The sequence below is a fragment of the Argiope bruennichi genome, chromosome 10 (assembly GCF_947563725.1).
Source record: "Argiope bruennichi chromosome 10, qqArgBrue1.1, whole genome shotgun sequence".
Classification (NCBI taxonomy): domain Eukaryota; kingdom Metazoa; phylum Arthropoda; class Arachnida; order Araneae; family Araneidae; genus Argiope; species Argiope bruennichi.
This window is the reverse complement of record NC_079160.1, coordinates 114,779,749-114,834,624: the sequence shown is the minus strand read 5'-3', so window position 1 is coordinate 114,834,624 and position 54,876 is coordinate 114,779,749. Positions and strand designations below refer to the sequence as shown.

Below are 54,876 nucleotides of genomic sequence, written 5' to 3'. Positions count from 1 at the left end.
GCATTTAGAGTGCCTATTGGAACACTCAATACCATCCTACTAAAACTCTCAGATAAGAAATACTTCCTCAAAAAATTAAATGCCTAGCAATGACATTATTTTTTATAAAAAAATCTTGCTAATTTCTCCTTTTTGCCCTTAATTAACAGCTCTGATGAACTGAATATTCAATTTACTGAAAAAGACGAAGAAATTTCCTAAGTTACATTTCAAAATTTTAATTGCTCTTCAGAGCATCTGTTAAAAACATCGATCCTCTCCCATTTTAATCCCGATCTTTGTGAATTCCTAAACGAATTTAATTTCCAAAAGAGAGAATTCTCAGCTTCTGTCATTGCAGCAAATTTCACTGAATGCATCCAAAGCACTTTTTCGAATAATTTCAGCATAGCCACTGATGGCTTGAAATCGCACTATCTTATCTTAATTTCTGGCATCTCCTGTATCCAGAAATTTACTTATTGCATCCGTGGCATAAACTCCATTTTTACGGCTAAAGCACCATTTTTAGCGATTTATTAAGCTTTGGATGAGCTGACAGTCCCATATTGGATATTCTGATCTTCGGGCAATCATTGGGTCCACATACTCAAAAATATCACTTTCCATTTGATTAAAAGTATTCAACGTCTCTCCACAAAAATTAAAACAATCTAAATAAAAAAAAAAAAATCTCTTCTTTATGTGTACCTGTTCACTCAAGTATTGAATGGAACGAAGAAGCAGATGCTCTTGCCAAAGCAGTCACGGAATTTTTGCCTTTCATGGACTTTCGGGATTTCTCCTGAGGATATGATCTCCAACCTGAGAAAGAATTCCATCCAACTAACCTCAGACAATTATCACTAGAACAAAATTTGAGTTTTAATTGAGAACTTCCTAGACATCATTATCATTTCTAAATGAATTAGAAGATAAATTCATTGCATGTGTAATTTGTAAAACTATAACTCCAGGTCTCTTATACAAATTCAATCCTTTTGACAACTCCTTGTATATAAAGTGCAACGGAGACAAGAACATTTCACATATCCTATTCAATACTCAAAGTATAAAACCTATGGAATTGTGCTTTAGAAAAAAACTTTAAATTGATAAATCAAACATTTCATTTGCTTTCCTTTTATATTAAGCTCTCACAAGCAAACATCATTTAAGCATTTTCATTCCAGCCCCCAAATATTTTAATATCCACTAATTGTAACCTTTTGACATCCTGAGGATAACAATCTTTGTCACTATTTCCCATACTACTTACATTCGAGTCCAAGAATATGGACTGGATTCAATGTTATAAAAAAAATCAATAAAATAAATATATGCAATTCATTTTTGGAAAGCAATAAAATTGCATTACTTTCTGATCAATTTAATATTTAACTATAATATCTAACTATTAAAGGCTTTCTATCATAAATTTAAAAAATATATGTATATAATAACAAATCAAAGTTTCAAACATTAAAATAAGTGAATATATATATATATTTTTAATCCGATGATTTATGAAAGAAGCCAAGATTTTTTAAAGGTTAAGTTACAAATCTTATTAAAAATGAAATTTCACAGAATGTTAGTGCAACATACAAAAAAGATTATAAAAAACAGTTTTGATTAAATAATTTATTGCAACTTTAAATCATTTGGCATGATAGCTAAACTGTACAAAAGGATAATTTTTAAAACTAATAAATATATATACACAGATCTGCAATGAATTACAAATATTTACAAATGAATAAAATGAAACTTATCTTTCTTATCAAAAGAATATACATATTAACTAATTAAAAAATATATACACTAAGTTAAGATTAATGGTTAAAATTAATATTTTTAATAGCATTACAGGGGCAAAATTGTAAAAAGATTTATAAAAATATCAACAAATGAAAACAATTAAAATTTAAATGGTGATTATTCAATGTTATTTGAAGTTCTATATGTTACAAAAATATATCTGACATATAAAAATACTGTATAAACATCTTTTTTGTGTTTTTCTCTTAACAATTGAGTTTTACTCATTTAACATATATACATTCTTAGAATGGGTACTTATGTAATTATTTATAGAATTTTGGTCCACAAGTCTTTGAAAATACTGCATGTCCAATTGACACTTTGTCAAAAGAAAATTGAAGTTATAACTTGATATCACAGCACTCTATCTGCAGCCATGGCTTCTTCAATTTGGTCAGGTGGACAAATATAAGCTCTTTTTAAATGTGCCTGGATAATATCTGTTTTTGGACGATGCAATTCAACAGCAAAAACAAAAGTTTTATCACAGACTTCAGATGCTGTCCTATTCACTTCCTTCACTTCATCCCACCTAAAAGAAAAAAAATTAAAAAGTTAGTTTTTTAATTATTATTAATTAATTTTAAAATTATTATTAAAATTAGTTTTCAATAATTATTTCCTTTAAAATTAATAAATGAAAAAAAAACCTTTTCAAAGCATTTATTAAAAATGCTACATATATTTTAAGTCTTAAGTTTAGTAAGAAAATTTAAAATTATACATGTTATGTGCAAAGTTAAGCCCATCATGTTAATTTTTATTTCATGATTTCATTTTTTTTTTTTTTTTTTTTTTTTTGAACTGAGAAATTAGATATAATTTTTTTTAATCTTCTATGAATCTCATCAACAAATGAGTCTTCTCACATTCACTTTGCACATATTCTGTATTTTGATTAAACTGTAATTGAATTTACTTAGATTGATGTCACATTTTGAATCCATAAACAAGTTACTTTGAAATTAGCCTTATAGTTTTAAACTGTGGTTAGGTGACCAGATCTCTATACCACAACAGCAGAGAACATTTGAACCTGATATGTTTGCCCCACAATATTAGCCACATGGAGGTTGATATAAACACAGTTATGGCCAGTCATAGATAAGATAGAGAAACGTGTTTGTTGGAAGGCTATAAAAGTCATTTCAAAAGACATATTCATTAAGCTTTAGTTACTGTAATGGGTAAATCAAGCAATTTAATGGACATTGAAAAGGGTATCATCAATGGGTACAGAGCAGGCAGTGGTGGCATTCCTGAAACTGCAACTTTTATGAATTGTATACTTAGTATATAATGGATGTATACAATAACTAAAAGAATCTAGGTTTGCAAAGTGTAGGGTATTACAGATCATCAATGATAGAGGCGAACATCACTTGCAATGCATGGTTAAGTGTGTTCAACATGCTACCTTAACGGGCCAAATGAATCAGCAATGCACCAGAAAACTATCCAAGGCAACTGTTTTATTCACTTTATTGCACATTGGCCTTCACATCAGATGTCTGATTTCAGTACTTATACTGACAAAGTGCAATGCCAGAAACATCATACGTTTGCATTACAATACAAACGTTGAACACTGGAACAACAGAAAAAGGTTGTTTTCTCAGATGAGTCTTGTTTTCAACTGCATTGGATTGATAAACATGAAGTATTTGCCAAGAGATATCAGAAAATAAACTTCCAAATACTATTATTGAGTCCCAACAAGGTGGAGGAGGCAGTGTGATGGTCTGGGACATGCTTTCTTGGCATATTTTAAGTCCATTAACTCCTGTGGAAGATACCATCAGCGGCTGTGCATATTTATCATTGCTAATCATACACATCGTTACATGACAACTGTGTATCCTATAAATGATGCAGTGTTTCACCTGGATAATGTTATATGCCGTATATCGAAAATTGTCTATGTATGGTTCAGGATGTATGAGGAAGAGCTTCAATTACTGCCCTGGCCTTGAAATTTTCCAGATCTTAAGCCTTGTGAAAATCTGTGGGAACATTTCTATTGACACATCAAACATAAACACTTTTCATCTTGGAATTTTTACAAGTTACATGATACCCTGCTATTCTTATGGTCACAGATGTCTGTCTTCACCTTCTAGGCATATATTGAGTTCATACCCTGCTACTTAACTCATGTTCTGGGTGAAAGAGAAAGCTGTTCTTGCTATTAGATAGGTAGTCATTATAATGTGAACTCGAAATTTAATATGCATCATCTATAATCGCTATGTGGTTAATATGCAACAGGTCCATACATTAGCATATCTTGAGTGGAAGCAAGGTGTGAACTCATTATCCCCAATTCTTATACCAAAATTTTGCCACCAGACACCTACAAACCATATATTGTATAAATTTGTTACGAGGATCAATTTTTTTATTCATGGCAGACCAATTCAATATTGTTTATAACACATAGCTATTTACTTACGTGTATCTTGGAGGCTCATATAGAAAAGGACCTGCATTTCTAAGTGGCAAAGCCTCAAAACTCCCATTAAGTGCTTCAATGAAGGTTGGATGTGGTTTAGAACTAGGTTCTGGAATATAGATACATTGCAGAATGGCTTGATAATGCAGACTAGCAATAGTTATAATATAGTAACCATCTGATAATATAGGGAAACCTAAAAGATAAGAAGAAGACAAGCTAATTTTTTCATTCTTACTATGAGAGATACATAATTGTAAAAATTGAATAATATAATAAATTTAAAATTATATGCATGGATTATAGAACTTTATTATTTTTTTCTACTTTTAGAGTGGAATTGATATGAAATATATGTATTTGATTTATATACAGAGTGATTCAGAAGTCTGAAATAAGTTAAAAAAATCATCAGCTTGCAAACAAATGGAAATAGAAAGTTCCTGATTGCAAAGAAAGAATGAAAATGAAAAAGGATTTCTTCCCCCAACATACCAAATCATAATTTATTGGTGGCAAATTTGTAATTTACAACCTAGATGAATTCTACTGTTTGGAGGAATGACAAATTATTTAGGGTAAAATATGGATAATGACTTTCAAATGTTAGGTATTATCTCCCATTCAGGCACGCAACTATTTAGATGAGGAACCACATTTTTACAATCGTACATATTATTTTTAATAGCATCACAGTAATAGAAAAACAGAACATTGCTTAGTGCTGAGAAAAGAAAAAAAAAATTGTTTCAACACTGACAGCTGAACTTCAAAATGAAAAGACTTGAACAATTGCACACTATTATTTTTAACAGTGTTTTACCATATGTAAAATATCATTGCATGATTCAGAATTATTTAATGGTCTAAACTATAAAATAACCTTCCAACAAATTTTCGTTTCATAATAAAAAATGGTTTCACTTCCTTTTCTTTATTCAAATATCATTATTCTATCTTTTTTTAAAAATGAATTATTGATTTTTTCCTCCAGATAATCTAGACTTTTGAATCAACCAGTATTTGAAAAAAAAAAAAAAAATACTATTTCATTAAAATCGCATCTATTTAACTTCAAATTTAAATGACTTAAAATTAAGTAGATGTTTAAATTTGCTGAACTAATACAAAAATACAATCAAATAATTTTTTTAATCTTACGCTCTATTTCATCGTCAGAAGGAGGATGCCAATCAGCTACATCTACAGAAGGAAATTTTCGATATGCCTTGAATCTTTCTTCATGTTCTGAAGCATACTGAGATGGGAACATTAACTTTTCATCTAATTTTGTATTCAGAGGAATAATGTTACCCAGTTTATATCTTGCTTTGATATTTACAAATAAAGTTCTTCTTGATATAATATTCGAACCATATGACCAACCATAAAATGGCTGAGGTGAATCAACTGTTTGAATATCAAAATATTCAACTTGAATTATAAAACCACCAAGAGTTACACACCGCCGTTCTCTGTAAATCAAGCTGTCAAGAGCCAGCCTCCAATAAGCTCCAGGGATCATCTGCAGAAGAAAAATAGTTATTTTTTTTATTTTAGAATGGTTCATTTAAATAAAAACAGATTTATATCTCAGAAATCCGGCTAAATTTCTGCTGTCTTGTGCCATGTATAGAGACGTTTTATAGCTTTAGGAATAATCTCAAAAATTAAAAAATTTAAGCTATTGTTTAAAAATGATAAAATACTCTGCCTCAAAAAGTATTTAAATTAAATCATAAATGTTAATGTGATATAATTTGCTTTCAGGTATTAGATAGAGAATTCGATGTAAAATTACTAATAAAGTGAAAAACTTTGCTAATGAACTACATGATAAACAATTTTACGTATCACATGTGTATAACTTCATTATACAGTAATACTTTATTATATAAATTTAATTATAATAAAATTACATATATAAATTTATAATGTAAATTCAGTGATTCAACTTTCTGAAACAGAATATTAATATTTTCGATCATAAAATTTTTTTATAAATTTTGTTTAGTGCATTTGAAGGAAATGATGCATTCTGAGGAATTAATATTTTATTTTCTTATGGTCTGCATTTAATTTTAGTTAAATTTGTTCCAAATTTCCAACAAATTAATTTTTAAAGATTGGAATATCTTTTTTGTTTAATTTTCCCCAAAACTGAAACCTTGAAACAATTTTCAAAAATTTAATAGTTAATTAAAAATTCTGACACATAGATGATGAAGTCTAAAATGAAATTCTAAAATGACAAAAATTTTGTAATCATATTGAATATTTAATAATTTTTGACTAAAATAAAGTCCAGTTGTATCATGTATTCACATGTAAAACAAAACTGTAATTTGTATGTAAAACAAATGAAAACTATTTGCAAATAATTTTATAATTACTTTATTTCTAGATTTAATATTGTAATTTCCCTTTTTATCTCCTTATAAAGCTATATTATATACTTTCTGTTACATTATATATTATAGCAATAGTTTCAAACTGAATATTGTTTTTTGTTTTACCTTTCCAGCAAAACTATGCCCAAAGCTTTCTTTATATGCCTCTAAAGATTTATATCCTCGGAAAAATGTCGGTATTCCACCAGCTCGAAGAATATTTGCTCGAATAAACTCAATTTCTTGTTGCTGATCGCGTATAAAACTTGCAACTGCTGTAACTGCTGGATATCTCACATACAAATTGCTTGGGCCATGTGAAGTAAATAACTGGAAAATATTTTTTTAAATTCAAAATCATAATTAAAATTTTTTTTTACAAATTACTAAACAATTTTTTTGAATAATGCATTATTTTTTGTGAATCTAATAATATTTTTGTTGCTATTATTGAAAATAAAGTATTTTAAAATAAAATATAGAGCTATAAGCTTCATTTCTTTATGATTTGCCAAATTGTGTTTTTTTTTTTTTTTAATTCAAGGTTTTATAAGATATTTCCAAAAATCTACTACTTATAAATTAGAAAATATTTCAACATTTTGAGATCTAAATGACAAGTAAATATATTTATTGTTTATTTTAATGCCATTTTAAAAGAGAATATGAATTTCACATTTGCAGTGTAATACATTTTATGGTTTTTAAATAATCCTTTTCTAGTTTCCCATTATTTTATTTTCAAAGTATCTCACAGCTGAGATTACTACTGCATTTATTTTTTTTATCTCAAACCTCAAATTTTTTTGCAACATTTTTGCCAGTTCTAGGATCAAAGTTTTAAAATCATTCTTCCCTATACAATATATTGTAAAAAGTATATAAATTCAGTTTGATTATTGATATTACAACTGTTTAATTGGAACTAAATTTGATTTTGATAACCAGAAATGATATCTAAGTATATTGATTTGAATAAGGTGTATATACTTACCCTTAGTGTGTGTAATCAGTTGCCAGTGTAACTCATATCTCTTAGTATGGATTCCTTAAGCTAGGGTAGAGCCAAATTAATTATGTAACCTGTTACTAAGCAATTGATTCACTGATTGTATGCCAGGAATCAGTTGTAATAAAGAATCATCATTATTCCAATGACACAGAGTACTACAGCAAATGCATATGTTTTTTTAAAAAAATGTTCATTTTCAAATAAAGGCTTTTTTTTTTTTTCTGTAATCACCTCTTCTCAGCGAAATCAATTTTTTTTTACTGTTGTATCTACTTCAATAACCTACAACAAAGTAGTAGGTTCAGCTTTTGCCAGTAATTTAACAATTTTATTTTATGCTAATGCTAATGAAAGCATACGTATTTCTAATAGTTTACAAATTAGCAACTGGACCTCATTCAGCCACTCTGTATAACATAATAACACTTTTCAAGTGCTTTTTATTTTATTTGCAAAATTCACATAATAATAGTCATTTAAAGGAACTAGACTGTTTATTTCTTCAATCATATTTTAAAAGATCAAAGGTTTTTTTTTAACTACAATCCATTTTATCTTTGCTTATTTCTTTTTAATAATTAGTCATTTCTTTCTCAATAGTGTAAAAAAATTACTGATATAAAAGTCAAAAGAATAAATAAATAAAATTTACCTCTGTGTAATGAGTAGATTTAAGGTATAATCGCATTTGATAATCAGATAACATATTATCTTGCAGATGGCATACTTTCATATGAGTTCCAACTAAAACTTGTCCTGGATGTAAATCTTCTACAGGAAATCGCTGTAAATTTATGAAATAAATCAATTATGCATATGTGTTATTTTCAATGAAGTAAATAATTAGAATTTTCCCAAAGTGTTGAAAGATATATTTTGTTTAAAAAATCATTCTTTTAAATAACCGAAAAAAAAGAAAAAGAAATTAAAATTTTTTAATTCAGTCAGTCAAAGATATTATGAATTTATAAAAACATACAAAAATAGGTATTAAAATTTTTTGCAAATTTATATTTGCAAATAAAAAAATATTAAAAAGCTGTATTTTTAAAATTTATATCTAAGCACATAAAAATTTGATAATATATATATATATAAAAAATATTTCCAGAATTTCATAACTTGTACATTAAATTGAGGCATCTAACTTTCAAATGGTCTGTTGTTTTTATTCAATGAAATTACCAGAAAGCAAAATGAAAAAACAAAAGCTTTACGAATGCACATTTCTTTTACGATAACATAAATAGTCTTAATAATAGTTGAAGGAATAATGAATAAGAATAGCTATTTCAGAATGATTTAGTGATAACAAAGTTCAACAAATTAATAACCTCTTAAATAAATCAATAGGATATTTTAAATACCATTATGTTGCAATAGAATTGAATAAAATAAAAAAAAATGATATGAGATTTTGAATTTACAATAAAGAAATAAGTACATCATAGTACAAATAGTATACACATAAATACATTAAAAAAAATTCAAGATGGTACAAGCAAATGTACAATTCAGACAACAAAAATATCCCAAACCTACAATGCTACCTACAAACAAAAACAATCTCCAATGAAATCATTGAGGAGATAATGCAAACACAGTAAATTTTTGAAAAGACTTTTCAAATGATCATCTTATCTGTTCATATAGAAAGAACAAGTAGGTTCAATGCATATGATTGGCCATTATATCCCATTAAAGTAAGTAATTTTTATTTATTAATTTTTAAAATACTTTTTACTTGCAATTTTTGTGTGGAAAAAAGTATCATTTCAGATCTTGGAGAAATTGGAATTTTTTGTGAAATTTAATTCAATTTTATATCTTTTTCTATAATATGTTCTGCTAATTTGCCAATATCTTTTGTTTCTTTCTATTTTTAGCCATACTTTTTATAATACATTTAAATAGATCTGAACCTATCAATAAACATTTAATTAGGGTGCAATCAATACTATCTGAACATCTTGTGCCAAGAAAAATAAGAGATTATCTAAATCCCAATTCATTTATAGGCATGATCTGTGATATTTATTTAAAAACGAGACATGTTGCATTCAATTATCTTTGTCTCAACAATATCATGTTTAAGTCCAAGGTCACATCAGTAAGTAAGATGTTCCGATATATTTCAGAGTAATGAGAAATAAGATTTTACTGCATGTAAGTTTTCTTTGAAAAAATATACTAAATAACTTCAACTTGAAAAAAAAGTATAGCTAGATTTATATATGGCATAAATTTTTTCCTCACAGTTTTTTTAAATTACACATTAAATATTTTTTAAAATTCAAAAATCAGCTTTTAAATTAATGATAAAATACTCACTAAAACGTTATTATAAATAATGACAACAAACGGCAAATGACTAGAACCATCAATCAGTTCAAGATAGCATCTTGCATGGAACTTGCCAACTACAAGAGATAATGTTCAAATAAAAATATATATATATATTATCGCTAATTAAGAATATAAATCAAATATGAAGAAGAATCCAATATAAAATAGATATAAAAAAATTTTTATTAAATATTTTGAAAGTTTCAACAATAACAAATTTTCAGTAATATGAAGATGAATCTTGGAAACATAATTCTTTTTCTGGTAATTCAATAAATGATTTTAATGAGTTAAGCTTTATTATTACATGCTTAGTCTCACTAACATATGAAATAATTCATCTTATAGATTTCTAAGAAATTGAGAATGATAAAAAAAAAAAGATAATAATAAGGGGAGGGAAACATTTTCAAAAATTGATTTGATGGAATAAAATGAACTATTTAGATTCCTGAAGTACTATTTGAAATCTTTGTGAGATCAAATTAAAAATTATACATCTCATTAATAATTGGAATTCAAAGTGTTAATGTTAATTTTAGTTTTGGAAAGCTGAAATCCAAATCATTATAAACATGATTAATAATTGAATTATAAAACATGGACAATAATTGTGAAAGATAAAGATACTTTTGTTATATATGAAAGAGGAATTATTGAGAAGAATATTTGGCAGAATTAAATATAATTACTGGAGAAGAAAAACCAATTCAGAAATTTCCAAACTTTATAAAGAACCCAATATTATTAAATTTACAGCAATTAAAAGGATTAAATAGACAAGACACTTTATAAGATTGGTTGACAATTAAGCAACTAAGCCTATCTTTTTGGTTAAACTATTTAGTACAGGAAAAGAGGGAGACCAAAACTTAGGTGGACTGAAAGCCTAGAAAAAGACTTGAAAACTATTAAGGTGACAAACTGGAAAACTTTAGCCAAGTACAGGGCAGCAGGGGATGGATTTCTAAATAAAGTCAGAACCCATATGGGGCTCTGCACCAATGAATTAAAATGATGTACAAACACATAATCATAGAGAACTTCACACACTCATTGGAATATGAAAATGCAAGTAATACTTAAAACAGAATTAATTCAATAACCAGTTTATATGATTTCCTATCTATTCTGTTATGTTCTTTTGGCAACTTCTGTTTTGGGGCCAAGTTTGTTTTATTTTTCCAAATATATGTCATTAATAAATACAAGCATAAATAATAGCTAATTTTTATTATGTAAACTTGTTTTTATCCAAAACAGAGCCAGGAAAAATTTATGAATGTGCATATGAATAGCACAAAGTTCTTTCTTTTCTTCTATTCAGAATTTCTTTCTTTTTTTTTTTTTTAATTTTGTATTTGGCAATTATTTTTTTTTTTTTTTTTTTTTTTTAATTAGATCAACATTTGTTTCACTCCGATTTTAAAGGTTAGTTTTAATTTCAGAATTTTTAAACATTACATAGTTATGGGATTGCAAACTTCACATTTTATTCATATATATTTTTAATACTGATTTCTAGTAAGGGTTAATGAGTTGAGGTGAGCTGATTTATACTATTCTCATTTTGGTTGGAAGTTATTGTTAATATTTACTTTAGGCATATCTTAATTTTTTAACATGTATTTTAATGTTTTCCGAATCATTCTAGGGATCCATTAATTTTTCTTTTATATAATAACTGTACAATATTCTTAGCAACAAGCATTTTTTGTATATATTTATTCATTTTACTGTTTGTTTAATCACACTCATTTTTCCTCTTGGTACTTATGTTTGATAAAAGTCTTTATTTTATAAAGTTCAGCTTTTTTATATTATTATTATTATTTGTTTTGTTCCAAATCTGTGTTATGTCTGATTTCTAACTGATAGTGAATCATTATTTGCTTCAAGCCGACTTTAATTTTATTTCATCAAAACGTTTTTTTTCCCCCCACTAGCATTTAATTCTAAATACTAACTATAACTGTTTATTGTTACACCATTCAATTAAAAAAATTATTCAATTAACTTAAAAAAAGAATATAAAGAAAATATTCAGAAGAGTTTGATATCTTAGTTTTGCACCAAAAAATAAAAATGGCTTTCATATACAATAAGTATTTCAATTTCAATTAAGAATAATTCTATAGCAATAAAAACTATCCAATTAGAAGAAACAGAAGAAAATTAAAAGAAACGGATTTAAATTTTTATAACGATTTAAAATAAAAAAATAATATAAATTCTAAATACACCTACATTTATACATAAAGCGGTGAAACAGACTGACATGTGTAATCAAACCAATAACATCTACTGTTGATTCATCTGCAGCAAGGCTAGAAACAAACATTTATAAAATAGCTGTCGATTAAACATGCATGAATGAAAATAATTAAATTATTAAACAATCAATAATAATTATTTACAAACTTGGAAACTATTAGAAATAAATATAGGATAATCAAGACCTGTAAAAATTTCCAAAATTCATGGGGGGAAAAAAGAAAATAATAAAAATAATAATATTGAAGTGCAGTTTGCATTTGCTACCAAAAAAAAAAAAATTGAACCAATTTTGTAAAATCTAACAACAGCTGATTTCTGGTTGTAAGGCAATTTTAAATCAAAAGTGCATCAATTACGCCTTTCTTTGCTGATAAAATTGAGAAAACTATTTAACAGAAATTGCATACAACCCTCAGGACATGTTGTTTGCCACAATCTTACACACTATGACTTATTTAAGCATAAGTAAACATGATACTAATCATTTTCAACATATGGTCAGTTATAATAAGCATTTTTGCTAATTATCTTGATCTGCAAATTTACTTAAACTTCTAAGATGACACATTCTGTCTGGAATATTTATTGCTACTTCAATCCTGATAATAACACAAGATATTCTTAAGATATTGAAGCATTATCCTAGTAATCTTTGTATTTTATATTATTTAATACTTTCTCTTAAATGCTGCTTTAAATGCTGAAAATTCAATAATTTGATGCAAGTATCAGACATGCCATTTTAAGTGGAGGGGACTAATAATGATGGATTAGCTAACAAAGTTAGATCTGTCATAGGCAACATTCAATTAGTAATTATTTATACAAATTCAAGGTTCAATTAAATAAATGATCAAATGATTAGTCATATTGTTTGTGCTGAGTATGCAATGCTTATGAGTAGTCAATATTTGTAGTATGAACTGTATTCCAACATTATTATTCGTTCTTTTTTTAAGAACTTTCTAAGTCTTTCTGGATTTTCTGATTGCCATATAACATTAATTAACTAATGCATATGAAAATTAAATAAAATTATGTATGTCAAATCATTTGAAATCAATTATAAGAAAAAGAGTAAAATACAGTTTTTGAAATTTATTGGTATTAAGTTTGTTTGCCCAATGGAAATTCTTTTGCTTTTCTTCTGCATGATCCTTTAACAAAACTGCATCATTCATTTGTGCATGCCTTAGTTAAATTAGAGAATATTTTTTTTGAACATAGTAGGAAAAAAGGATTTATACTATGAGATTATTATAATTTAAGGTTGCAATAAATTTAAATGACAGAATCTTGAGTTTTGAAACTAAGATCAAAAACGCATTTAGATGCCGAAATTTAAAAGAAATTAGCCTCAAATACAATCTTATTGTTATCTAAGCTTTTAATCTGAATTTTGTAAAGTAGAATCAATAATGTCAGTACACTAGATCATAGTGCTATTTTGTTACTACAGAAAGAAATATTTCCATACAGATCATGTTTCAGAAGCATAAATTCAAAAAGTAAGCATGAAAAAATTAATTTAATAAATGATAATTTAAGATTTTTTTTTTTTGTCTCTTAAACTTTATAAATTGCTTTTTGCATTGCAATTTAAATAAATTATTTTATTCTAATTTTATAAATAAACATTATTGCTTAATTCAAATTCAAGGGTATGAACTAAGAATCAAAATATGTGATTTAATGTTAAATTAAAAGCCTACAAACATTAGAACACTTTTTTTATAGCTCTTATACAATTCAATGATATCTATAAAAAAAATTAAAAGATACATAAAGTTCACGCTGATTACTATTCAGTTTTCTGACCCCTTTTTATATGATATGCTTATTGATATGGCAGATTTATTCAGACAAAAGTTAATTATCTTGACATTTTAATAACTTAGAATCTAAACATACTTGTGATGAACATTAACAAAAATATTTCTTATGAAGTTTGTCAAAAAGTTGATAATCATTCATTTCTTAGGCAAAAAAAAAAAAATAAAAAAAAATAAACATACAGTTCATATTAAAGAATTTTAAAAGGTACAGAACTTACTCTAAGGCAGACCGATTTGCAAATGAAAACTCTATGATTGGCAAAAGGGCTATTTGCATTAAAAGAGAATTATTATCAGGTGGAACAATACGAACGCTGGTAAAATCGCCAATCACAATTTCTAAATCAACAAAAGGAAGATTTCCTGCAGCTCCTCTCAATCTCGGAAACAGAGGACTCTGTAATTTTGAAATAGAATAACCCTCAATGAGCAGTATTGTCCCAGGTAAAGCACTGAAAAATAACCCATTTAGAATGATTAACTAATAGTTATATACATTAAAAACGCATTAATAATTTACAGAAATGACAAAAAAAAAGCATTTTTAACTACAGCAAATTCATAATATTCCAGAGAAAATAAATAGTCCCAATTCTTTTTAATGAGATGATACACTTTAATAAACCATACCAGAAAGAAGAAAAAAATGAAATCTACTATTGCAAATTTCAATAAACTTATATAATTGATAGTTTAGTTATCATTTGAGAACATTATTTTTATGTGGTATTAATCCAACAGGAAAACATCATGCTCTCACATGACTTGCAATCACCAACATTTAGAAAAGCGATGGTTTTTGACAATCTCAAAATCAATCAAGTTCCAAAATCTTTTCTCAAGGCCAGAATTCTCCCCCCCCCCTGAAACACCAGTTTAAAATGATTTTAAACAATCACGTGATTATCAGATTATGTTTGCGTCAATATTTAGAAAACAATATCCCCCCCCCGCCATCTTAAAATCTTTCCAGCTCCAAAACTTTATATCAAAGCCAGTTTATTTTATTTTATTTATTTATTTTTTTCGAAAATCGGTTTAAACTTGTTTAGAATGATCACACGACTATTATATGCAGCAATAGTCAACTATTGGAAAAGCGATGTTTCTTTTTCATCTCAAAATCGTTCAAGCTCCAAAACTTTTTTTTCCAGCAAGAAAAATTGAAAATTAAAAAAATTATATAACTCGATACCTCTCCTCGCTTTCTCCCTATTTTCTTCTCTACGCTTCTTCAGGCGATATCTTCTTACGACCCTGTGCTTTATTGGCCACGGTACACGAGTTTACAGTCAGTCGAGTCGGGTACACGGCGAATATTCGCGTCAAGTTGCAACATTTTGCTGGCGATAAGTCACCAAATGCGACCTTCTTTTAGCGCTTTCTAATAACCCTAAAAGTGAAATTTTATGCCTCAAAAGCGATAAATCACCAATTTTCTACCCATACATTTTGAAGCTTAAAAGCCCCAAACCAAAACAGCATCATGTTTTCATATGATAAAAAAATTGCATAAATAATATATTTCAACTACAATAAATCAATAAAAAAGAAATTACATTATTCTGAATACAGAGTTGTAATGTGCAGTTAAAAAAAAATAGTGATTTTTTTTTTTTTTTAACTTACTGATAATACAAGGATGTGGCTCCTTTTCCAAACAAAACACATAAACTTGCACTAGATGAATCTCCAATTACTAGCTTTGCCTATACATAAATATCATATCAAATTAAATTAAAAAGTGGGAAATTCTTAAAGGACACACAAAATCAATTAACTCCTAAAACTGTATGAAAATCATAACCATAAACTTTCATTTATTTATAAAAAAAGATTTTTTATATATGCATAAAACAATACAGTACAGTTAAATAATAATTCCTTCTTCCTCTTAATAGAAAAAAATAGACAAAAGGGAGAGAGAGAGAAGTACAGGCTTGAAAAACGAGAGAAATAAATAGAGGAAAGCACAGTTTTTTTTTTTTTTAAGTTTAATACTATTAAATTTAAAAGAAAGGACAAAGAAAACCCTATATAGTTAGTTATAAATCAAATAAGGTCTTTATTTATTAACATAGTTCTAGTCTTCAAAATCAATGAGCAATTATAACAAAATGAAATTTCAAACAGAAAAAACTTAATTTTGAAATGATGTTTAAATTTGTATCCATTCATATACATTTTTATAAATAAAATAAAAAAAAATTCAAAGATACTAACCATAAATGGGTGTGATTTGTCATTTTTATTAAAGCCATAATAATATAACATCCCTCTAGCTAAGACTCTCACAAAAATTGCTGGATAAGGTTTAGGCATTCTTATCCAATCATCTGCCACATTTTGAAGAATAAAAATATTTTGTGGTGAATTGTCTGCATCAGTAAATTCTAATGGACCTGAAAAACAAAGACTATTATTCTAGAGTTTTCATTTGATTCCAACTTCTAGTTAAATAAAACAGCAAAATTTTAAATAAAAAGCATCAATATATTTCTTTATTAATATACATAGTATCCAGTAAAGAAATACATTCAATATAATCTGACAGCTTATGCTAAAAATAAAAAAGTTATGAATTTCAGAAAACAATTCTAAAAATGTTTTAGTAGAGTTTTAAGTTTCAGCATGGGCCTCAAGTATGGTTGTTCAAACGTACAAATATTTAATAATTTCTTAACAAAGGCACGATTTGGGGCATTATTGAATTATTTGCTACAGAGATCTATATTATATATAATATAGATCAATTCAATGAAATGGTAAACTTTTAAAACATATATTACAATCATAACTATTTCAATAAAGTCTCAAATAAATAGACTTTTCACAGCATTTTGTAATGATATAACAGAGCAGATAATATTTTCATATGTTGATTGTAACTACTACAAAATCCAAGTTATACCAGTCACAAGCATTATACAAGATTCGTCTAAGAAGAAAGAGTCAATAAAAAACACCAGGAGTGTTCTTTTCACACTTGGTTTGTAGAATTCCACACTAGGGTACATTTTTTGCAGTTTTATCATATTGCAAAGACAATTAAATATGCATTTCTGAAAAGTTCCTCTTCCTTTGAACTATTAAGACCAAGATCATGTGCTGAAATTCACTGTTCTAGCTAAGTGCACAGCAGAGTGATAAAGGTTACTGTGGTACATTGGACACTAGCAGGACCCTTCAACCACACATCAGGGAGTTCAGTCTTATGATAACTACGGAAAAACATGGTGGAGAAAATAAAAAATTGTGTAATTACATCAAAAAATTGAAAAATGGTCAAAAAAGAAGAGGAGAAATGTAATGTAAAGGACATGGACGAAATGCATTGGCTGAGAGCCTTTTTGAGTTTCCACATATACAACTACAAAAAAGACAGACTAAAAGACACCCAATCTTTTGATACATTATATCCAAAATTTAAACCCTATATTCATAACAAAACAATATGGAAAATTTCATATATCTATCTCATAGCTTTATATCTATATTGCTTTGTGCATGTGAACATTAGCTAGAGTTATGATCCCATGCACAGGAAGTATAAACAATCTCCTCATCAATGGATTTCCAAAAACTTTTATAAAAATTTATAATTTTTTATAAAATTTATTATATGAAGTATTGAATCCCATTCTAACATGCTCATTCCAGTTTTGAGTTATCATATTTACAAATGTGAATTTTTAGTTCTATTTTTTTAGGGTGGGAAGTCTAAAATATGATAATTTACTCAAATCTCAAGATTGAGTCTTTTGACGATTACAACATTTCTTTTATTCAATAAAAATGTTGAAATTGGAACAATTCGCTATTTATGACAATTTATAATAAAATGTGTTTTGTTGTAAACTCAAAACAATAATTCCCATAAAAATTATGAATTAATATGATGGCACAAAGGTCGCATATAAGCAAGCTGTGTCAAACATTTTTTAGCATAATTGTTACATTTTTAAATACCTTTAGTTCAAGCACTTGATACAAAATTAATTTTTTATAAATCTCATACCGTCATTTATCCATTCTTCACCACATGGATAAACTGGAACCCATGGATATGTATAGCATTTTCTGCCAGTTACCAATGGAACAAGTTGTGTTTCACGATAATTTGTAGATTCAATAAATCTGAGCTCAGCTAACAGGATTTAAAAAAACAAAAAATGGAATAATTAATATTAAAAAGTTTAAAATATTTAGCTTAATTAAATGAAATCTGAAATATAAAACAAAACATCAACAAATGAAATTTCTGGATTATTTATGTTGATATAAATTATTCTTCAATTAGGAACTTTCAAAATACAATTTTCTATTTCTATTCATGGTTTCAGTGAGAATAGATTTTCCATCCACTTTAAGATCTTTTTTAAATGTGACATTTTATTATCTTAAAATAAACCAAAGTAAGAATATTTATTTTTAAGAAAATCTTTGATGGATATTAAAAAATTACAAAGAAATTTTAGTAGGCATTTTCCAGTTAATATTATTAATAGATTTATTAGCACAGAGCAATTGGAATTGAAATAAAATCAGAAGAACTTATTAGTTCTTCTACAATTGCCTTCATTTAGTAGAATAATCTTATAACAATAAAAATCAATTTTAAATCTCTTTCAAGCATGCTAAAAAAAGACCTATTTGAATAATAAAAGAAGCCCTTCTAAGAAAAGTCAAAGTGTTTTTTTTAATAAGTTTGAAATAAAGTTCTTATGATCTTTCTATCTCAAACAATTGAAATGGTTGATTTAAAAATCTTGAAATATGCATTGTAATTAAAGAAAACAATTTCAATTGTTCTTTTTTTCCCCAGCATTTTAGCAAAGAATATGCTTTATAAACAGATAAATTAAAATTCATGTGTGTAAAAATATGTTTAATAAGACATGAAGTCATTCTAAATATTTTAGGAATGAGATTGCTTTTAATATTGTTGCCATATTAATGTAGTTGAAATAACAAAAAAAAAAAAAAAAATTTAAATAGTACTAGTAGATTATTATATAGTATCCCAAAAAAAGTGAAATAAAAGTTTATCTTCTTAAATATTACAATTAAACATATACTTCCAGTTATAAAATTTCATTAAATAAAGAAATATGCATTTGTATAAAAACACTTTATCCTCTGTAGAGATTGACAGCAAAAAGTTTAAAATAAATTTTTACATGGTCTCCTAGGAATATATACATACATAAATGTAATATCTCTTAATCTAATTTAAAGCCTAATTAATTTCCTAATTTTTGTCTTAATTTACCCCATGTTAATTTTATTCTAAAATGTTCTATTATTTCCTCATTCAATTTCCACATTTTTATTTAATTATATTTAACATGTGCTTAACAAAATTGCTGACTCCAAGGTTTCCATATCAGAAACGAAGGCGTAAAAACACTTACACATACCTTTCAAAGATATCTAAGATTCCCTTGCCTATATTGATAAAAGGCAAAGAAATTCCTATCAGAATCTCAAAGTAAAATCATTGAAGGGAAAAATTTCAGTGATTTTTTTATCTGGTGTCACGATGTAATGATAAGACTGGCACATCTCTTATCATTTTTTCTCTGTACATAATATGACTCCAATGGTGAAATAAATTGAAGTTAAAATTTCAAAAGTTATTTCTTTTTGACAATGCATCTACAAAATTATATATATATATAAAATATTTAAGATATCTCAGAAAAATAGTGGAATATCAAAAAAGAAACGTTTTTTTTGCTCCCCTTGCAATCGTGTGTGTAATATTAAAATTTCAAAATGATTGCATACTTCAGAAATGAAAACTTTTTTTAAATAATAATGATTCATATCATATGCAATCATAGTGTTAGTCGTATGCAATCATAGTACAAGTGCAATGGTGTTGAAGGTTTTCATTTTGAATAAATTTTTTAAGTACTCAATTTTAATGTGTAATGGAACAATTTTTGAAATTTAATGAATGTTAATAAACACATCATGATTTTGCCCTTTTGAAAACTATTTTGTGATATTATCCCTCAAAAGGGTAACAAAAGATACCAGTTTGAGGTATGTATATAAATGAGACTTTGCATGCTTTAAGAATGAGAAAAACACACCATTCTCCGACTTTCTCTCACTTTGAGGGTCATGCATGTAAGAATTTAATTTTTGTAACTTTTTAATTTCAACTTGCATAGAAAATAAAAATAGTTTCATACATTTGGGTGCCTTATCTAATGAAACTTTGCTACTTTTCCAGGAAATAAATGCTCATTCTACTTTTTTAGGGAAACCAGTATTTACAATCTATAATCATATTAGTCACACCCCCCCCCCCAATAAAAACATGATGATTGCATTTCATACACTTTTTCCATATGACATATATTAGACAACCCAAATTCAGATCATATTATTATATATACATCATTCAATCACGTGTTTTTTAAATTACAATTATATTAAAATGAAAATTTTATTAAAAGTTTACATGCATATTTTGAATTAGCTGTTAAGCAAAACAAATTATTCTAAAAACATACTATATTTAAATGAAAAGCTATCGCAAGAATAGTCAAAAGATTAACAAAACATTAGAGTAAATGTTTCTTATAAATACATTATATTATATTAAATTGAAAGAATATAAAAAAATATGATTAAAAGTTCTACAAATGCATATTAATTTCTTCCCATTTTTGAAATAATTCTCCATTAATTACTTATTATTTATTTACAGATAAAAATAAATAAAGATTATTCACAGATCATTAATTTTTTTTATTTATTTATTTAAATCATAGATTTTGATTGGGGGATTTGTTGGTGACTATACTTCAGAATGGAAATCATGAAAGTACATGAATCTTTACCGTTTAAAAAAAAATTGCTATATCTTTTCATATATATATATATATATATATATATATATATATATATAAAATTTAAAAATTTATCTAATTCAAAAATTTACTTGATTTTTAAATTAAACTCATTATGTTAAATAAATATAAATTATTTCAGTTTAGATTTTCAGTTTGGATGTATAAAAACACTGCACACACATTTGCCTTGCTTTAAAATTAACTATATAAATCATTTTAAATATATTATTGACAAAAATAAAATTATTTAAAACTTCTGAAAGGTAGGTAATATGGTCAAACTATTTGGAAAGTCAAAAATAAACTTTTGTACATCTATGAATAAAATTACAGTAATCATTAATTGGATTATATAAATAAAAATTGTGAAGGTAGATATTTTTCTAACTTTAGCAAGCTAAAAATATTAGAAAATCATTTTATTAATTAATTCTCAATAAAAAAAAATGTCAGTAAATAGATTAAACTAAAATTATTTCACTTATAATTAGTTTAAAGCTAATATTTTTCCCTATGTAAATGTATATGAAATATTATATATATATATATATATATATATATATATATATATATATATATATATATATATATATATATATATATATATATATATATATATATATATAATTTTAGATAAAACAATACAAATAACAAAACTGTTGGAGTATTTGGCAGGTAAAAGTATGTTTCTTACCAAGATCTGGGAATACAATTGCAGAATATTCTAAAATTTTATTGCTTTCAAAAACATATATTGAGAATCATCATATTCTCCTTCTAGATAGCATAAATGTAAAACATATTTGAATCAATCAAAATGCCGAAGAGAGAAGACAATTTTGAATTTTTAAACTTGATTTATTCCATCATAGGAAGCATAATTTATGTACAAGAAAGAAGCAACAAGATATATCAGTCTACATCACAATACAAGAGCAAAAAAAAAGAGACCAAACTTTATTCCTCAGGGATTTTATAGTATGAGATTCTGATAGTGATCTTAAAAAGGGAATTTAGATATCTTCAAAATAATGTAGTAACCATTAAGGATTTTTATTTTCACTCAGAGTGTGAGAACCTACTGATTAAAGCAGTTTTACAGAGCTCGTGTAGCATTAATTAAATAAAAAAAGTAGAAATGGATTAGAAAATAAGAGGATACTTTAAAATTAAGCTAATGTGGGTTAAATCAAGATAAAAATTAGGAAATTAATTAAGATTCAGATTAGGTTAAGATATATCATTATATATAAATATATAACTAAACATTACAAGTAATAAAACTGTTAGAATATTTGGCAGATAAAAGTATATTTCTTACCAAGATCAGGGAATACAATTGCAGAATATTCTAAAATTTTTATTGCTTCCAAAAACACATATTGAACAATATGAGAATCATTATATTCTCCTTCTAGATAGCATAATTTTGCTTTTTGGATTTGTACATAGCTTCCGACCTTTATCTATTAAATAAATATAAATAATTAAATATATGAAAAGCATTCAAAATAAGAAAAGTAAAAAATATAGATGACATACATAAATAATTAATTATAAAAATTTCAATACATAAAGAGTATTTTCTTTATTTTATTATCTGAATACTTCTACTTTAAGAATAGCAACATGCAAATTCCTATAAATTAAAATTAAAATCCCTGATTTCTCAAAAGTAAATATACATGCCCAGTATAGTGGCAGCATTTAATATAAAGAAATTTTACAATGTCTCATTATGTTTTTTAAAAAAAGTTCATTACTCAATTGAATAGTAATTATGCACAGAGTGGAAAAAAAAAGGGAAATACTGGATTCAAAATCTCAGATTATGTGAATTTTAAATACTATAATTATTTTTGGAAGGTATGTTTTCTTTCAAGGTTTTTTTTTTTTTTTTAATCCATTAAATAAATGAAAATAGCTTGATTTTAGAAAGAGATAAAAAAATAAAAAAATTCTCTGGTCTGTTGAAATCTCAAATCACCTGAAATTACATATTTAACAAAAAATTTGCAAAAATTAGACATAGTCAAAAATTGTGGTTCTCCAGATAGGAAGCCTACACTTTTTATAGAATATAAAAATTACAGAGCAGAACTTGAAAAGCTCCCAAGAGTGTTCTTATGAAAGAAAATATTGGGATTCTTATATTTTGACAATGCTTTCTCTTTTCAGAAATAATAAACAAAAATTATTAAAAAAATTATTTTAACCTCAAACAAATAATCAAAATTTGCTGAATATTTATATAAATAGCTTCTACATATTATGTGCATTTTTATGTCATCAGACGATGCCAGTCCTTCATGAACCTACATTATTTCAAAAAGTTTTTTTAATGGAAAACTACAAGTATATTCTTAGTTAGGAAAGACCACAACAGAATTTTCCAATCACAACTACTGTATCAATTTCACTTTTTTTATTTCATAAGAAAAAAATTGCCCTTTGTCCCTTATTACTCATTACCCCTTACTACATCAACAGTAGTCGCTTGCTTTCTACTATCCTTCATTTTTGTGCACAGTCACAAAAAAACTACTTCACTGTTTATTCTATACATGGGAAACAGTGCTGGAGTTTTACAGCCACAATTACCAATTTAAAAAATTCTTATTGCATATGAAAACTTATGATCTCCTAGAAATATCATTGATGATTTCCCACATCCACTATCCTAAGTTTCAAGAGATAAGAAAAAAATAAGGCTCTAGACTTAACAATTGAACCATTTACACTAATTTCATTTGCCAATTTTCAAACATTGCTAACCTGTCAGAGTGCTAAATGTTTATAGTTCAAATTTAGCTTAAAATAGTATTTTTGTTAGATGTGATAAAATATAGTGTATCAAAATTAGAAATATAACAAGATTATTACTATTAATATGGTTAGCAAATAAAATGTATAAGAAACTTGCAATGGGTTTGGTCTTTTGAAAAAAAAAAATTAAGTTTTAAGCAGATTTTCAAACATAAGTCTTAAATTAAGATAATTTAAGTACTAATATTTGCTCATTAACTAATGAATCAAGGCCTATAAAGAAACATTGACATAATGGATATAATGAAGAAAGAGCAATCTAATAATCTCGGAGAAGAAAGGAAAAAAAAATATCTCACATAAACAGGATTTCAGATAAAATAATAGGTAACCACCAGAAATAAAAAGATGACAGTCAACCAATCTACTTCCAAATTAATCATTAAGCATCTGATGAGCTTGGAGCAATAAATGGTATATTAAATTCAAAATATAAAAATAATGAAGGAACATATAATGAGGAAAAATCACAACAGAAGAAACATAAGCTTTCTTACTATGGACAGTCAAGTGAAAAACACTGTACAGGATTCATTCTTCTCTGAAAAAATGTTCATCCATATAAAGCCATTTTAAGTGACATGCCTTTAAAATCATCTCCCTACAATCTGATTCAACTAGTGGTTACCAGAAAAAAAACTTTGATAATACAATGATTTCAGCAGGACATGGTTCAGACCACCTTTCCTACTAAGAATACTGTAAATCAATTAGTATCCTGTTCAGATAAGTATCTAATATTAAAATAATTCTTACCTACAATAAATCATTAAATTTTTCAGGTCTATTTGAATATTATTTACAGAAAGATTCTAATAATATAAAAATTTATGATATTTACAGTTGATAAATTCTAATAAAAGTTCATTGAAATTCATAGTGAAATGAACCAAAATAAAAGAAAAAATTAGGGAATAGATTTAGAAAATTATATATTATAGTTAATCTAACAAAATAAAATAAATAATTTTCTTTGAAAATTTTGAAATTTAAAAGGTATAAGCTTAATTTAGTAATAAACTTCAAAAATAAACAATTTAATTTAATAAAAAGTTAACTGTTAACAATATTAAAGCAGCATAAGATCAGAGAAAAATGCAAAAGTTTAGAAATTGGAAATATAATGAAATAGGAAATATAAAGTTTGCATCATAGATTGATGATGCAAACTTTAAATGTTAATTAAATGTTATAATAAATTAATGTTAATTAAATGTTATAAAAAATTAAATGTTATAATAAAACATGACTAAATTTTAAGATCTCACATAAAAGCAAATCAATGCAATTTTTCATAAATATCAGATAAAATAATGTATGAAAAGCATAATTACCTTATACACAAAAATTAGTTTTACATGTAGAAATATTATAAACACACTACCCATAAAATGAACAAGCATTCATACAAATGCACAAAGCATACACACTGAACACACCACATGAATAAGCTTACACAACAAACTACCGAAAAATTGTTCTTTTTATTAAACAATAAGAAAGTAAAAATTCATTGTCACTAATTTCGACTTTTCAGCATAATACTTAATAGAGCGGAGAAAAAAAGATCAGGATCGCGACATTAAAATACCTATAAGTAGAAAAACTGCTTACTGTAATATCTATTCATAATACAATACCTTAAATAAAACAAATTAAACCTTCATTTGTCCAAATAACTTCACAATTCAGCTTTATTGCTTAGTTTATTTTAAAACTTACAAAAATATGTTCATAAATTAAAGTATTTCTGGTTTGAACACATAAATGGTTGAAATGAAACTGGCAAAGAAATTGTTGTACATTTGACACATATTCTTGGGGATACAGGAGCTTGTCCTTCAAGAAAGTATTGAGTTTGTGCAGGTTTCTGGATTTTTCTTGCTAGTATTGGTATTATTGTGTTTGTTGGATATTCTATAATTATTAATTCCTATTTCACTAAATTTGTATTATGCTTCATATATGTTATATTGCATTAATTATGTTTAGAATATTTCATTTAATTATTCTTTTGTATTGCATGGTATATCTAGAAATGCCTTAGATATAACAAGAACTTGTATCAAGTCTTTGGAAGTGTATTTAAATGTGTGTGTACCTAAAATCTTTAAAGATAATATGCTGCTAACATTTACACATATTATATTACTTATGCATATGTCTTTTAGTGCAAAAAAAGAAAGAAAAAGAAATGCTTTGCTATAAGTAGTTGTTTATCATTAATATAGATGTCAAACAACTCCTATTACAGCAGACTAGATATGCTATATGAGAGAAGGAATACCATAAAAGTGACAACTTGAAAGTGAGAAAAGAAACTAAATTCTTCTTCTTCAACAAAAAGATTATAATTTAGTGGCACAGTAGGAAAAAACCTCTTTGATTTCTAATTATATAAGTACAAAGATTTTTTTAAAATTTGTATTGCCAAAACTCAAATAGCTAACAGCTAAACAAAATTTTGTTTTTACATCATAAGACATTTTAAAGAATGTCAAATGGAAAAATTGAAATTAAAACAGAAAAAAATGTTTGTAAAAATTATAATCTAAAAAAGAACAGCAGAAAGAAGCCAAAGCCTTAAATTGAGAAGGGGTGAAACAGTAATTAGACTTAATCTCTCATTTTATTTCTTCAAATTTTGGTGAATATGAAGGATTTAGTATAAATACTATGAAAAGAAAGGCACAATTATACATTAAATTCACAAATGGGAACTGTGTTTATAAATACAGTAATAATTTTAATGAATGAACTTTTTAAAACATATAACCAAGATGATAATTATCAAGATGATTCTTTTAAAGTGATTCATCTTATCAAAAGAAAATGAGTAAAAATTCATTGTCATTTGAAATGGTGAGAAAAAACATGTATAATCAAAATATAGAACATATAACTATGATCAAGAAGATTCTAAGAAAGGAGAGTTAGGAAAATCATAACAGAAGATATCTTATTTATGTTATTGCCACATCTACCATTTCTCACATTAGTAAAACTTGTATATTAGATTTTTAACAAAGAAATGTAGCATAGCAATGGGAGGTTTAATTTGATTAGCTAAGATTTTAATTATAAATAGGTTTTGTAAATTTTCCCCGCATAAGAAATTTAATATAATGGTTTTGAATTTTTTTTTTCACTTTAACATAATGTTTAATTATTTAAGGGCATGAACTGAGTGAATTTATTCTATATTTGTATATATAGCTACATATGATGGTAAATTATAATAATAATAATAATAACTTGGTCCAAAAGCAGTCAATAGAAATAAAAATAAAAAATCTTTATTTATTTTTTCATAAAACCTACTTACAACATTTTTTTGCACTAAATGACCTAATGGCAAAGCTAAGAAACATTTCAACTTTTCTGTGCCATCTGTAAGTACTATATCATATAAATAAATAACTTCTTTGGCACCTTCTTCAAATGGAGGAGTCAAAGCTTTGAGAAAATTACTGTCAGCTGAATAACAATATATAGCAATAATCTATACAAAAAGAAAAAATATAATTCAAACAAATTATCATAGGGCAATAAACTTTTGTATAATTTAAAACAATTATCTAAAATATTTCCACAGCTGAAAAAATAGATATATATTTATATACATGTATTAAAATAAAATAAAACTTTAAAAAATTCTATAATTATAAATATTTCAGAGGCTGCAAAATATTATTATAAAAATATAATCAGCCAAATGAATATTAATACATTAAAAAATAACAATGATAGTAATTAACATTCCTTAAAGAAATCTCACATTATGCATTAAAAATTTATCGATATAAAAGTTGTAATAGCTATAGATAATAAATAAATTGTTCCTTATTTCACTTCTTTTAAGTATAATTAATCTGCTATTAATCAGTGAATAATTAAGAATATTTTTTACAAATTCATTAAAATTAAATATTCAAGATAGAATACACTGACAAATCAAAAACAAAAGAATAAAACTTCGATTTAAAAAAACTTTGTTCATTAAAATTTAAAAATTAATTTACTAAAATAAATCGAACTTCGCTTTAATCGTTGAACGTGAATCGTGCCACATTCAAATAAAGCAGAAATTGACACAAGCAGTGCGATGCGAAAGATAGTGATAATAAAAAGTGGAATATCTGCTTTAAAAATTCTCTTTCAAATTAATAGAAATTGGCACTTTAAAGAAATATTAAAAAATTTGACAGTAGAATCACAATTGATCAATGGATACTTTTTTAAATATTGCAATGTTAAAGAAATTGTTCAAAATTTTTTAATGAGTTAAAACAGTTTGAAAGTTTTAGATAATGTTAAATTATATTCATTACTTGAAATTCTCCCGGTATTCTTGAACTGTCGCTGATTAATTTATATTTCCTCAAAATACCGCGAAAGCTTTTTAAACTTCCAGCCATGTTTATATTTACTTTCGTATTGTTGCCAAATTCAATGTAGTTAATATTTAGGCGCGAACATTTTGTTCTAGTTTAGTTGTCTTACTCAATATCAATGCAAAGAACATTTAATCATATATAAACAGACTAATCTTAAATTTAATATTTTCGTGAATTTATATTCTGTAAACCATCTTTTGATTTCTAATGATCTTTTAATTGCGCCATTTTCAAATATAGATCTTCCTATTTTTGTAATTTTGACAGCAGCATTCCTATCTCTCAACTTGAAATTCTTAGCTCTATTCATTTAAGATGATACCATTTCTCGTTATTGAATAATCGTTGAATTTGTCTTCAAAAGGTTTAAAAAGTATTGGTTTATTGCATTTAATTTGAAAATTATATAACTTCATTTATAAGATTTATATACTTTATGAATCCAAATGTAAATAATTAACTTTAATCTCTATTGTATCTCAAATTTCTGTTGGTGATTATCATCCAAGATATATTATTTTTCAGCATTTAATTACCAGAATTAAATTTTTCTACATTTGAAAATGTATAAATAAAAATTATAATAAATAAAATATGGTATTCATTAAATATTACATAGCATGATGTCAGTTAAATCCTAAGTGCTATTATTATTTAATAATGTCAATAATTTACATATTATTTTGACAACTAAGAATTTTTTTTAACTAATTTTATCTTTTATGATACATATATAGTTGTAAAATTTTGCTTTTCAGTTGTCGCAGTGCAATAACAGAAATACAGAATCATTTCTTTTCTAATTCAAATATATTCTCTTGCTTCTTCATATAAACATAATCTTATTTATACATTAAGACTTTCATTTGATTTGTACCTTATAATTTTTTTTTATTTGTACCTTATAAATTTTAAAATTTGCCTAATGCGATATCTTCTTATAACATTAATGCTTTTATTTCAAATTTAATCTAATGGGACTAATTTGTGGATGTCAATCAATAATTAATATTAGATGTTCATTTGAAATAATTTTTTTATATTTCATATATGTTTATTGCTGACTGGTTTTGATATTATAGAATGCTGATTTTGAAATAAGTCTGCAAATATCAAACTTTTGTTTTGATTTTCTGTTTTATTTCTTTAGTTTAATATTTTCACTTTTTATATTTCTCAACAGAAGCCTGATATTGCAGAGGCTGAAAATTATATTACATTATATTAGTTAAAAGTATTTAATGATTGGATATTTTAAATTTTAAAAAAATCTTATTTTTGAATTGCATACAGATTTTGAAATGCTTAAGAAACAAAAGTAAGAAAGAAATTTCTGTGAGTAGTCGATTTCTATGTTTTCTGTCTTATTGTATATTTTTAATATATGGAAATATTATATTAAAACTTTAACCTGGTTATTATCTTAACAATTAAAAAATGATTAAAAGAATTTTTTTTTTTAATTTCCAATAATGTTTTAACATAAAAATAGGTAACAAAAGTTTTAAATTACTCTTTCAGCTCTTAATAGAATAATGGATTGTGTTAAGTCATATTTTTACCCATTGATTATGAAATATCTGCATCAATAACTTTTTTAATTGTATATTAATATCACTTTATTATAACGTTAATTTTTTTGTAATGTTAGTATAGATATACTTTACAGCCATTAAGGTTTCATTGATCTTTTAATGCTGATTGGCATTTACTGAAATTGTTCATTCCTTACTTGTATAACATTATGACTGCATACAAGATAACTTTATTGCTGTAGAAGGAGTTTAAAAATAGGTAACTCTTCAGGTTACTTCCACTGGTCAGATGTAAGTGAAATCTTATCTTCTAATCATTTAAAGGAAGAAAACATTTAGTTGTTTTTCTGCTAAAATCTATTTATGAAGAAGAGATCTTAGATTAGCTTACCTCTTTTCTAGAAGTTAAATGCTAGAGTGGGGGGGGAGGTTATTAATTTGAATATTAAGATGTATTACTAAAAACTTCATAACAAATAATGCCTGAAATTATTTTATAATTAATTAATCAATCAATAACAAAAGTTTAAATAAAATATTAATTCAAAACAATGTTATCTTTTGATTATTACACTGAAAATATCATTAAATTTGCAACATGTTGAATTGATTGACTTTTAATTCTAATTGTGAAATTTCAGATTATGGTGAATTTCTTGTTTCAATTAAGAGGATAATTCTATGATTATTTGACAGTAACAAATCCTGGGCAAGATTGACGTGACAACTGATTAACAAAAACATAGCACCTGCAATTAAATAAAAATCAAATGAAAGTTGCATAAATTACTGTAAGATTTCAGAAGTAATCATTGCTGAATTTTTAATCTACAGTTAAATTAAATCCAAGTTTTTTTTTAAATTGTCTTTTTTTATACTGTTATAGCTTTCTTTTTGGCCATCCTTGTATCTTTATTATAATCATTTATAAATATAAATTGAGACTGATTTAGTTATTAAACTCATTTAATTTCTGTCCATTTATTTATTTATAATTCTATTATATCTTTGCATTTTTATATATTTGAAATTAATTTATATTCGATTTTTAATAATGACTTTTATTTTTATAACATAATCATTAAATGTAATAAATGTTATTTATTGGGCAGATAATGCTTGTGTTATTCCTGAATTGATATTAAGACAAAGAACTGCGTTTTTAATGTTAAAGATTGAAAATTATATAACATTCTTTTTCTCTGTATTCAGAATTCTTATTTATAATGGTAACAATTTTCATAGCTAGTATTTGATTCTTTTAAATGGTCAGATGCATTATTTTAAATAATTGGTTATTTAATTACTGCTTTTTTTTTCTTCTTTTTTTTTTCAGAATTAAAGTATTGCTATGGAATCTTATCTGATTTTCTGCAGAATTTAAGATAAAAATGAGTAGCAATCCTATTATTACGAGTATCTTGAAACTGCAACCCAAACAGAACATAGTTTCAACAAATTCTACGCCTTTTACTCCAGAAAGACAAAATGTTCCCAAAACTGTTAGCTTACTTTTGACACCAGAATCAGCTTTAGCTCCCAATAATGAACAAAATAATTCAAGTATTAACTTGAAATCAGGAAATGTTTTAAAATTAAAGCATAATGATATTAGTGATATGTGTTTTAAAGGTGATAATTTGCAACAACTAAGTACCAATGCTTTGCCACAATTTACTCCAACTCCTCCACCTAATCCAGCCAAAGCTAATTTTGAAGCCTTTTGTTGTTCAGATTGTGGTGATACCTTTGCTCTGAAATGTAGTTTGACTTTTCATCTTGAACGAAGATCTGTTTTGATTAAATTTCCTTGTGAAGCATGTAAAGGAGTTCGCATTTTCTACAATCGTTGTACTTTACTGTCTCACATAAGGTCTCATGCTGATAAAAATGAACCTGCTGCTATTGAGAAAGCGGTAGTAAATCCTTTACCTCGTGTTTTTATGGATGGTCTCCAAAATGAATTTGTGAACACTCTTGATGATGATTTAAATAGCATGGATGATATTAATGAAACACCACCTTCAGAATTATTGGAGTTTTCTTTAAAAGAAGATGATGATGCATTTTTGCTGAAAGAGAAGGCAGTTATATTTCCTAACACAGAAAAGGTGAAATGTTCAGACTGTAATGAAGAATTTGAAACTGCTGAAGCTAGGAAAGAACATCTGACAAATGGAGATAAAATTCCTGTCATGGTTTCTCAATGTAATAAGTGTGGAATGGTATGCCCATCAAAATGTAGTTTGAAAGCTCACCAAAGATTGCATCTGCAGGTTAGTCCTTACATATGCCCTGAATGTGGAGAAAGCCCAAATGCATATTGGGCAAATTTTCAGCATCATGTTAAATACAAGTGTTTTCATCAATCTCGGGGCATTGGTTATAAATGCCCAGTTTGTAAAAGAGTATCACCGAGCAATGAATCATTACTTAAACACATGGAATTGCATACAGAAAAATACTTGAAATGTGAATCCTGTCCAAGGGCTTATATTTCTAAGATGAATTTCGATGAACATGTAAAAGATTATCATGGTGGAAAACCAATAAAATTTAATACAATCTATAAGTGTTCATTGTGTGATATAGTATTTATGGGTAGTGAATCAATGTTGACTCACAGATCAACTCATCTTAAAGAACAGATTTGTGAATATGTTTTTAATTGTATGCAATGTGGAAAACCTTTAGAAAATAAACAGTTACTAGCAGAACACATAAAGAATTCTCATCCAAAAATTTATAAGCTTATGACTCGAGATGAAGCACCTGAGGAAAAACAATCTGCTCCTTCTACATACAAAGGGAAAATTGAATGCATCTTATGCAATTGTAAATTTAATAACTTTCAAGGTTATAGTGTTCATATTTCAAGAACTCATGTAAACATGAATCAGCCTTGTAGTTACTGTTTCATGATTATTGGAAACAGAAGAGAGATGGTAACTCATGGAAAAAAACACTTGAAGAAAGGAAATATTATTTGTCTGCTATGTAACAATATGAAATGTAGTGATGAAAAACGCTTAGATGCACATTTATCTAAACACCATGTTGATAAGTTGCAGTATTGCACTGTCTGTCCTATCTGTAATGAAATGTTGGCAACATTTCATGGTACTCTAAACCATCTTCGTGTTGAGCATTTTCTGGTTACCAAAGAATCTGTGAATGAGACAGCTGAGAGCATAATTACAAGATCTGAAAATGTTACTTGTCACTTCTGCAGAATTTCATTTGGTAATTTTTATTTTTCTACATTTATTCTGTGTCATTTTTTGATTGCACATAAGTTCAATGGGGGAAAAGTTCATTTTATAATTTGTGTGGTTTTAACTGATTTTTTTACATGTATTTATCTATAGTGTTATTTCTGATAATTATAGAAAAAAATAATAGATGTTGGATAAGAACTGTCTGAAGTAATTTATAGTATTTTGGAAAATTTCTTCTAATGTAGTCAGCTTTCTTAAAAGATTTTAAGAACTAAAACTGAAATCTTTGCATCTAACATTCTAATTTAAATCTTCATCTTTTTTTTTTTTTTTTTTTTTTTTACATTTTAGCAATGTATTAAATTTTAAAAATTAATTAATTAATGTCATTTGTAAATGTTAAATTTTAATCTATTTTATAAATGTGTACTATTATCCAAATCTATGGCATCTTAAAAATTCCATATAATGGAATTTAGAATCTCATCTTAATAGCATATCTTTAAATTTATTTCATGTATCTGAAATGGCACTAATGATGTGGATCAAATATTATGTTTAGATAAGGTTTTGATTTTTAAGTTTATGGATATACGTAGGTGTCTTTTCTGAAAAAAAAAAATGCACTTTTACACACACACACACACGCAAAAAGAAAAAATTATAACTAAATATTGACATGGTTATACATGACCTGCATAAGCGTACCAGAGATAAGAGTAGCAGTTGGTCTTTCGACTTCCAAGCATTTTTCATGTTTTATTCCATATTTGTAATTCAATTAGATTTCGATAATAATTGTAAGCAAGCCATAAGATAAAGATTTTTTTTTTTTTTTTTTTTTTAATTTTACAAAAGGAAAAAAAATGTTGGAAGTTCAGTCTCCCAATTACTATTGTCTCTCAATTATTCATGTTGCAACCATTGAAAGTGTATATGAAGAATGATCATTCCTGATGAAGAATCTTTATATTTGTGCTTTACATCCTGGTGCTTTTTTTTTTTTTTTTTCCCCATTGGAATTGTTGGAGAATGTTATTTTCAAAATTGAATATCTGTAAAGAGAACACTAACTAAATCGTTAAGTCTCCAGAAACTCTATTAATGATGAATCACAAATGAACATTGCAGGTCTCCTTGTATATAGATAGAATTCAGTTTTTATTTAACATAAGATTTGAGGAGCAATGTATTTCACCCAGTGATTGCTGTGAGTTATATAGAGAAATCCAAAGCAGAAATTTTAAATTGCTTCATTAATAATTTTTCATGTTGATCATTCCTGGCTGTTGCAGATTTAGCTTGGCTTCAGCCAAGTCTCCTGGGTACGTTACTTGTATAACAGAATTATTGTTATATTCATAACATCCCTCTGGTGTTAACTTAAATCCACTTGAGTTTATGATTACTCATCTTCCTGACTTCCACCTGCATATCCTATATGAAATGCTTCACATAGTTGAAACCTGTTTCTAACATTTTTTTTTTTGTGAATATTACCGAGCTTATTATATTCTATGCTTTTATAAACTACTTACCTAGCAAAATATTCGCTTCCCCTAACTTTGTATCCCAAATTGTTCTCGCCAAGAATCTTTTTCAAAAACATTCACACATATTTTGATATTTTAACATTTTATGACTTGAATGTCTTTTTTTTAAATCAAATATCGAAATTTAATTTCGTACAAAATATCATTTGATATCTAATTTAGAACTTGTTTGTTAGAAATAATTAAGATTTTTTTCCTCTTTAAAGGTATATTCACCCCTTTTCAAATGAATTTATATTGGAATTCAATGAAAAATTGCACTTTATTTTGTTTCATATGATTCATAATATTATTATTATTCATTTTTGCTTTAGATAATGACTTTGAACTTCAAGCCCATTTGAAATCTACACATCATGCTGACCACAATAAACAGCCAGCTAATGTATTCACAACAGATGAAAAGGAACAAGAATCTCCTGCAAAGAAACAGCGGATAGAAGGGAACATTTGTGCAAAATGTGATTTTCAATCATCTGAGAGGGAAGCTTTCAAAAAACATTTGCTTACTCATAAAACAAACAAAAGTACATTTCAGTGTCAAGAATGTGGTCTTTGTTTTGTTGTTGAACCAGCACTGATAAAGCATTTACGAATCATACATAAAATAAGTGATACACAAAAATATATTGAGGAAGAAGGGACGAATTTCATGCCTCCTGATTCCAAAACAGCAACTGAAGTACGTTCTTGCGATTCCCTCATATGTAATGTTTGTTTCACAAGTTTTCCATCAGAGACACAATTAAAAACTCATATGCGTAGCCATGGAATGGCTTTTATTCAAGCCACTAAAACAAATGCAACATCTTAAAATTCTGTTCTTTTATAAATATCCATGAATTCAATTTATTCTTATTATGTAATAATAGATAATTTTCCCTTTTGTTATTTATAATAATTTTAGCCAAAATCAATTGTTAAAAATTTTTAATTGGAAACATTCATTTAGAAAGAAGAGTTTGTTTTTTTTTTTAAAATTGGAGCCATTCAAAGCAATTTTTTTCAATGATGGAAGATGGCATATATATATTTATATATATATGTGTGTGTTTTCAGAATAAAAATATTTATTCATCTTTGATGATTTAATGTGATTAATATTAAACTAAGCAATTATAGTCGATAAATTTTTACTTACTATATCAAAGGGTGTTTTATTATCAAATGGTCAATAAACAACCCTAGGTGTAAACTAAGCAATTATAGTCGATAAATTTTTACTTACTATATCAAAGGGTGTTTTATTATCAAATGGTCGATAAACAACCCTAGGTGTGAACTATAATGTATATTTAAGAATTTCTCTATTTTTCAACAGGATTTATTTTTGAATATTAGTAATCAATATTATCTCTGAAATAAAATTCTTTATTTAAAATAAATATTGTTTAATTTTGTGAAATTTTTTTGTCATAAAGATGTATAGAAGCAGATACTAAAATTAACAGTAATGTAGCTATATGGAAACTCTCCACATAGTATCTTGTTCAATCTGAACTGTTGCATCTTCAACTTATGTATCATCATCGGTTTTCTCCAAGAAGTTTCTTTAATGATTCATCTTTTAGCTTCCAAAATGTGATGCTAATTCAAATGCTTAGCTGATATTTTAGATAAGATAAAATCATTAATTATGTTTTACTTAATTTAATGTAAGCATTTTTATATATATATATATATTTGTTGATTTATGAAAGTAGTGTCATTTCCTCTTGTTTCACTTCTGATGTTTTATTTTGTTTCAGATGAATAAAAATATTACTTTAAATTAGTTTTCTAATGAATTTTCTTAAACTTGAGGACTACAGACCGCTGCTAAATAATTTAGAAATTAAATAGCATATCTCATGGAATACATAACTCTTGAAAGTTTTAATCTCTTAACTGCAAAGATTTTTCTGTTACCTAACTAGATAGCACTTTTTATTTTTTTATTCATTTGAGAGTACACAAAAGACTTGAATTGTTAATAGATTGCCATTTTTATATCAAGTTATTATGTCTAGACTTAAGTTTAAATTATAACTTTAAAAATATGACAATTCAATTCACAAAATACTTTGGGTAATTACACTACTTGGTAAGGAATTATTGTTTCATTTAACTGGTAATAATCAGTTTTCTTTTTTAAATTGAAAGATGTTATTAGTATTTTTTGATACAATCATGTGTTGCCCTATTTAATTTTGGCTTCTTGATTCAATTTTATGCAGTTTTCATGTTGAACAATGATCAATTTCAGCTTTGCTTTAATTTACCAAGTGAATGGCCCTCTAGTTGTCCTAATATTTTAATGTTCATTTTTTAGTTGTATTAACATTTATGTCTCCACCTGTATTATCAAAGGCTCTTGTGCTAATAAATCTCTGCAATCAAATAGGAATTTCAGTAGGGGAAATTGTATTGCCATTATTATAAATTGATTCTGAATTGTACATATTGGTTTTACTGTGAACTGAAATATTTTGTAGGAGGGCAAGGATAAATTGTTAATTTTTTTAATTCACAAAAAGTTTGCAGTAAGTGATTCAGGTGTCTGGAATAACTGTAAAAATTAATAAGTTGCAACTGGATGCAGACAGAAATGTGTTTAAAAATAAAATATTTTTAAACGCTTTAATTTAACATGATTTGTTTCATGTTTGTAATAATTGAATTTCATAACCAATTTTTTACGTACTTTCTGATGTACTAGAGGTTTGAAATGTTGGAACTTGTGTATTTGCAATAACAAAATATTATTTTAATATTTTCTGAACATAATTAGCAGCTAATCATTAATTGAATTTTGATTCTATTCCCGTGGTGTTCCTAATAATAAGCTTGAAAACAATAGATCTCGGAATTAACCTTTGACTAAGAATTTTTAATGAATGAATTTAAAATATGCATACGAACATATATGTACCCTTAGTAGTCAAAAGGTTAAAAAGGAAGAAATAATTATATTAAAAAATGTTGCTGCTTAGTATATTAACAAAAATTTTTGAAGAATTTTCAATTTATTTTCGAATTATCTGCAAACGAAATTTATTGGTAGCATAATTTACAATTTAACTACTAGCGGGTCTGCAATTTATTGAATACTAGCCGCCTTTGGCTACCAGCCGGTTCGCCAGTCTTAATGCTTCGTCAAAATTTAAATAATTAAATATTTTATGTAATTTCTTCTTTAATAGCTTCTTCATCAAAATATTTTAAAACTTCAAATTTTGATAGTCATATAATTCACTCATAATATTATAAAGGTCTTCAGTCATAACGTAATATGTATCTCTCGAATTTTCTGTTAGCACTCGTAGAATTTCTGCTTTAAATTAAAGTGGAAAGAATTAATCTGCAATTAATATAATAATATTTTTTACTGAAACAAAGCATTTTTTTTAATAATATGATTACTGATAACAGAGTCACTTGTGTTTAAACTTTATGGGCACTAAAGAATATCTTTCTTAATTTATGTAATATCTCAAGAATTTGTCAACAAAATTTTCTCAGATTCATCATGAGCAGATCGATTAATTATCAAAGTTTAATTTTAAATGCATCAAACAATCAGAAAATAAACATAATCGTTTAAAATAATCGGTCGAAAACAGGTTAAAACTACTTAAAAACCGATGTGCTTAAAACTATAAGCATATACAAAAAATATATGTGACTAACGAAAATACAATTTAATTTCAAAAGCACACAACTAACCTAAAAATAATTTAAATCAAGTCAACATCCGTTGAAAATTTTTGTCAACAATCAGAACACAATGCGCATGCGTGAATTTTCAACGCCAGTTACGTTAACGCAAATGCGTGAATTTTTCTACGGCAGTTGCGGTAACGCTATGCAGATTAGAAATTTTTATTTCCTTTATTCTGTGTTATTTTAATTCAAAAGTATTTCAGAATGAATCTGAATGATCGATTAATTAACAATGTTTAATTTTAAATGCATCAAACATTAAGAAAATAAACAGAATCGTTTGAAATAATCGGCCGAAAATCTTAAGCCTAGCCTGATTAGCGTGGGAAAAAAACTGAAGCCTTACTCATTTGGCGGTGGGAAAAATGAAAAGATTTGTTGGCGGAAAAATTAGTTTTTAATTAAAATTCTAATTAAAAATTCAAAAAAGGGACCCCAGGTGCACATTTCTGACCTCCAAGGTATACATGTACCAAATTTGGTAGCTGTAGATCAAATGGTCTGGCCTGTAGAGCGCCAACACACACACACACACACATTGAGCTTTATATAAGTATAGATATAAAATTCAATCAATAATATAAAAATAAACAAATAATATATAAATAAAGAAATGTATAACATTAACAAAACGATTGTCAAATGTTAAGTGCTTTGTCCTCTTCATTTGGCTTTATAATCAAGTTGAATTGCCATGAAAAGTATCATTATGTGAGGAAAAAATACGTAATAAGAATTTTATGAGTTTGAACCAGTAGTTCCCAATCGATGCAGCGCTCGAGGGTCCGGAAACTGGCATAAAAAAGCCTTATCTACCTTCTCTGAGATTTGATTGTTTTAATAGGCAAAAACTCTATAAAAGTGTCTCAAAAAGCATTTTTTAGCATCCTAATTTTCACAAACTTCCCGTAAGTGAATCCCAGTTTTCCCTCTGCCTGAAGGTATTCAACACCCCGAAAGACGGGAGTGAAAGTTGTCAGCACAAGATTCAATTTTTAGCTTAGTGGTTTGAAAGTTTCTTCTAGTTGAGAACTACTAATTTAAACTGTTAGATTGGTCATTTAAAATAGAAAACTATGTTTGCTCCCGATAAAGGTTGTAAAAATTGTTGAATTGGTTTTTCGCTTTTAAGTATTAGATTGTTAATATGGTCGAAAAAGTTTAAATAAGAAGGATAGGGTCTGTATAATGAGCCACTGAACATCAAGGTAAGTTAAATAGGGCAAGAGTAATTTTTTTAAAAAATTATTTTGTAATTTTTTTTTAGTTTAAACGGAATTTTTATTTATTATATATTACACACACACACAAAAAAAAAAAAAAAAATGCCAGGCAAAAATTTTAGATCGAGTTCTGTATTATTCTTTGAAAATTCAGCTTTATCGAAGAAAAATATTAGTTATCGGGAAATGACTATAAGTATTTTTCTGTTTCTCTAAATTTGCGAATAGAAGGGGAAAAAATGTTGTTCTAGAGTTATTCTTATGATTTGGGGTAATATTATACTAGTATATATATATATATATATATATATATATATATATATATATATGTGTGTGTGTGTGTGTGTGTGTGTGTGTAGTGTAGTGTACGGCGCGTCCCCCTGGCGGCGTTAGCGGTACGGAGCGTCCCCCTTGCGGCGTTAAGCGGCGGTCCAACGACCTGCGACCTCACGGATTTGGTCATAAATCTGACATCCAACCCACTAGGGGACCACACTCCCCCATCGCCCGCGGTACGCCTGTAGTTTCCCGCAAAATGTCGGTAGATGGATAAACATCAAAGAGCCGGAAAATTTGTTTGGGCTATGGGGGGGGGAAGGGAGTCAAAGAAACTGAGGGTTTCGAAAGGGGAACGCGTGCTGTCTGAAGATTTCTGTGGTCGTGGGTCCGCTGCCACAGGCGGGGGTGGAACCACGAAGGAAGGGTGACAGTTTTATGACCACATCTGTGAAGATCATCCGGCCGTTGGACCGCGGCTTTAGCGGCACGGAGTGTCATCCTAACGGCGCTCGCGTCGTCTCTCAACAGCCAATAAGAAGCTATCTGATTCCCTCTCTAAGAACTGTGTTCGGTACTGTACCAGCGTCCCTCGATGTAAAGCGGCCCAGCCGTTCGTCCAGTTCATTAAATTTGTTTATGTTAAATTAGTGTGTGATTCTCTTAATATGAGCCATCTCTACGCATTAATCTCAACCGGGCTTTCCCCTAGGGCCCGTGAGAGATATTTAATTTGATATATAATCCGATTAGTAGAGGCATGTTTTTCGAGCCAGAGTTAACATACCTCTACATGTGGGGGCTCGGTCCGGAGTGCAATGACCTCGGAAATAGAAAAATAATCTTCGATCCTGTAAGAAGCTGAGAATTTCACCATTAGTTTTCGTCGAATTATCTTCGGATCGGCAGTGGCCGACAAAATATTTCAAGAAAATCTTCGGTTCGGCAGTGGTCGACAAATTTTTCAAGCAAATCTTCGCTTCGGCAGTGGCCGACAAATTGTGAAGTTCCTGCATATTATCTCAACGGATATAATTGAAGAAGAACAGGTAGGATAATTTTCTATATCATTTTGATTAAAGAATCTTGCAAGCATTTATTTTAAGATTTGTATATTTGTGAATGACTTTTTCAAGAAAAAGAAACTGCTTGAATGTGTTTATTTTAGAAATTTCTGTTTTGAAGAAATATTAGCATTATTATTATTATCGTTATTATATTAGCATTTGTTATTAGGAAAAATAAAGGCATATTCAAAATGTTTAAAAATACAAAAAAGAAAGATTTAATTATTGTCGCTGAAGCAATAGGTGAGGTAGTTCCGGAAAAAACAAATATTGTGAAGCTTAAACAAATTATAGAAAATAGCCAAGCGGCTAAAGATGATTTGGAATTTGTTAAAGACATTATCATTTCAACTGTAGAGGAACGCGAAAAAATAGAAGCAGAGGAACGCGGAAAAATAGAGGCCGAACGAGCGCGTGAAGAGGCAGAAAGAGCGCGTGAAGAGGCAGAAAAAGCGCGTGAAAAGGAAAGACAGTTTGAATTAGAAAAATTAAAACTAACTTTAGCTCATGAAGAAAGTATGAGAAACGTTCAAGCGACCGGAATAAGTAGTCCTAACGGACCTCCTCAAGAAAATCATGCGGAGTCCATCGAACAAATAATTAAAAGCATCCGCACATTAACAATGCCAATACCAACTAAATCAGAAAATTTCAATTTGTTTTTCAATATTTTGGAACGTGCTTTCGAAACAAAACAGGTTAAAACTGAATACAAAGCCGAAGTCCTTCTAAATTTGTTAGGCGAGAAATGCCGACATGTTTTGTTATACGCGAACGAAAGCGAAATAAAAGATTATGACGAAATCAAAAGAATAGTATTAAGAGAATTCCAACCATCTGCTAAAGAATGTTGGGATAACTTTCAAGCCGCCAAAAGATTTAAAGGGGAAAATCACGTGCAATTCGTCTCAAGATTAAAAGCGAATTTAGAATATTATTTGGAACTAAGAAAAGTGAAAGATTTCGCGACCCTTTGTGAACTAATTGTAACCGATAAATTAACCAGCACTCTTGACAAGGACACATCCGAGCACATTTTAATCAAACAAGGCTCCGACTGGTTAAAACCGCTGATGTTAGTAAAAGAAATAGACATTTACTTTCGCGCAAGAAATAAAAGTTTGTTTTGGGAAGAGAGTAGATATACACATGACTACAGCTCAAGGCCGCGCGTCAATAATTCCCACCAAAATAATGATCATGTACACGGTGGAAATATTGATAGGAAAACTTGTTTTAAATGTAATTCTACATCGCATTTAATAAAATTCTGTCCCCAAAATGTTGATGCTAGACAACATAACAATCAGGGAAGATCCCATGACTCAAATCCTGTAAACTCCATGTTAAAATCAAATGAAATTCCACAAGAATTAATAATCACTGAGTTGGAATACGCAGATATTATTGTAAACGACGTTCCTATTAAAGCTTGGTTGATAGCGGAAGCGTATTAATGATTATTAATCCTAATTATGTAAAGAAATTAAATTATGTAGGCCGTAGCACAAAAATTAAATTAGCGAACAGTTCAATTGTCAGTTTTCCGTTAGTGGCGATAGATATTAGTCATGTTAATAAAAAGTCAGAAGTGAAAAGAGTTTTAGCAGCTGCTGATACTAATATTTCTTTTGAATGCATTTTACCATCTAATAGTTATTTAGATCTTAAAAATACTTTTCCCAATAAAAATGATAATAATTCCACTTCTCTCCTAAATGAAAATAAAGGTATTACTACTGGTTCGAAAATAAATGCTGACTCTGAATTTTATTTACAGAGTGATGATATATCTTTGAATAAAGATAAATCTGTTGATGTTGATTTAATTACTGATACTTGTTTTGAACAGAGTTTTTCTGATGTGAATTCTGAATGGTTAGTGAAGGAAGTATGCACAAATGTTTTAAATGTTTATTCTGAAAATGATTTTGATATAGGGTATTTATCTGATAAAAAATTGAAACATCATGTAATTAATTTAATTTCAAATTACTCTCCAAGTAAAATCCGAACTACAGATTTGCAAATGTCTATTATTTTAACTGATGACATCCCTGTGACTTCACCGGTTCGTAGACTTGCTCCCATAGAAAAACAACAAGTTACAAAACAAATCGAGGAATGGCTTGCCCAGGGTATCATCGAAAAAAGCTATTCTGATTATGCGTCTCCAATTGTCTTAGTGAAACGTAAAAATCGCGAACCCAGACTGTGTATTGATTTCCGTTCTTTGAACAAAAAAACAATCAAAGATAAATTTCCTCTACCAAATATAGAAGATATTTTTGATAAGTTACACTCAGGCAAAATTTTCTCCACATTGGATCTCAAAAATGCTTACTTTCATATTGATTTGACTCCTGGCAGCAGAAAGTACACGGCTTTTATTAGCCATGAAGGATTATTCCAGTTTAAAAAATGTTGTTTCGGACTTACGAATGCACCTGCTATGTTTCAACGTTACATTCAAGTAATTTTTCAAGAATTAATACATGACGGAACTTTAATTGTTTACTTGGATGATATTATTATCCCCTCTCAAACCATTTCTGAAGGTATTCAAAAATTGGAACGCGTTTTACACTTAGCCTCTGAATTTGGCCTACAGTTAAATCTAAAAAAGTGTCAGCTTCTGAAAGAAAAAATTAACTTTCTTGGTCAAGTAATCGAAAATGGACAAATTAGGCCATCAACTGAAAAAACTTCAGCCGTACTAAATTTTCCACAACCACGTAATGAAAAACAAATCCAAAGTTTCTTGGGTTTAACGGGATATTTTCGGAAGTACATTAAAGATTATGCTTTAATAGCTAGACCTCTAAGCGATTTACTTAGAAATGGTGTAAAATTTGAATTCGGTCCCTCTCAAATAAAAGCGTTTGAGACCTTTAAAAGAGCCTTATCGCAAGATCCAGTTTTACATCTGTACAAACCAGGTTCCAAACTGGAACTCCATACAGATGTTTCCAAATTAGGTTACGGTGGAATCATTCTTCAAGCTGACGACGATGATAATTTACATCCCATAGCTTATATGAGTAAAAAAACAACACCTCAGGAAGAAAATTTATCGAGCTATGAACTAGAAGTTTTAGCTGTTATTAAAGCATTAACGAAATTCCGTACTTACATTTTAGGAACTAAAATTAAAATTGTCACTGACTGCTCTGCGTTCAAACAGACTATTACTAAAAAAGAATTAATTCCTAAAATAGCGCGTTGGGTTTTATTCCTCGAAGATTTCGATTATGAGATAGTACATCGCTCAGGTAGTCAAATGCGTCACGTTGATTCACTTAGTAGATACCCAACAGTCATGACTGCACTTTGTGATGATTTAACAGCGCGAGTGCAAGTGGCACAGATGTCAGATGAATACATAAAAAAATTGAAAGAATTATGTAAAGATAACAACTAAGTTGATTTCGTGGTACAAAATAACATTCTGTATAAATGTCAGGACAACCGTCGTTTGCTCGTAATACCTGAACTAATGAAACACGAAATAATTAAGAACGCGCATTCAAAAGGGCACTTTGCCGTGGAGAAAACTAAAAACATTATCGAACGTGACTATTTTTTCCCGAATATGCAAAAAAGTATTGAATCGGTAATACAGAACTGTGTCGAATGCATCTTAGTCAACCGGAAGCGTGGTAAACCTGAAGGGTTCTTACATCCTATTCCGAAGGAAAACTTTCCTTTAAGTACTTACCATGTTGACTTTATTGGACCCTTAGTGTCAACCAATAAAAATTATAATCATATTCTTACTATAATAGATGCATTCTCAAAGTTTGTTTGGTTATATCCTGTTAAAGGTGTAACTGCAAATGATGCAATTACGAAACTGCAATTACTGGAAGCAGTATTCGGAAATCCTATGCGCATCATCACGGATAAAGGTTCCGCATTTACCTCCAAGGAATTTACAAACTATTGCTCGAATCAAAATATTAATCACATTCAAATCACCACAGGAATACCTCGAGGAAATGGACAAGTGGAAAGGGTTCATGGAACTCTTATCCCCCTGCTTGCCAAACTGTCCATCAATGATCCCACGAAATGGTACACTCATGTTCAAGCAGCACAACGTGTATTTAACTCTACTGCTCCACGGAGTACAAAATTTACTCCTTTCGAACTCATGATCGGTGTGCAAATGAGGCATAAAAATGACCAGAAAATTCTCGATATCCTACAGGAAGAATATGAGCAAATGGTCATCGACAACCGCGAGGACATCCGCGAAGCGCGACAGAATATCTTGCGCCTCCAAGAAGAGAATAAAAGAGCTTACAACAAGCGCAGGAAGAAAGCTACTCCATATAATCCAGGTGACTTAGTGGCCATACAGAGGACCCAATTCGGCAGTGGTTTGAAGCTTCGCCCGAAGTTCCATGGTCCCTATCGCATCACAGCGAAGAAGCCACACGAGAGGTACCTAGTGGAGAAAGTGGGAATCCACGAAGGCCCCAACCATACCTCTACAGCAGTAGATTATATGAAGCCTTGGTCTACAACTGCATAAAGCATCTACTTTACAAAATCTAAAATGTTTGCAAAAATCTAAAATTTTCTTTTTTGAGTTTTTTCAGATTCTTTCTCAGATTGACGAGGACGTCAAGATCATCAGGACGACCGATTGTAGTGTACGGCGCGTCCCCCTGGCGGCGTTAGCGGTACGGAGCGTCCCCCTTGCGGCGTTAGCGGCACGGAGCGTCATCCTAGCGGCGTTCGCGGTACGGCGCTCGCGTCGTCTCTCAACAGCCAATAAGAAGCTATCTGATTCCCGCTCTAAGAACTGTGTTCGGTACTGTACTAGCGTCCCTCGATGTAAAGCGGCCCAGCCGTTCGTCCAGTTCATTAAATTTGTTTATGTTAAATTAGTGTGTGATTCTCTTAATATGAGCCATCTCTACGCATTAATCTCAACCGGGCTTTCCCCTAGGGCCCGTGAGAGATATTTAATTTGATATATAAACCGATTAGTAGAGGCATGTTTTTCGAGCCAGAGTTAACATACCTCCACATATATATATATATATATATATATATATATATATATATATATATATATATATATATATATATATATATATATATATATATATATATATATATATATATGTGTGTGTGTGTGTGGGAAAAGGCAACGACCAGCATTAATATTTGAAATATATTTATTAAGATTAAAGTACTAAGGACAAAACATTACTACATAGAACATAAAAGATACATGAGCGTGAGCTACACGTCTTGCAGTCTCACTGCCCAACTCTCGTCTGCCAATAATGGCGGGAAAGCATCACGTGATTAATGACGTGACGCAACATGGACAGCATGGCGCCATACAGGATACGGGATCTGTCAGCGCTTCCCACATCGGCCATCATGACAGGATAGGCGACCTCGCCTTATGGTATACAGTACAATGAAGTAAATATATAAAACAAACAGCAAATACAGGAAAATAATTTGTAAAATTGAAATATTCACAAGATAAAACAAATAAAATAGTCATACCATCCGTGACAGCATAAGTATATAGCAATACAATAGCGTGCACTGGAAATATCGAATAACTAACTAAAAATAAAAATAATATTAGTGTTGAACATGTAAAAATATAAAAACACAAAATAAACAGAGAAAAAAAAATCAAAGTCTATATCGTCCAAATATACACACACAAAAAGAAGGAAAATAGTTCTCTTTCTCTTTAAGTAGTGTTCAGTGTTTTCTTTTGAAACACAATTCAAGTGATATGTTCTATATTGCTGGACCATGGTTTCATATATTCTGCACAAGTTGAAGTTTTTGATGGTCCATCGAAGAAATTATACTTTTCAACATCGTATGTGTCGTTTGCTTTAATTTTGATCACTTTATATGGTCCGAGAAATTTTTGTTTCAATTTCAGACCAGGGCCAAATTGAGTGCGCTTGATTGCGACGAGATCATTCAATTGAAATTTTTGAGCATGTTTCTTACGCAGATTGTAGGTACGGCGATTTTCTTCTTGGATTTTGAGGATTTGTTGTTTTGCATCTTTACGGAGCTCATCACGCTGTTGGAGAAATGCAGACTGGATCTCTTCGTTGACGATTTCGAGGATTTTTATATCATGCTCAGATTTCATTTTAGTTCCAAACAGAATTTCGAATGGAGTAGAATTGATACTTCGTTGAAATGTAGAATTAATAATTTGCTGAACGGAAGCAACATGGCTATACCATTTCTCAGGGTTTTCTATGGATAGCTTGGAGAGTACAGATATGATAGTAGAATTAAGTCTTTCTACCTGACCGTTTGATCTAGGAAGTACAGCTGTAATAGCAATATGGGTGATATGCTGATGTTCACAATATTCTTTGAATGACGTAGATGTGAAAGCGGTACCTCTGTCCGTAATAATCCTTGAAGGATTACCGAAAACTGATCTTTGGCATTCGAGCTTATTGAGAACTTCAGCGGTGTCGGTGGTCGGATAAAGCCACACAAACTTCGTAAAGGAATCGATGATTGCCAGAATATGCTTATATTTCTTAGAAGTGCTGGGAAGAGGACCCAAATGATCAATATGGAATGTATGAAAGGGAGTATCGTCTTTGTCAAGTGGATGCAAAGTGCAATCTAATTTGCCACGTTTTCTGTTATTTAGAATGCATGTTACACAGTTGCGTATGCATCGTTCAATTTTCTCTTTCAAGTTCGGAATAAAGAATTCTTTGTTTAACATTTCCTGCGTGCGTTTTACTGCAAAATGGCCTCGTTCATGACAGGATTTAATAATGTTGGCCTGCATATCATCAGGTACGACAAATAAATCGATTCCGTCTAAGTTCTTATATAAAATGTTGTTCTTGACTATGTAGTTCTCGTAAGATGCATTTTGAAGTAATGCTTTTATAGCTGTAATATGCTCATCTGTCTGTTGAGCTTTGAAAATTTGAAGATTGACGCAGTCTTGAATGATCATACAGCATGGGCTTCGGCTAATAGCGTCGACATGAGTCATCTTTGAACCGGTTCGATGCTCTATTTCGTAGTCAAAATCCTGAAGGTATAATGCCCATCGCGAAATGCGGGAATTCATTTCTTTTTTAGTTAACGTTTTGACGAATGCATTACAGTCAGTGATAATTTTAAAGTGTGATCCGAGGATGTAAATTCGGAATTTTTTAAGAGCTTCTACAATGGCGAGTACCTCCAGTTCATAGCTGGTGTATTTTCTTTCGCTGTCAGACGTTTTCTTGGACATATAATATACTGGGTGGAATTTGTTATCATCTTTGGATTTTTGTAGTAGGACTGCCCCCAAGCCATCAATTGACGCGTCTGTATGAATTTCAATGGGACTGCCTTGATTAAAAATAGTTAAAACGGGTTTATCAGAAAGTAACTGTTTTAAGCGTAAAAACGCAATTTTTTGCTGAGCTTGAAATAGAAAGGGGCTGTCCTTACGAAGAAGATCACTAAGTGGTTTTGCTATAGTAGAGTATGAGGGAATAAATTTTCTAAAGTATCCCGTAAGACCTAGAAAACGTTGTACGTCTTTTGCATTTTTTAACTCAGGATAATTAAGAACGGCTTTAGTTTTGGAGGGTGAAGGGAGCAATTTGCCGTGTTCTACTACGTGACCCAAAAATTCAATCTGACTATGCAAAAATTGACATTTTTTAAAGTTTATATCTAGTCCATAATCGCGAGCTACTTTTAGAACAGTGTTAAGGCGTTCGAGAGCCTCAGATTCATTATTTGCGGGAATGACGATGTCATCCATATACGGGAGGACAATGCCTTTTGCAATAAGATCACGAAAAACGGCATTTATGTATCGCATAAAGACAGGAGGACATGAACTTAAACCGAATGGCATATAACGGAATTGAAATTGACCTGTATTTGTGACGAAACTGGTGTAACAACGACTTTTTTCTTTTACCGGCACATGAAAAAATCCGTTACGCAAATCGAGAGTACTGAAAATTTTAGCATTTTGAAGACGATCTAAAATGTCATCAATTAATGGTAGTGGATAATGGTCTTTAACTAATTTACGATTTAATTTTCTATAATCTATACAGACTCTATGTTTTCCATCTTTCTTACGAACTACGACAACTTGACTAGCATAGGGTGAAGAACATGGTTCTATAATTCCATTTTTTAACCACTCGTCTATCTGCGCATTTACTATATCACGTTCGGCAAAGGGTAAACGTCGAGGAGTGTGGAAAATTGGCTCATCGTCAGTAAGCGTTATATCAAGTGCGATGTTCGTGGTTTTAGTTTTGTTAGGTTTATAGGCTAACAAAATCTGTTCAACCTCATTGCGAGTTTGTTTAGAAATATTCGGACCTATATCAAACGTGGGAGTTTCGGCAGAAATAGAAATTATAAAACTGTCAGTTTCAACAGGATCATCAGATTTAGAAATTTTGGAAAATACAACACCGTCAGGTTTAATTGTCAAATTTGCCTGATTTATTACGTCGCAACCTATTATTAGGTCATAAGTAGTACAATTATTAGGTACCACCGAAATAAAAACAGGAAAACTTTGTTTGTCAATAATAATTTCAGATTCAAAGGAACCTATTATTTTAGTTTGGGAAAAACCGAATCCAGTTAGTGTTATCTTGTTATTCGTCAACGGCGGCGATCCTAGTTTAATCCATGCAGAATGTTTGAGAAGTGTCGAAAAACTACCAGTATCGACTAATCCGGAAAGTGTATTATTAAGAATAACAACCTCTTTATGCATATTCGACGGAGAATGCAATAAATGTAAAGTGTTGACATTATCACGTGGGGTAGAACTGTCATTTCGAGTAGTACGGTGACAATCGGAAGATTTATGTCCGAAAAGATTACAAGAAAGACATTTAGGACCACGATTACGATTAGGGCAAGACTTTGAGATATGTCCAAAACCGTTACAATTAAAACAACGCGTCTTACTGTTAGTCGGATTACTAAGATTCAATTTTGATTCTCTTTGTTGGACAGGGATTTTATGTATTGTATCACGTCTTTGGCCGTCATTAGCATATCTAGAATACGACATCTTTGAATTATTTGCGTTCATTGCACTTACGATAGTTTCGAAAATTCGTAATTTTTCTTTAAACTCAGAATAACATTTTGCACCATAAAGAATAATTTTATCAGAAGGAGAACCCTGTATCCCATTTATTGTGTATTGAATAACAGAACATTCATCAATAAGGGTTTCAGACTGATTCGCAATTTCACGCATGGCAATAAAATATTGCATAAAAGTTTCATTCGAGCGCATTTTACGTCTTTCTAGTTGTTTATGTATTTCAATCGAAGTTACTTTATCGGAAAATTCATTAATGAATGCACTTTTAAAAGCATGATAGGAATTTAGATTTCTTTGAGAGAATAAAAAAGATTTAGCTGCGCCGGAAACTAATCTCTTTACAAAGATTAATTTTTGTTGTTCGCTTAAAGAAGGAAAAAGAGAAAAATTCTCTTCAACATCATAAAAAAAACTTTTAATCGAATAGGAATCATTTCCTGTGAAGTTTCTGCTACTACCACAGAGATCGCGTAATAAAAAACAAAACTGAAGGTTTATTTCATTCATCGTTTGTTTATTCGAGGGATCATTTTCGAGTGATTCCCTTTTGGCGCCAGTAATTAATGCCTGACTGTTATTTATTAATGTTTCGTCTGAAGTTACGGGGATGGGGAAGGAAGAATTATTACCCGTATTACTCATAGAGCTGTTATTAATAGATGAAGTTTCGGTTTGAGAAACCTTTTGAGGAGACAAAGGTTTTTCTTCTGTTTCCGATAAAAAACTAATATCTAGCGAGTTCTGAAATTCATTTAAATTTGTTAGGGCTTTAAAAATATTTTCACACATAGCATCTTTGTCGGTCTCAGTTACTTCTAAGTGTAATAAATTAGAAACGGAGATAAAATCAGATAAAGAAAAAATCTTCAGCAATTCTTGTTTATGTTTTTCTACATCTAAATTTTCAAATCTTTCAAAATGTCTCATTCTTTTTCGAGAAGAATGGTCAAAATTACTGTAACCTAACACAGAGTTAAGCAATTTTACGGAATTAGTTTTTGCATATTTAAGGGAGTTAGCGATTAATTCAATATCGCCTAGTTTTAAAGACATTGTAATGAATTAAAACAGAACTAATGCACATTCACTCGGGATTAAAATTTAAAGGGAGAATGGAATAAAGTAACGTACTATACTATAAATTACAAACTTGGGAAAAAATTGAGCCTACCTGGTTGGGAGCAGTCGAATTATTCACTCTTAAAAGTTCCTTTTTTTTAAAGCAGCCAGTATATGTCAGCACAGTTGCACTAACGTCCATTAAAATATCCACGGCAAAAATCCACTCTTATCAAAATTCTTAGCATCAATTTAACGTCTTAAATTGTACTAACGTCCACAGCTTTTCAACAATTTGGCGGGATTTGCTAGGGGTATTCACGAGAAAGGCCGAGCCCCCAAAAATGTGGGAAAAGGCAACGACCAGCATTAATATTTGAAATATATTTATTAAGATTAAAGTACTAAGGACAAAACATTACTACATAGAACATAAAAGATACATGAGCGTGAGCTACACGTCTTGCAGTCTCACTGCCCAACTCTCGTCTGCCAATAATGGCGGGAAAGCATCACGTGATTAATGACGTGACGCAACATGGCCAGCATGGCGCCATACAGGATACGGGATCTGTCAGCGCTTCCCACATATATATATATTAAAAAAATTAAATTTTAAAAAGAAAAAAAAAGTCCTGTTTTTAGCTTTATTTAAATTGATTTTTATATGAAGAAGTTGCATTTATATAAATTTAACATGAATGCATTTGATTTATATCTGTATATTAAAAATAAGAAAACTTGAACTAATCACTCGTCCCCAATCTCTAATCCAATATCGGTAATTTTCCATTCATATGAAAACTCAAGACATATCTGCCTAACTTCCGTCTCCTTCCTTTTTTTAAAATTTTATTATTATAGAAAAATTAAACTTCGTAATAAATTGTCTATGAAGAAATTGTGCGAGAGAATTTGTCAGGTCAAGTCGCTGAATGAATCTAAATAAATCTTATTAATACTAGCTGTCTTCGATGATAATATTATTGACATCAATATAGCTGAGTTGGCGAATTTTTATGAAATATCTTATCACAACAAAAGAAATTACTATTTTATATTATCACTGTATAATATGGTTTTTGATTGGGTTGCAAAAGGGTGAAGAAAATTGTCGAAATGGGTCCAATTGGTGAGGTTGCGGACTCTGTCTTATTTCCAATATCTCTCGGAAATGGATGTAAATGAGATAGTTGACATATCGAAGAATCATGAGTTCTCATATGAAATAAAAATTTGCAAAATCGGTACCTTAGATATTTTATTTAATGATTATGACTTTCAAACTCTAAACAAGGATTTTTCAAACAGAAAATTAAGTAATTTTTTTGGTATTTCTCTGAAACGAACAGTAGTTGAGAGAAGAGCATCGTTGACTTGAGAAAAAGAACATTTTCACATGACTTTCATATAACCATTAGTAGTATTAACACTAAATGTTTCACTAATACATTCGAAAGCGATCATTTGGCCGCTCACGGTTGATTTCATATGAAATAAAAATCAACGTTGATACAGTATTTGTGGCTGGGAGAATGGTTTTGCCTTTTATTTTAAATACATAGATGGTGGACGAATAACTGATTGCCTGAGACGGTTAATTGCATTTTAATTTGCATACATGCATTTGAAATTTTTTTTTTGAAATTCGTCTTAAATAAGTGGCATATGAAAAGTGATAAATGGTATAAATTTTAGATCGATATATCTGTAATATTTTTTGAAAAATTTGAATTTGTGACGAAAAACAGGAGCGTCAGAAAATGCTTCAAAGTACTTTTCTTCGGTCAGAAATCGTAGATCGAAAAAAAAATAAAAAAAAATCGTATTTTGAAAGTGTTATTTTGAGATTTCAACTAGTGTTATAATGGTCAATTTTCTAAAAAAATAAATAAATTTGAGAGAAAAAAGGATATCTTACTTTGTGGCTATTTATTTTCGATTAAAAAAAATAATAATAGCATTCGCGGGCTTAATGCTCATCAGGAAATAAATTCATGCTTAATAATAGAGACGAATTATTAATTTCAAATTTAATTTCTTTTCACCTCCCCCTGCCCCTTTTATTTTTTTTCTCGAAAATCGACCGTTATGACACCATTTAAAATCGTAAAATGATATTTTTACGAAAGATTTTTTTCCCCTAGCTCACGAATTTTAACTGAAAAAACTAAATTTTTTAACGACCCTGTTTTTTCCTACAAAGTATAATTTAAAAAATAATAATCCAAAAATATCGATTTGAAATTTTTGTAATATATTTCTTTTTTATGTAGCATATATATAAGTCTTATTCAAAAACATTTGTTTAAATTGAAATGAATATTAAATATTTTTCAAAATATTTATTTGGTTATGAATATTTTCCAAATTATTTATATTTTTTTATCAAAATATTTATTCGATTGGGAACATTTTTCGAAATTTGCATTTTGAGATTTACTTCTGGTATAATAAAGCTATCATAGCGTTCTTCACCTCATTTTATAGAATTTTAATATCTAAATTCTTTTGATTTAAATTTTTCTTCACAGATTAATATATTTTTATTAAACACGAAATAAACCGGTGCTCCATCCCCATCTCCCTTATCTGGGAACATATTCGGATACCAATTTATTATGGCTGTTGTTATTATGGCTTTTTTTTTTTTCTTCATATTTTGATCTTTTTGTGAAAATTTCACTGGTTTATTTGTAACGGTTGCTTCTTGAAAAACTTAAAATAGCAGTATTCGGAAGTGTAATACTCATTGAAAAATGCTTTAAGGTTTGATAATTAAAACAAAATGTTATTTACAAATTTAATTTTCACCATTTTATTTCTGAAAATTGACCATTATAACAACATTTTTAATATAAGATTTTTTTTTCGCAAATTTTGAGTGATAGAAAAGTACTTATAGACATTTTTCGATTACTCAATTTTTTTCCAATAAAATAAAATTTTATAAAAGCAATGTAAGCTACCGTTAAAGTGTGAAATCCGTTATTTCATAGAATAACTAAGTATTTCATGAAATAACTAGACAAGTCAGTTAAAGTATATAAAATTATTGAATTCTATGATTTAATTAGAAATTCTATAGAATAACGATTACTTGATCGTTAAAGTATGAAATACGGCACTCGAAAGTTCTTTGAACAAGTTCTAGCTGCTTTTAGTCAGTTTTGAACCGCTTATGTAGTTTTTGATAATATTTAAATATAACTATTTTTGCAACATATTCTTTTTTTTTCCCTTTCTGTTGAACTAATGTTAAAAATATGTGCAATAATAAATTATATCATCTACTTTTCTTTATTATTTATCAATTAATCATCCGCAATAGGGATAAAATGTACTTTTCGAGAGATTTTAGCTATTTATGGTCAATTAATTTATAAAATAACTTTGAAATTATTTGTTTTTCACTTTAATGGTCTATTATTAATTATTTCATAGAATAACTAGGTAAAGCGTGAAATTTTTCATCTATTATATACTTTAATTGACTTGCCATTTCATAAAATACTTCGTTATTCTTTGAAATAATTGAATTATACACTTTAACGGTAACATATACATCGATTTGAAATTTTTACCAGTTATATCATACTATATAACCATTACTTAAGAAGAATTCCACAATTTTTTTCTTAAATTAAAAAAAAAGAAAAGAAAGAAAAAGTCATACTTCATTAAATAGTTTTTTTTTTTTTAAAAATATTTATAGTTTACACTTTTCTTCTCATACTAATAGCTTTTTATTTAAACTCTAAAAACTTCTGTTTCAATTTCTACTCCTCCTCTCTCTTTACATTTAGAGGCCTATTAGAGCAACTTAAATAAATAGTTACTAATATATATTTTTTCCTTGTCAAAGTACGATTCGTCTGAATTATTAAATGATTGAGAAAAAAACGACCGAATCCTTTG

The 54,876-nt window shown here is 28.5% G+C and overlaps 2 protein-coding genes across 3 annotated transcripts; one reads left to right on the top strand and one right to left on the bottom strand.

Moving 5' to 3' along the window:
* Positions 1–1,859: 1,859 nt before the first annotated feature.
* LOC129988487 (RPA-related protein RADX-like) lies at positions 1,860–28,228 on the bottom strand. Its single transcript, XM_056096724.1, has 14 exons — positions 28,142–28,228; positions 27,136–27,312; positions 22,306–22,450; positions 18,134–18,262; positions 16,339–16,517; positions 15,745–15,824; positions 14,334–14,567; positions 12,251–12,330; positions 9,989–10,077; positions 8,310–8,441; positions 6,772–6,975; positions 5,417–5,780; positions 4,256–4,451; positions 1,860–2,335 (listed from the first exon to the last, which is right to left on the bottom strand). The coding sequence occupies exons 1-14, from the start codon at positions 28,226–28,228 to the stop codon at positions 2,158–2,160; spliced, it is 2,274 nt and encodes a 757-aa protein (XP_055952699.1). The 3' UTR covers positions 1,860–2,157.
* A 274-nt stretch (positions 28,229–28,502) lies between these two features.
* On the top strand, positions 28,503–36,231 carry LOC129989119 (zinc finger protein 532-like). 2 transcript variants are annotated; one of them, XM_056097442.1, is made up of 3 exons: positions 28,503–28,580; positions 31,079–32,985; positions 34,828–36,230. In XM_056097442.1, exons 2-3 carry the CDS (start codon positions 31,134–31,136, stop codon positions 35,325–35,327), a joined length of 2,352 nt encoding a protein of 783 aa, XP_055953417.1. In that variant the 5' UTR covers positions 28,503–28,580; positions 31,079–31,133; the 3' UTR covers positions 35,328–36,230. The 2 variants fall into 2 exon arrangements, with proteins under 2 accessions (XP_055953417.1, XP_055953418.1); XM_056097443.1 differs by having other exon boundaries at positions 28,508–28,571; positions 34,828–36,231.
* Positions 36,232–54,876: the final 18,645 nt, after the last annotated feature.

Coding starts and splice junctions, on each gene's coding strand:
- LOC129988487 (XM_056096724.1), bottom strand. CDS start 28,228: ATGGCTGGAAGTTTAAAAAGCTTTCGCGGTATTTTGAGGAAATATAAA. Junction 15,825..16,338: donor ACAAATCACACCCATTTATG/GTTAGTATCTTT, acceptor ATTTATGTATAG/GCAAAGCTAGTAATTGGAGA. Junction 2,336..4,255: donor TATGAGCCTCCAAGATACAC/GTAAGTAAATAG, acceptor TTTTTCTTTTAG/GTGGGATGAAGTGAAGGAAG.
- LOC129989119 (XM_056097443.1), top strand. CDS start 31,134: ATGAGTAGCAATCCTATTATTACGAGTATCTTGAAACTGCAACCCAAA. Junction 32,986..34,827: donor CTTCTGCAGAATTTCATTTG/GTAATTTTTATT, acceptor TTTTTGCTTTAG/ATAATGACTTTGAACTTCAA.